The 59,618-nt window shown below is 38.8% G+C and overlaps 6 protein-coding genes and 1 pseudogene across 10 annotated transcripts; 2 read left to right on the top strand and 5 right to left on the bottom strand.

Annotated features, from left to right (window-relative positions):
• Positions 1-5,284: 5,284 nt before the first annotated feature.
• On the bottom strand, positions 5,285-11,633 carry LOC131781939 (uncharacterized). Its single transcript, XM_059098648.2, has 3 exons — positions 11,295-11,633; positions 5,941-6,285; positions 5,285-5,761 (listed from the first exon to the last, which is right to left on the bottom strand). Exons 1-3 carry the CDS (start codon positions 11,631-11,633, stop codon positions 5,285-5,287), a joined length of 1,161 nt encoding a protein of 386 aa, XP_058954631.2.
• Positions 11,634-16,088: 4,455 nt separating this feature from the next.
• LOC136283561 (uncharacterized) lies at positions 16,089-17,627 on the bottom strand. The gene is made up of 2 exons (XM_066172593.1): positions 17,384-17,627; positions 16,089-16,875 (listed from the first exon to the last, which is right to left on the bottom strand). The coding sequence occupies exon 2, from the start codon at positions 16,846-16,848 to the stop codon at positions 16,222-16,224; it is 627 nt and encodes a 208-aa protein (XP_066028690.1). The 5' UTR covers positions 16,849-16,875; positions 17,384-17,627; the 3' UTR covers positions 16,089-16,221.
• Positions 17,628-25,011: 7,384 nt separating this feature from the next.
• LOC136283535 (52 kDa repressor of the inhibitor of the protein kinase-like) lies at positions 25,012-26,512 on the top strand. The gene is made up of 3 exons (XM_066172523.1): positions 25,012-25,581; positions 25,664-25,863; positions 25,990-26,512. Exons 1-3 carry the CDS (start codon positions 25,012-25,014, stop codon positions 26,510-26,512), a joined length of 1,293 nt encoding a protein of 430 aa, XP_066028620.1.
• A 6,203-nt stretch (positions 26,513-32,715) lies between these two features.
• LOC131779915 (uncharacterized) lies at positions 32,716-42,233 on the bottom strand. Of its 3 annotated transcripts, none has more exons than XM_059096517.2 (2): positions 41,988-42,233; positions 32,716-33,967 (listed from the first exon to the last, which is right to left on the bottom strand). In XM_059096517.2, the coding sequence occupies exons 1-2, from the start codon at positions 42,075-42,077 to the stop codon at positions 33,314-33,316; spliced, it is 744 nt and encodes a 247-aa protein (XP_058952500.2). In that variant the 5' UTR covers positions 42,078-42,233; the 3' UTR covers positions 32,716-33,313. The 3 variants fall into 3 exon arrangements, 2 of the variants coding, with proteins under 2 accessions (XP_058952500.2, XP_058952501.2); XM_059096518.2 differs by lacking the exon at positions 41,988-42,233 and adding an exon at positions 34,489-34,886; XR_009339820.2 differs by lacking the exon at positions 32,716-33,967 and adding an exon at positions 39,049-40,256.
• Positions 36,306-40,268, top strand: LOC136283295 (52 kDa repressor of the inhibitor of the protein kinase-like). Its single transcript, XM_066171855.1, has 7 exons — positions 36,306-36,381; positions 36,501-36,542; positions 38,112-38,254; positions 38,584-38,771; positions 39,181-39,605; positions 39,653-39,853; positions 40,033-40,268. Exons 1-7 carry the CDS (start codon positions 36,306-36,308, stop codon positions 40,266-40,268), a joined length of 1,311 nt encoding a protein of 436 aa, XP_066027952.1.
• A 3,310-nt stretch (positions 42,234-45,543) lies between the features above and the next one.
• Positions 45,544-46,592, bottom strand: LOC131779879 (uncharacterized; annotated as a pseudogene).
• Positions 46,593-49,050: 2,458 nt separating this feature from the next.
• On the bottom strand, positions 49,051-58,376 carry LOC131779878 (uncharacterized). Of its 3 annotated transcripts, none has more exons than XM_059096471.2 (7): positions 58,169-58,376; positions 57,833-58,072; positions 52,537-52,692; positions 51,886-51,973; positions 50,461-50,570; positions 50,224-50,373; positions 49,051-50,044 (listed from the first exon to the last, which is right to left on the bottom strand). In XM_059096471.2, exons 2-7 carry the CDS (start codon positions 57,968-57,970, stop codon positions 49,769-49,771), a joined length of 918 nt encoding a protein of 305 aa, XP_058952454.2. In that variant the 5' UTR covers positions 57,971-58,072; positions 58,169-58,376; the 3' UTR covers positions 49,051-49,768. The 3 variants fall into 3 exon arrangements, with proteins under 3 accessions (XP_058952454.2, XP_058952455.2, XP_058952456.2); XM_059096472.2 differs by lacking the exons at positions 57,833-58,072; positions 58,169-58,376 and adding exons at positions 53,092-53,132; positions 54,435-55,066; XM_059096473.2 differs by lacking the exons at positions 57,833-58,072; positions 58,169-58,376 and adding an exon at positions 54,435-55,068.
• Between the last annotated feature and the right edge of the window lie 1,242 nt (positions 58,377-59,618).

Genomic DNA, 59,618 nt, shown 5'->3' with positions numbered 1-59,618 from the left:
GGGGAAATTGTAACTCGAGCCAACCAATCTCAGGGATTATTCAAACTATCATGGGAACCTGTGGGCTTACATTTTTCTGTTGGAATCGGATTCCAAAAAAAGCATGGTATGATAACAGTGGAAAGGAATATGAATACCAGTTATTTGACATATTTTCAGAGAGAAAGGTTACATTTAAAAACTTAGCATGGCAGCCGACACGAAGATAACTGACCTAGTAAGCTCTCCATTCCCCTCAACACATACTCAGACTGAGGCAGCTTCCTATCTCTCCACCACCACTCACTCGAAAAACACTTAAGTGGCGATCTCTGTAAGAGCGGTTGATATCGCTCAAGTCCAGACAAGACCATTGAAAACTCCAATTTATTTCTTCTAATAAGATGTTTGGCTGCAGAAAAATATATAAACATCTTGCACTTATTAATTTTCTTTGCCGTGTTGACAGCCGATTATGCAAATTAGTTCATTGAGCAAACTCCGACCGTTTTATATAAGTAGCTCAATAAATCTTAGATTTTAACCATTTTAAGCTGAAAAGATAGTAGAGGGTGTGAATGGGGCTAACCGACTAGCGACAAAGGGCGAAAAATACTACCGACTACCGACTAAACGAGAAAAAAATTACCGACTACCGACAGAAAAAAAATTAACCGACTACCGACATGGGCCGACATTATCGATATTTGTTTTCAGAAAGATGAAATCAGAAGAGCATTTTGTATTTTTTCTAGTTTAAGAAGTAACCACATTAAAGGTCACTATAAAATTTCCTATCATCTTCTTGCTTTTTGGCCGGAAGAGCGCGGGATCATTTTGCAGAACAATTTCCGGTACTCGAGCCCACGAAACGTCCCGCAGTAATATTTCAACCACGTTGTTTGTTCATACGGTCCAGCCACGTCAGCCATGAGAGGAATCATAAAAGTGAGTGTGAGTTTTTTTCCGAAAAGGCGAAGAAGTCGCAATCAAACGCCACCGTAGCCGGGTTCCGGTCGAAAAAGATAAACACACAAGAGTATTCGAATTTAAAAAACATCTGACAGAATTGTTGGGATTGAAGGAGCAAGCTCTTCAGTTTGGAATGAGTGGTTTCTCGCTGAAGCTCTTTCGCCGGGCAAAATCGTCCACAGGTAAATACGAGAACTTTTCTATAGTAACAGATGGGCAGTGGCAACTAGGACTGCCAAATTTAATATCTGATGAAGGTAGCAGTGAGCTCAACGGTAAGTCGTAGAACGCTCTATTCGTCTGAATAGTTTTGAAACATGTCTAGCGGAGTGTGATGGTTGCATCACTGTAGTAGTTCTGTAGTTAAGTTGTAAGATTAAATATTTATGTTGTTCTCTACTCGTTCTATTTTCTTCATTTGTTGTTGCTGTTTTTTTTACCTGCTAAGTAATATTAGTCAGTAAAGTGGTTTAAATATAAGCTTCCATCTGTATTTATGTGTAATGAATAACTTAACAGCAGTAACTGTTTAGCCTGCAAATCGTTGTATTTGACTTCGGTTGTTAAAATACAAAAATTTTCTAAGTTGACAATTTGTTCCAATTGTTTATCGCATTTATAATTAAAGCAGATAATGCCATATTGTATTGATTATTGCGGCTTCAGGTTAACAGTCGCGTTAATGGCACCGGGTAGATTGAAGTTGCGAATTTATCAAAATAGAAGATGAGCAGCTAAAAATAAATCTTTTGGATAACCTGGCGTGAAACTACTCAGTTTTCTGTAGAAATTTTGAAAGAAAAATTTCTTAAATCTTACATGTCCAACCACCCCGTGCTGTTTATTCAACAAAGACTGCCTTGTTTGCCCGACGAAAAAATAATGTCAAAAATACCTATTTTGTATATTTGGCTGTTATATTTTGTATATTTGGCTGTTTCTCCTTAAACCGGCTCAAGATTGGATTGTTATTGTATAATTGTTCTGCCCCCTTTTGTATGAGCTTGCACGAGATAAAATATGTATGTGGCTAAGTGTGAATCTCCCAGTTAGTATTCCCCTATTTGAGGGGTTAACTGTGTCGAGAAACAGGAAAAGAAACTGCTAGGAGTTAGAAATATATCTATACTTACTTATTTTTTATTCTTATTTTTTTCAGCTCTTAAGGATCTGAATGGCAGTGTTGCTCTAAGCGAAGTTCAAATTTGAATACGACATTTGTTTAAGAAGCTACGCTTGTCGTCACACTAACAGGACAGTTAGTGGAAAAGTCAGCTATTTCAAAGCAAGTAAGTGATGTATGACATTAAGAAGCAACTAAAGGTGATGATCACAGAACACTCAAGTGTCTGTTTCTTTGTTGAAAAAAGGGATGGACCGACTGTATATGAACGTGATCGACGTCAATCTAGAATTTGCGGACGACACACTGCTGGAAACGCTGCTGACAACACAAGTTGAAAACCTGCATGCTGTCTCACACTTCAAGCATGAGACATTTACGGTTTTCCAGTATGCCTAGGATTTTGGTACAATCGTGAATGAGTCTGTAAAGCGTACATCCAGATGGGCATCAAAGTACTATACGTATGACAGGTCGCATGGAGGAGCAGATGAAAGAATGATTAGACAGCTACAGATCAGTACGCCATCGGACGGCTAGGAGTGAGACAACAAAAGATAAAGTCTGACGAGTCTGAAGAGAGACTACGATTCCCTGTGGAAATCGATATCATTAGATGGAATTCCGTACCACAACCAGTTGTCAGCATGCAATTTGTGGACGATGGGGAAGTTTCTGAGATGTTCGAGGATCACAGAGAGGTACAAATTGATGAATATGAGACAGATTCTGATGACAAAGACACCGAAAATGAAGAACATCTATTACCCGATCCGGCAGAGCTGTTCGTGCATTTGTGCGTCTCGACTTGTGGCAGTAAGTAGTAAATGAAATTTGTATTTATGACGCTTGCAACAGTATCATTACTTCGAGAGGATACTGGGGCTGAGAAGCTGGTTAAAATATGCAAAAGCAAAACCAGAGTTAATGAAGTTTATAGGCAATCAAATGATGCAATCTTTCAAGTTACAAGTTTCACCCGTTATATGGGACTCAAAGTCTTGAAACTAGGTGAATTTTACCACAAAAATTAATAATTAATATGTATTTTTAATTATTAACTGAGATTTACCAACAACCGACAAAGATCGAAAATTTTAACGGACTACCGACAAAGTGACTGAATTTTAACCGGCAACTGACAAGTGGATCCCCCCATTCAGACCCTCCTAACAAGATTTTACCAACTCAATAAATGTAGATGTAGATGAAGCGTTGGATGCTGGGATCATCAAAAACGATGAGGGATCGCCAAAAACGCGAAAATAATACTTGACATCAGTCAACAACCAGAATGACCTTCGCCTCCTCGAAGCACTAAAGATTAGAAAACTTAAGCCCGAAATCAACTCTGACACCAATATAGGAGGGTGCCGGAGAAGCAGCGGTAAGCCTTCCACGGCAGTTAAAAACACTCGGACGGAGATCAGTGTCCAGTTGTGCGGCCGGTAATGATACATACGATTGCTGCTAGAAGCAATTGCTTTTACAATTTTTCCGGAATGCTCTCACCAAAAATGGTTGCATTTGGTCGCCTTCGTGTATTACCTCTACGAAAAATAGTTCAGTGATAACCGTCTCCAACGGAACCAGACCCCAACTTCAGCATAAGATATATGCAGACATCGATCAGGATTCTCGATCTCGAATGACCGCTTACTACAGGTTGACGCTAAATACAGGTTCCACAGAATAGGGGTATTGTAAATAACGGTAGAAAAACGTTAATTTATGCCATAATGGACCACTCAACGTACAAAAACAAGCTAAAAAATACTGCTAGCAATGATTTCGGGAGATAAACATGGATTAAATATACTTCTGAAAGCTTGTTCTCAGTTTTTTCAGAGTGGTTCTGCCAGAACTGACCGTTCAATAGAGGTCTAGGACAATAAAAACAGACCGTTGGGACCTAGTAAAGGATAAGCACGACCGCTCAATAGAGGTGACAGAGGAACATTACGTTGTTTAAGGGGAGATAATTTCGCCAAAAGCCCGCATAACATACAGAGTGACTGCTTAATACGGTGCCGCTCAATACAGGTTCGACTGTACATAATTTTTCCGTGTATTTATTTACTACACTACAATGAAAATTAACAAGGAAGTATAATAAGCTAAGTTAAACACGAAAATCTGTAAGGCGAGGAAACCTGAATGAAATCGCGAGGCTTGTAAAATTTACCATTTTTTTTTTAAACGCACGCGATGAACAATTGATTTACTTTTCAAACCTTTTGAAAATTGAGAAGAGTAGGTAAGCCAACGTATTCGTCCTCTTCCATTAAAACTTGAAAAAGTTGATTTGAATTTTTTTCCATAAATACATACAGTACTTTGGTACTTTTCGTAGTTCTTGAGGGATGTTGTGTCATATTTTGCTCTTTAGTCTTGAAAACCACTTAATTTGTTGGTTAGATCTTGAATGTTTTACATAATAATTGCCGGCTGAAGAAAATCTTGTATGATAATTAAATATCTCATTTCTAAAGATTAGAAATATTGCATTGAGTTAACATGCTAAAAATGCCATACATTAGAACTGGAACAGGAGCTGAAATGGATTTAAAATAAAGCATATGTACTGGAGCAGTATTGGACGAGACAAAAAGAGGACTGGACCTTTAAGGTGCGGAGTATTTGAAACGAAGGGCAAGCTTTTATAAAACCACAGAACTTAATTGGGGATAGGTCATTTTCTATTGCTGGGGGTAGGGGGCGTGGAAAGATTTTGGTTGTGTCACGGTAAAATTTACCTGATCCCACCAAAAAGAAATCCTATCATCCACCTCATTGGTCCTCATTTGGCTGTAAATTTTCTAGATTCCCCCCCTTTATACTCTGTCGGTAACGAATGACCCCCCCCCTCCTGAGAATGTTCAGCCGCCCTCCCCCTTCGATGATAGATTATGACTGCTTCCTTAAAATTAGTCTTTGCAGCTTGGCCCCATACATTGATGCCGTAAGATAAATAATGGTTTATCCAGGATCGATAAATTGTCGGCAGAATTTTGGAACATCTACGAAATTTTTGTCTCACTTCTTTGCTAATATTGCTAGAAAGTTTACCTTGAAAAAATGTGTTAACTAGCAAAATGACACCAGCTTTGTCAGATAGTCCATTAGTTTCATGCCCAGTCTTATTAATTGTCAAATACCAACTGATAAATCACCATTGGATCTACAAAACTGTGTTGTTTAGTCAGCGTATTATTTGCCTCCGATCCAGAACTGAGTCGTATCATTCGAGTTTGAGGTACAACGGAATTTGGGATTTGTAGAATCGTACATTCCAAAGTTGTCCTCGCTTACTACGGCCGTCTTGCTTGCGTCGAAATCGCAGGACCGATGGATAAAAGAAGAGTCGATATGCAATGGAAAAATCCCTTTTTTATACCCTGTTAATGCAGTGCAATTCACACACTCATTTCCCCGGATGTTGACGTATTCGTAAGGTCGACAGGTGTCCACCGCGGTAGGTACGTCTGTAATGATGTCAAAGTCTTCAAGCGAGGCTCTAAGGTAATCTGTGTATACGGTGCCATCTGTGTTGTATCGGCAAGTAGCTCTCCAGTGAGTCGAGTGATTTCCAAGCCAAAGGAGGTAGGGTCGTTTGATGAGGTAGGCCTGCCAATTTGGGGCATCACCGCTGATGGCTGGGTATTCATCGTAAAACACGATGTCCTGCTGTAGAGGAAGTAGAATTGGTGAGGAAGTTACGATCGTTGTCAAAACTGTCGCTTATGAAACAAAACTCATGGAAGCAACATGAGACTGAATGTATTTCACATTTTTCCACTGAGGAAGCTTTCGTCCTACGCTCGTCTAATATGTATTTATAAAAGATTTAAAGAGAAATCATATACCTGAAAACGATCTTTGTTGGATAAACTAAAGGACTCAATCAGGTTCCAAGCGAACCCAGGCTCTGAGTCAAAATCACAGAACACCTGGAAGGTTTGATTATTGTCATCGTTAACTGTGTACAATCCGGAGGCGGTGGACCTGGCTGCTTTGAAATCCTGACAGCTTCTTTTCTGCTGAATCTCGCATCGTTTTCCAACAAACGGTACAGGACAGGAACAGTTGTACCGAACACTTGTGGGTTGACAGATCTCAGTACAGGTTCCTCCATTAAGACACGGATTGTTCTTGCAGCAGCCGTTGGTACACGTGAAGTCATCAGCACAAGGAACAATGTTGGTAGGAGCCTAAAAATGCATAGGGAAAAAAGAATTAGGCGCTTCTGACTGGCAGAAAACGAGTGTATTCTCTTGTAACGTGAGTGCAAAGCTAAAAATTAGGCTCGCAATTCGTACTTGTGTGGGTTTTCAGTCAAATCAACGGGACTCTTTTTATCGTGGTAAGTGACCCTTACATGTTACAATTGAGTGCATTTGAGCATCTGAGATTCTCAGCCATTAAATCCTTTGCACAATTAACTGTCAAAATGTGTTCGAGTCAACGCGTTTCAGGCATGAACACACTACTTCAGAGACTCATGAAATATTTGCGTTCGACAAAAAGGTAAATGCCGTCTTCTTTTATTCACCAGCGGAAATATTGGAATCAGTCGCTAGTAGCAGAGTAGAATTTATTTACGATAAACCTGGATAAACCAGCAAGCAACTGCAAATGTTAGCTATTAGGCGTGCTTCCAGCGTAGAACACTGTACGTAAACTATACTTTTACAAATTAGCTTTTCTGTTTAACATGACCAGTGAAATGTGAAAATTTTTGGCAGGAATTTTGAAGGCATTAGTTTTTAGCTCATTCATGCTGAAAGCAATGAATGAGGTATTGTGGTGGAGCAGATGTTGACGGAAGTTGTCGACTGTGGACGGAAGTTGTATTCCGTTGATGGAAGTTCCATTGTGGACCGTGAACGGAAGTAATCTCGCATGCTACCCCTTCCCCCCTTAGTAAAAGTCAAAATTAATTTCCATGAAGCTCAGAAACTCACGTGGAAAGAAATAAAATGTTTGTATGGTTTAATAAAAATAATAACCTCAAATTACATTTCCGAAGTTCTAAAAGTGTAACTCAAATCGGGAAACCGAAATGTTCACACCTAAGGGACCCGTAGCGGGTTCATTTCAGCAGACGCTGTGACCACGCGGAAGGGCATCAGAGGCAGCCATATTGGTAAGCCGCGCATTCGCATTCGTCTTCAGTTGGTACAAAGCTATCATTGCTCTATCATTGTGCTTTTCCTCGGGAGCTCTACAACATACAGTCCACACATCAATCATAGCGGCCAAGATAATCTCACTAAATTTTTTTTTTCGAGCTCCAATATTTTGGTCCGGACTTAATGTTAGCTCGAACAAAAACAGCAATACCAATCCGGTCAGTACAAAATGCAGACTGCAGACTGCAGACTGCACACCGGGTACAAAATGCAGACTTGGTACAAATGCAGACTGCAGACTGGGTACAAAATGCAGACTCAGAATTTATACTGTTTTTTCGTCTGATAAGTGATGACATGTCATCTTACAACTTACCGAGCGTCACGCAATTGCTTTTCCGTTGTCATCTTTCACGATTATTTGCGGGAGTTACTACATCACGGGCGAGGAGCAGGGGAAGAAGAAATGACCGAAATAGAAGTGGTCAGCGGGGAAACAACTTTAATACTTCATATAGAGACATATCAGTTGTAGTTGCAGAAAACAATAGTGTTTGGAAAGCCAAAATGTTAACAGTAAACTTCGCTAAATAAAATGTTAAGCAATTCTTCAAAAGTGTTGATTGTCCATATATCTTTTACTGCTGTAATAAACAATGGAGGCATCGGAAAAGGCACCAGTGGCATTCGGAAAAGCACCAAGAAGAATCATATTGACGTTTTGTAACATGCAGAAAACAATCGTGTTGTAAAGTCAAAATGTTACCAAGTTATACTTCGCTAATTAAAAAGTTCAGCAATTTTCCAAACGCTTTGACTGGAACAATATTTTTGCTGCTATATTAACGAAAGGAGGCATCGGGAAAGGCATCAAGAAGAATGATATTTACGATATGTAACTTGTTGTATGACGAAAAAAAAGTATCTTGCCTTGTTTAAGGCATTAATCACAGTTGGCTTGCTTTTCATTTGAATTTTGTAATATCGACTTTCGATTCCGGAAAAATGAAAAGCCAAGCAACTCTAACAAAATTTTGTTCTCGATTTGTATATTTTTTGAGTTATTAATAAGTTTGTATCCACAGCCTAAGATAAGAAATTCAAAATTTCCATTAGCTGTAGTTCTTTTAGTGTTTATTATGTAAATTCAATCGCCCCATTTCAAGTGGAATAAGGCGAGAAGGAAAACACTGAACTTCGAGAAACAGCCAAGTTGAGGCTAATGCGTTTACCATGCTTAAATATTTATAATCAAGGCCACTCGTTTAGGAGACCTTTTTACAAAAGATCCAGACGTTAAAATAATTCTGTTTTCCGTTAGAAGTGTTTTTTTTTTCCTATTCAATTTAACAAATACACTCGGGATGAAAACTTAACGTCCGAACCGAACGGCAGGTGAAAGTTTAACAAGTTTAATAATACTTTTTATCACTGTACAAAATCCTACTAATAGAATAACTACTAGTAAAAATCACAACAATAATTAATAGCTAATAATAACCAAGTAATTTTCATTAAATCTTAATTACCATATGAAAGTACAGAAGGTAAAGGAAAGCAACATAGGGGAAACTGAATTCCCATATAAAAACTTCTCTTCAAGGCTAATATAAATAACTAAACGTTGTATAAGAAAGAAGCTAGAGAAACAACTAAACAATGAACAAAAATTAAATAAATCTCATTTCCAGATAACAAAACAAAACTATGTACAGGGATAATTCAGTAATCGAGTTCTGAAGGAATTCAAACTGGAAGCGGACATAACAAAATTAGTTAAAGAGTTCCATAAGTTAAATAGTGTTGTGTGGGCGTCTCCGCGAAAGGCATATCCAGACGACTTGCATGGAAAAACTGGCCTCAGCTATCGCAACTAACTTTTTTAAAATTGTATTTAAAACTAAACTGGTGAGCAGCACTCTGCGAACAGTAGTTGTAAAACTTCTCTATTCTCCGACGCGTTTCGTCTAACTGTCGTAGACTTCTTCGAGAGTTTTACAAGTAACACTAAACGCCTGTATTTATAAGCCATAGTTAGCGGATATACGAGAGCCAATGACCATAAAGGCTTGGCCAGACCTACGCACAGGAACAGGCGAAGTTGCGAAAAATTTTAAACTTTTTTGGGGAAAGGTGGGAGAATTCATTTGGGGACCACGGTTTTGATTTTCTTTTTTCGCCACGCACGTTACGCAGTAAGTTACAAAACGTAAATATAATTCTTCTTGATGCCCTTCCCGATGCCACCGGTGCCTTTTCCAATGCCTCCATTGTTTATTGCAGCAGTAACAGATATTTGTGCAATCAAAACTTTTGAAAAATTGCTTAACATTTTATTCAGCGAAGTTTACTGTTGACATTTCGGCTTCACAACGCCATTGTTTTCCGCAACTACAACTGATATGTCTCTATATGAAGTACTAACGTTGTTTCCCTACTGACCACTCGTATTTCGCTCATTTCTTCTTTCCCCGCTCGTCGCCCGTGATGTAATAACTCCCATTATTTGCCCTACTGTGGATTATTCGTTGCCCGTTTCTTGATCACAATCGTTCTTAAGCCTTCATATGGTCTTCTCACTTAGCGCGCGAGTTGTTTGGTGTGATGTCTGTACAGAATATACCAACTTAATAAAAGTAGATGTAGATGTAGATGTAAATGAGATGTCACCATTGAATATTTAACACAATATTCCAGAAACAATTGACAGCTTTGCACTGGCGCCGTTACACAACGTATCAACAAATCGTAGTTAAAAGAGGGAACCTCATATTGCTAATCGTAAATCCACAGGATAATACTGGACTTTGTCATTACGTTATATCTGTCCATAAAACTTCGGTTATTGGTAGCAGTAAACGGGAGTTGAAAGTAATGAAATTATTCAAGTATAAATTTTCTTCTGCGTAGTGCGACACTATCTACTAGAATTCTATTTTCTGCGCAAATTTTGTCGGGATTTCCATAGGATCGACGCAATTTTGACATACTTTCAATATGTAAATGCAGACAGTTCCGTCTGAGAACTAGAATTTGGAACGATTGTTCCTTATTCATCCAAGAATTTCTTGCTTATACAAACAGAAAGCGAATGTTTACGCACTAAAATAAGCACCCAGCAGCGCGTGGCTCAAAATTAGGTCTTAAGACCTTATTACTCCCTTCGAACCTCCAAAACTAAGAACTACGACAAATCCTGAAATATCTAAACTTAAATTGACAGTTTTGATCTATGAAAGCTCACAAGAAATGTAAGTTGAAGGGTTGTAAAACTTACTAAGTAAAATATTTTAAGACTTAACTAGTTTTGTGTGAGAGTAATAAAAACTCAAACTTATTTCGAAGTGTTTACATGTACTTCACTCAACTTTCTTCGTTTATTATTGTAGTGGTTAACAATTGCCTACAGAGCCTTGCTGCGAAATGCGACATTGGTAACAACTATTATAAAATAAAGTGAAAACTAATCTTAAGTGTGGGGAAATCCCACACAAACATGATCCTCGCAGGTGAGAAGTTAATGTAACTGCCAGGATTAATTCTTTGTTTGAATTTTTCTTCGCCTCTGAAATTCTATGAAATTCTTTGAAGTTTTTAACTTAATTCTATTTTTATTTTCCATTATTTGAAACATCCATCTCCTTTCATAGGAATTTAAAGAGAAAATCTCTCTACCTTCCGAAAACCCGAATAAAAGAGGAACTTGAAATGCAGACTTAATATAAATGAAATATATTTTTCTTTCAGTTCAGTTTTTAGTTTTTGCTTTTTCCTAATAATCAATTGAAATCTCCCAAAGTTTCAGTCGGCAGCAGTTACGTTAAGTTTAAAAGAAAACCATTTATCTTAAACACTTTTAGGAATAACATTACCATCCATTGGAAAGTAAAGTTTTGACGAGGTTAAGAAGCATATTACATTGCAAAATAATGCCTCTAATTGAAGTGATTATTTGTATTATCTATCGTCAAGTAGAAGCTTCCTCGATATCAAATCAAAAACGAAAGAATAGATGGACTGTTATGCCAAGATGAAGACTGAAAACCATTCGCGTTCAAAAAACCTTATTACATAGTAAAGTTTGGTACCTTAGTGGCGTATTCTCTCCGCAGTACATGGTAAACGCTTCCGTGGATGTTTTTCAGAGAGGTCTTGTTTGTAAAATGGCTGCCTTCGTTCAACTCGCAGTATTTGGTGTCGTTCTTGACCTTGTAGTTTATCGACAGACATCGACAGTCATTGATACACCACAGATAGCACTGCTGTGAGCTTGAAGTGACAGAGTTGTGGAAGACATGGCCAACAAGCTCTTTGTCACGATCGGCGTCATGTTGCTCAACAAAAGAGATCTTTTCACATTTTTCAGTGGAACAGTAGCCCTTTACTTGAAAAACTGAAATAATTATACAAAAAAACTTTGCAACCATCATTCTTATCGTTTTCACACCCCGCCTGGGGAACAATGTTTCTCATAATGTCATTCTTGAGCAGATTGCTAAGTTAAAATATGGCCCATCCCAATGTGTCAATCAACGTGTAAGAACCAATCGAATGAGTCACAGAAAATAGCTTCACAATATAAATATTCAAGGCTCGGAAAACTAACAAAAACAAGTGATAAAATGGATGTGTCCAATTATGGCGTTTCAATGCAGGACAACTATTTGCAAGGGACCCCCTGAAGAACGAAAAGAAGTAAAGAACTAAATATGGTTGGTATTTACAAATCTCAAGAGCCATGTGTTTTTCCAATTTTGTGATCAGATTATCTTACATTGTGTTAAAGATATTCTGGAAGAAAAGCTTATAGATTTTTACTGAAAAGTGACGTCAACTTATTTCGTCTCAGTAAGGTGCATAATTACAAAAAAGCCTGAATGTTTCAACGATTGATGTCCAATTACAGCTGCCAAATGACAAACAATATTAATTACGATCAGCGGTACAGAAAAAACAATCAACGACTTATGGTTTGTAGACAACCAATCATTACTTTGTTTTGTGCCAAATCACTTGTTTACTAGTGAATAAAGAAATATAACATTCGATCGGTTCCTAGATTTGAAATTTTCGCCTAGTGTTCGTGAAAAATATAGAAAATGTTTCTTGTATTAAAGATAAAGAAGCAAGGAATAATTGATGATGTTTACAGTTAGAATTCTCTTCGACAATGTCTCCTCACTGTGGCAGTCCCCTCTCCATGGTAATAGGCCTATTGCAAATAATAATCACAATGGATTATATTATCAGTTTGTCAAACGAAGTCTATAAAAACTACCAGGAGACTGGAAACATTTTAATTTTTGATTTTATTTTAGCAATAACCATACGAAAAAGTTCTCAGTTTCACTCAAATATCAGTAGCTTTTTTTCACACTTGGCTCTGTATAACTCGATTTTCCGACTCGGAAACTTCGTCAAACTCACATTTGACAGTAGTTGTTTAAATTCAAAGCATGTTCTATTTGGCTGTAGAAAACAACCCTTAGTATGCTTACTTGCCATATATCCCGAAAAAAACCTTCCATTTGGCGGACAAATAGAGTAGCGACGAATATAATGTGCGACAGATAAAATAGCCTTCAATCTTCGTTCCCCTTGCAGCCAACTTTATGTTTGTATGATTTATTATCACAAGTAAAGGAGAACTTAACATAACTAGATATTGATGAAGATAATGTCTCAGATAACTAAGTAAAAAAAATGCTCTTCTATTAAGAGTGTTTCAGTCAATACCGAAAAACGAAGTTATACCGTCAATATGTATATATTTTTATCACATAAACTGCAGTGTTATAGAGGGATTTCCGGCCCTGAGAAAAGCCGTAACAACACACGTTAAAAAATATCGTATTTTTTCCTTGCCTGTTGTGGCATAAACAGGCAAGTTTGGCCTACAGTTCTCACAGAAGACAGAAGGTCTATAATACGATTCTACTGAAACCAGCAAAACAAATGTTTCTATCTTTGGTTCAGTTTGCTAAAAAAACCAAGCTGATAGTTGTTGATGATTAATAGTTACATCCATCAGAGTGCTTACCGTAAGTTTATGTCCTGGACCACATAGCTATCTTCAGAGACAACAGTGCACTCTTCGTGGTTGATTCAATCTTTCACGATTTGTAAAGAATACAGAAAAGTGAAGATAGTGTTGTACACCCCGAGAAACGGGAAGACGCCGAGCATGATGCGAGAGGTACGTTTGGCCTTATTAATTATATGAAAAGCTGCAGGGTGAAAAACTTGGAAGTAGACTCTTCCAGAATTTGTCTTAAGGAAGCCAAATTTCATATCGTAACTGGAAAGAGCGATCATTTCGATTTTAGCGATAGTCACCTCGTCCAAAACGTTGAGCTGAAAACGTAAATTAGCCACTGTAAAGGGTAAAAAAGCTGACGTTTCGAGCGTTAGCCCTTCGTCAGAGCTCTGACGAAGGGCTAACGCTCGAAACGTCAGCTTTTTTACCCTTTACAGTGGCTAATTTACGTTTTCAACCCAGTTGTTAACACTAAATTACCTGCTATACTCTTCCACCGACGCAGCACCACAGTTTCTTTAGAAATTTACCCCTTTGTTCAAAACGTTGAGCGTTTGCAGATCATTCTTCAACGGTTGTTTCATGACAAGTGGAAGAGATTTTCTGTTGACCATTTCGTTTTGCAAGTAGAAAGCAATAAATTGAAAACCAAAGATCATGAAAAATACGGCGTAAGGGAACGAACCAGCGCCACTATAACTGAATACAGTCACAATAATTAAAAAGCACAAAGGTACACCGCGGTAAACAGGTAGGTTTGCTTGAGGCATGAAGCGCCTGCTCTCTATATCATGAAGATATTCGTGAAACGATGCACAGAGGAGTGCGGAATATTTACCTTACGGCCAACACTGTCTATTCTGGTTCGCCTGTAGCGAAGAAGTTCAACCGCTGATGACACAGACATTGTCGTAGCGATAAGGAACGTTCCCGAGCCAAGAAAAACCCGTCGTGTAACGATTCTATCTGCGAACAAGCGCCGATTTAATTCTCTTCTGTCGCGGCAACAAGGACGACAATTGATTGTTTCTCGTCTAGCGAGCTATGCCTTTAGCGTTTCACTGCTTATAAGGCTGAAGAATGTGAACAAATGATGACTTTGAGATGACTTTCTAAGAATCACAATTTATCGTAAAGCAAAACGATGATTATTTATTTCGGTCTTTCTTGGAAAATTGTAACTCGAGGCAACCAATCTCAAGGATTACTCTAACTGTCATGGGAACCTGTGGGCTTACATTAAACTTTGTTGGAATCGGATTCATCGGATTCCAAAAAACGCAAGGTATCATAGCAGTGGAAAGGAGGATGGATACCAGCTATTTCACATTTTCTTAGAGAAATAATTTCGTATACGAAGAAGAAGTGATTTAGGAAAACATTTAACAATAAAAAATTGCGATAAAATGTTTCTTATAAACATTTTAAGATTGCTAAAAAACGACGACGTTTCGATGTTGGCTAAAGGTCATTATCAAGTCAAAAAAATATTTGCTAGTCGCAGTCTATATATACCCAAATAACAACGGGTGAAAAAAAGCTATACCGTTAGAAAAGAACAAGAGTAATTAAACAAAAAGTTTGGCGCGTTCGGAGTCCGCCTGGATATTTAGATGAGGCTTTAGATTCTTGATGAACAACATTATTTCAAAGACTAAACAATCAAATATTCCCTGGCACTTTCTTAAAACTCTAAATTGGTTTTCTGTCAAGAGGTGGTTGCTACTGTGAGCTTCCACGAAATGTCGACCGATTACCGAATATTTGTGCTCAGCAAGGCGTTGAACTGACTAGCTCAACGCTACGTTCAATCGCTTTGAATTACATTCAGCGTGCAAGGCCTAATCCAGCTAAGGCTCTTGTCAAAGCTCTCAATCGCTTAAAGAAACGGGACGACATTGTTATCACTAAGCCCTCTAAAGGTTCTGAAGTTGTAGTGATGGACAAACCCGAATACATCCGCCTACTGAGCGCTGCTTCAGTTGACAACAACTCTAAATTTTCACACGTTGATAACCTATTGTCTACCACAGAGGCTTTTGACGCAGAATGTGTCAAATTATTAATTTTCAGTCGTCTTGACTACCCTAGGGGCCTTATTGATTCCGCTATCAATAACTTTATCTTTAGAAATGCTTCGGCAGGCACAGCGGAAAGAAACACCGATGATATTAACACAGAAAGAATTAGTCTTCCATTCAAAGATCAAGTGGCCACTAATGCGGTTCGGAAGCAGTTACGCGATCGTAGCCGTAAGATTCTCCTTACGTTGCAGCCTGTTTTTGTGACAAAGAAATTAGGGCAGGATCTTAAACCCAAAGAAATCAAGCCGTCAATTGTGAATCGGCAATGCGTTGTTTACTGTTTCTCATGTGACCTGTACGATGCAGATTATGTCGGGTACACAGCCCGAAACCTTCATCAACGCATTGCTGAGCACAAATATTCGGCAATCGGTCGACATTTCGTGGAAGCTCACGGTAGCAACCACCTCTAGAAAGAAAACCAATTTAGAGTTTTAAGAAAGTGCTAGGGAAAATTTGATTGTTTAGTCTTTGAAATGTTTCTAGATATATATCCATGCAAACCAGCCATGCTTATTATTGCCTATCACAATTTGATGTTAGTCTAAGAAGTCAGCACTTGAGTGTGTTGTCACGCAATGTTCATGTTGGATGATTTCAAGAATTTAAATTTAACCAATTAATCCACTCAATTCTCATATACAAGAGTTGAATATATCTAATTGTGTCCGGACTTTGCTGACAAATTCAGTTCTAAAAACTCACGAGCGTTTTCTCAGGTTGTGTCGGTTTCCAGACTATTAAAGCTTTTCAACATAACACAGTAGGAATCCTTTGCTTTATTTCTGTGCCTATTTGTATCTACAAATCAGGAATCGCATCTGAGCTCCATGATAACTACACTTTTACTATCATCTTCATAAGATATTATCCGTCTGACGTTGACCAGGTTAGTCAATAGGCTGCCACAAAGTAGCAGTTGTAGATAAAAGCCGCCAAGAAAAGGAGAAGCATCAATCGAGACTGACATTTGGCGTCGGACATGTATTTCTTCGCGGTATTGTTGAATGCCTGAAATTCAATTTTTCCCTGAGAAAGTTCAACAAAACCAATACCAGCTTGGTAATTCTGGAGAGCAATCCCAGTAAGTTCAGTGATGGTCAGCTCGTAGAATTTGTTGTTTCCTCTCTGATCAGGGAGGAAGGGCTGCTTGTGGACAACAGGCAAGGTCTTCTGATTCACCCACTCGTGTTGGCAGTAAAACAAGAAGAACAGCAGGCAGGCAACGAGAAAAAACACAGGAATAAACTTCGATGCACCAGCTGCAACAAGGGCTCCAAAGAGGCTGGCAAAGCACAAACATCGCGCGACTCTTAAAAAGTACGGACAATCGATGTAGGTTAGCAACTTATCTTTCGGAAAATAAGGTTTGCTCTGTTTGATGTAATGATTTGTTTTGGCGTGGATTTCATCTCTAATTTTAGTGTTGGTACCAACATCTTTTATTTCAATATGTTCCGCGCGTACCCGTTCGATTTCGGTTCTCCCTGAGTTAGCAACCGAGCGATCTCTGTCAGACATGTTAGTTGACCTCCAAGCAACGACCACCTAAGAATGTAATCAACTAAATTAAACAGACAAAAACAATGCATTTCTTTACTATACTCTTTGCATATTTGCTGTTAATTTGGCATAAAAATTCAAATCGGGTGAAATTCTGCAAGATAATAAGCTCGAGGTTCAATCCCTTGTCACCAGATCTGCTGTCAGTTTCATGTCAGTATCATACGGTACACTTCTTCATAAATGAATAAAGGTGGTAAGTTTCTAAAGAAACTGTGGTGCTGCGTCGGTGGGAGAGTATAGCAGGTAATTTAGTGTTAACAACTGAGTTGAAAACGTAAATTGACCACCGTAAAGAGTAAAAAAGCTGACGTTTCGAGCGTTAGCCCTTCGTCTATCGTTCTGACGAAGGGCTAACGCTCGAAACGTCAGCTTTTTCACTTCTTCATAAACTTCGCGAGGTTATTTGCAGGATCATAATTTGTTTTGAGTAGAGACATCTTGAACTACTTCTGTATCAGGGTTTACTGAATGATATCAATTTTACTCCTACCTTTGCTGATTTAGTCCGAAAACCTCGTACGAGTAGACAGTTAAGCACGAAGCTCTTTGCAGTGTGAGAACAACAAGAATCTGTGTTGACATAAGATACCTTCCGCGAAATTGAAAATCTGAATGAACCCAGTCCCCCTCCTCTCCGGACATGGTAATAGGAAACCTCAAGACTCTTTGTAAACCGAAAGAGATTAATGAATTCGTCATCTTCCCGTCAAATCCAGCAAAGTTAGCAACTTTGAGTTCTGGATGTTACTTATGGTATTATCCTCGAGACGGGTCTCAGTTCTCGCAGGTGACACTGGCTATTTACATATGTTTGCTTGCACATTTAGCAAAGTTTGGGCCAATTCGGGGTAAAATTTCCGCACAGGCCCATACTATTGTAAAACAAATCTGTTTTCCCAATGGCAATGTCCTGTTTTTGTCATTGTTATCTCTCTCCAAGAACTGAATGCATAATGAAGTACGGGGCTGTGCGGAAATTTCACCCAATTCGGTTTTCTCGGAAATTGTGCCAGATCATCAACCGATGTTAATTGTTTTGGTGAAATTTTCGCACGGCCCCATATTTCATTATGCATTCAGTTCTTGGAGAGAGATAACAATGACAAAAACAATACATTGCCATTGGGAAAACAGATTTGTTTTACAATAGTATGGGGCTGTGCGGAAATTTTACCAAGATCTGTGCTGTTCATGTCACTCAATTTGCTACCAATCTTTAGGAATGTGAAGAAAACGACAAAACTTTTGAGTTTGTAAGACATGTTTCGTCATCAGTCAATTAATGTACAAAGCGTTGGAAATTTAATTTATAATAAGTAGACAAATGTTAATTATAATAAATGGTGACAGCAAGAAAGAGGTGAAGCATGAAAGGGTGGAAATTAAAGGCCCATTTTCAAACTTGATGCAACGCGCGCCGCGACCCAATTTCCTGTAACACGAAATTCCCAGATCACTGAAAACCTTTTAAAATCGTCTTTCTCAAGAGCCATCCTGGACATATAGTCAACTGTTCTACGGTAAATACATTCGCCGCTCGTCATTTTACAGTTTCCTTACAGTATTTTGAATTTTGTCCGGAAGAATCCGAAGAAAATTTTTTTAAGTGTCACGCTTGGATCTCTTCGTACTCTGTGAACAGAGTCGGCGAAAAGGACAACGTTCAAATTTTTTCACTTTCTAGAAGCGCATGAGGATTCTAAATGAAGATAAAATTATTTCCAATAGAAATTGGTATTTTTCAAAGAGAATTTTGTCCGGAAGAATCCGAAGAAAATTTTCTTAGTGTCACTCTTGGATCTCTCCTCACTTTGTATACAAAGTCAGCGAAACGGACAACGTTGGAATTTTTTCACTTTCTGGAAGCGCTTGAGGATTATAAATAAAGGCAGAACATTTTCGTGGAAACATTTTTTGGATTTCGAGGAGAAATATGGAAAAATATCGGACAGCCTGACGTTTAATTATTTTAAGTTTAGTCACTTCATTGCAGGAACGTCAGCGACACTGACAGTTTGCGTTACAATTCTTATTTGCTGCTTTGCATGGACAACAACCTCGACCACTCTTTCGAGCGCAAGCTCCTCTCCACGGGCAGGAAACTTCAACTGACCCTTGGTCCTATTTAACAAGGATGGCAAATTTGATGAATGGATGAAAACGTGGTGGATCAACATTTTCACCTTCTTGAAATACTTGCAAGGATTTTCGTATTCCTCTTTAGCAACAACCGATCGATAAGCGTATACTGCCTCGGAATCTACAAAATTAATTAACCGAAGATGACAGAAGTTTCTGTCGAAACATGTTTTACAAACTCAAAAGGGTAAAATTTCCGCACAGCCCCATACTGTTGTAAAACAAATCTGTTGTCCCAATGGAAATGTATTGCTTTTGTCATTGTTTTCTCTATCCAAGAACTGAATGCATAATGAAGTATGGGGATGTGCGGAAATTTTTACCAAGATCTTAGGCGACTATCAAGTACAAAAGCTAAGATCAAATTTATTTTGAACTTGGCCTGTTTTCTAGTATTCAGTATCTTTCGTAATCGCAAGGGAGCGAAAACCAAATATGAATTAACTTGATGGATGGGATACTTCTTACTAAAACGCTTGTGGAGTTTATCTTGTAACAGCAATTTGCCGTAAGATAAGCATTTTTCTGAGTATTGTCTAACAGGGTATGATATAGGTTTGCTCTATGTGGGAAACGTTTTACAAAAGTATGTTAATGCTATCTTCAGTTGAGTTTCTCAAAACGGAGTTTATCAACGTTTTTCCGTAGCTATATTTATCGGGGTTCTCGCACTATGTTATAAAGGCAAGCCAAGAAGTGCAAAGTACGTGAGTAATTCACTCTTTTAAGATTAAAGAATACAGAAAAATGAATAAAGTATTGTGCACAGCGAGAAACAAGAAGACGCCGAGCATGATGCGAGAGGTACGCTTTGCTGTATCCATATGAAAAGCTGCAGAGTGAAAAACCTGAACTCTAAATTTTCCAGCGGTTGTCACATCGTAGTTAGAAAGAGCGATCGTTTGAAGTTCCTCGAAAGTCACCTCGTACAAAGCGCTGAGCGTTTGTAGATCATTCTTCACTGGTTATTTCTTGACAAGTGGAAGTGACTTCCCGTTTACCTGTTCGTTTTGCCAATAGATGTCAATGAAAGGAAAACCAAAGATCAGGAAAATGATCGCTCCAGTGAGCGTTGCAGCTCCTCCGAAACTAAACACAGCTACAATAACTGAAAACCACACTGGGACACCGCGACAAGTTGATAGATATGTTCGAGGCATGAAATGCTTGCTTTCATCGATGAAGATGTTGGTGAATCGAAACACCGAGGCGTGAGGAATATTCACTTTGTGGCCAATACTTGTTTGCCTTAAGCGAAGAAGCTCAGCCGACTCTAACTTGGACATTCTACAGAGATACTGTTTAGCCAGTCGAAAAAATCTCCAATGAACGAGGACGATTGAGTTATAGGACCACTGAGAAGGTCGTCGACGTAACTTGTTACTCTCACTTTTCCTACGAGTAATTGTATCGTAAGTCGACTTAAATTTTATAACTTTGAAGAAATGGTAATTTATAGCAATCAAAAATCTTCGGCGAGCCTGAGTAAGATATCCATAACGCCTCGTGATAACTTAATTACAGAGCAATGTTGCCCCTTCTTGGAACTAATGACGTAGGAATGCGAGACTACGGAATCCCTGGTGACTCAAATATTTATTTTGATTAAATAGGGTTTCACTTGTTCAAGGAATTTTGGTTCATCTGCGTTATGAATATGGTAATGAACATTTCATGCGACTAATCAAATCTTTCCCAATTAGTCTGACAGGCACTGGAAAGAGTTTAAAAGCAAACACGAGGAAGCGTTTTCGATGACAACCCAAAATGACCGCCGCCGTAAACTCCTTAACCGTATACACATTGCTTGGTCCCTTTTTTTGACTCCTTACAGCCCCTCCCGACCCTCCTCGAACTTAAATAGACGACTGTCGATCCTAGGCAGGTACTGCCTTATCACGTCGTTTCATTTTCTCCTATCCCATTATCGTTTGTCTGATGCATGCTGACATTAGCTCTTAAAAAAAGGAAAAGAATGGACTGTTATGTGAAGATGAAGACTGAAAACCATTCGCGTTCAAAATGCCTTATAACATAGTAAAGTTTGGTACCTCACTGGAGTATTCTCTCCGCAGTACGTAGTAAACACTTCCGTGGATGTTTTTCAGAGAGTTCTTGCTTGTGAAATGGCTGCCTTCGTACAACTCGCAGTATATGGTGTCGTTCTTGACTTTGTAGTTTATCGACAAGCATCGACAGTCGTTGATACACCACAGAAAGTATTGCCGTGGGTTTGAAGTCACAGAATTGTGGAAAACCTGGCCGACAAACTCCTTGTCTTGGTTCACATTTAGCGAGATCCTGTCACATTCTGTAGTGAGGCAGTAGCTCCTTACCTCATTAAGCAAAGCTGAAATAGATGTAAAACAAAATTTTGTTCCCAACATTTTTATTGTTTTCACTCCCAACTCGAACAAACGATGTTTCTCATAATGTCCTCCTTGTAAATCAGTTATAAGAATTTGGTGTTAGATGAGGATAACAAAAATCTACCTAATAAGTTTGAGTATTCCCCTAACCTGTTTGCTTAATAATGTAGGGATATTATAGGGAGAAGTTTAATGTTAATCTTTTCTGGGAGTTAAACGGTTAACATTTCATAAGGAATCATGTTTTCACCATTCTTGTAAAATCATTGGTCTTTTTGTACATTTTATTTTTAATGAGCTTTTTGATAAGAACGTTTTGTTGAGAAACTTAGCGATATGTGTAAAGGACGAATAGAGGCTGAGATATCTAACACAGTACTAGAGAAAATTTTTAACGTTGAATTAAAATTTTTTAATCTTAGATTTGATGCAGTCTCATTATTTTCTCTTGGCAGTACACAGCTGACTGGTTCTGACACTTTGACGTGTATCGACTAACATTTGCATTCAAAGTTCGAGTTATCAGGGTAAATTTGAGCCAAAGGAAAGTAAAACTAGTTCGAGTTAAGGGGGAGCTCGAGTTAACCGAGTTCGGGTAAGCTGATAAAAACGACTTCAGTATGGTTAGTTATAAATAGGCATGCGAGCCAGGTGACTTAGGAAGATTACAGAAACTTTGAAAGTTTTGAAACTCAGTTCATCTATTTCACCCACATTGGGTACATTTACCTAAATTATGTTGCATCTCTTGCGAGTCAGTTAATACTCATTAATATTCTTCTTTTCGATTATATACAGATACGAATATGAGCAGAATGCAAAAATGGGTGATTAACTTCATTAACTCATTTTCCTTTTTTAGTTTATTTAATTTCCCTTTTGATGCTGGCGGACAAAACAGGAATATTTTTCAATTATTGATATCTTGACAATAGCCTTTACCGTGCAATATCATCAGATTCAATGGTAGTGAAATTGGTGGGGAGAATTCAGCCGTTTAAATAATAAATTTTTCATTATAGCAAGGAAGCCACTCTTAATATCTACTAGCAGGAATATGCGGAGCAATATCACAGATTCTGAAATTATTTCTTCAATGCAGGACAGCTAGTGGCAAGGGACCCCCTGGAAAACGAAAAGAAATAAAGAACTAAATATGGTTGATGTTAAAAAATCTGAAGAGCCATGTTTTCTTCCAACTTTGCAGTGACGGATCCAGGGGGAGGGTCCGGGGGTTCCGGACCCCCCCTATCAGACCTGACGCTTACAACTTTGAGACTGAAATTCTTACATCGACAGGATCGTATATCACTTTTTAACTGGCTGATTTTTTTAATGAAGCGTGCGTGGCATTTTTCCACTATGATCTGTTCGCCTCTGCTCGCAAAGCAGTATTTCCCGCGCCAGCGGCGACCGGTATTCACAGATTGAGAAACACGTGGTCGTCTCTGCTTTCTCAGCTGGTCGACAATTATGGCGACAATTATAGCGACAACTCGGCCGATAACCACGTTCTTTCAACCAGTCAAACCCAGTGAAATTGAAAATGAAACAGTTAACGGTGAAGAAGCTGAAGCTGAAGCCACGGAATTTGAAAACAGTAAGTTGTTTTACGCTTTTATTCCATTTCCTGAGAAATGTTAGTGACTATGGTTTAGAAGTAAACATTTGTACGTCTGTCGTTTTAGTTGAGCTTTCTGATTTTGATGCCGAAGTCTAAGTGGAAGGTCTAGTTTCAAACGGTGTTATCGAAGGTAAATGCTGCGTTGAAATTGGTTTTTTTTTTTCGGCTAGGGTACGTAAAATTAAATATCTAAACAAGCCTGAGGAAAACAATATCGACGCAGCCAATTATTTACAGACCCGGCGTCTGAGAAGAACTCAGTATTAAAATACATTTTAACTTATTTTACTGCGTTTAGGAACAAATGACGCTATTAGTTAGATACTTTCCGCTGCCTTATATGTGGCTATCAGCATCATGTTTACCTTATCATTATTTTATCATTCTTGTGCGGTTTATCGAAAATGTTTTACATTTTCACTTCAGACTTAAGATCCAAACGCGGCATTTTGTAGTGCCGCTCGGGCTTCCGCTTGCTTTGCGAAAGTTTGTCAAGCGTGCATTTCATCGGTCTCAATACACGTAAAAACCGCGTCCAAAACGAACCAAATGGAAAATAAATAGAAAAAATGTACGGACGGTTTGCCTCTGCGGAAAAAGTTGAATGTGGTTCAACTCTTAGTTTCCGCAGACGCAAGCCATCACACACGAAAAGCCAGTTAAATTCACGCCCATTGACGTGCGTAAAATTACGCGACAGTGGAAATCCACTTTTAACTTCTCATGATTTCTGGTCAAAGAACACGACGATCTCATTTAAGTTTTGTTATTGAAGCCAGTCTATTTCGTAATCTTTTCAAAGCATTTCTTTCACTCTTCATACAGACAGCGTATCATCTAAAATTAATTTCCAGTTTTCGACAAAGCTTTAGCCCCATAATTTGACAATTTTAATATTTTTCTCATCACAGCGTTACCAGATGAGCTTCTATATGTCGTATTCAAATGTTTTAGTCCTAAAGAGATAATAAACAAGCTAAGGCTCATATGCAGAAGATGGAGACGTATCTCTGAAAGTGTCATGTTGTGGAACAATGTTTGCCTTGATGAATGGGGCATCACTCTTTTAAGCGAGGATCAGTTAAAGAGAATCATAAAGCACGTACGGGGTTTCAGAAATTTCTCAGTAGCCTATATTGATGTCAAGAAACATCGATTCAAGGAGACACAATCTACAGCTCATACTATTTGTAACACTCCATGTTTGTCTCATGGACTTTACTATTTAAATTTGAGTGGCCACCTTCTCGCAAGGCATGCGCCAGTTGGATTATTTGATCCTAAATGATTGCATTGCATTGAAGGACATATCCCCGATTTCTTTTTTGTAAAAATTTAACTTTCCTTTCGCTTAACAGGGAAGTTATTCACGAGGGTGAGCTCTTGCAGTCTGTACTGCCGCTGTCAAATCTATTTTTCCTGGGTGTAAAGGGAAACGAGCTATCTTTAGAGTCACTTAAAAGAAATGTGCAGAACATTTTGCAAGCTTTCTGTTCTCAACTTAGACCTTAATATAGTAAATCGATCAGAATTTTTATCCTTAGCAAGCGAATTTGATATCACTGTCAATAATGCTTAATTAAAGGGTGCAGTACGTTGACTCAGTTAAGAAACAATTATCAGATAAAGTTAACATTTAGCTTGTCAGTGTTCAGTTTTCATATCACAGTCTGTTAAAAATCAATTTGACGATTTATCAATAAACGACTTCCTTGGTTTATAGGTGTTTCCCAATTTTCTTCCACTGATCAGCATGTTGTATCCTACTTTGATGTCGGGGACATCGTAAGTGGCAAAGTTGATCCAAGAACTCTTCAGTCCCATGAAAAAATGAAATACCTTAAGAACCATTTCACTCCGCCTCCTTCATACACAGGCTTTTTCTCCAAGACTGTGGTTAAGGGAAAAGACAAACATACCAAGAAGCATGTGTTCCAGCCCTCGTGGTAGGAAAAGTATACGTGGCTTGTATATAGTCCTTCACAAATGGGAGGTTTTTGCAAATATTGTGTGATGCTTAATAATCCATCAGATCCTCGAGCACAGAAAAGGCCTCTAGTAACAGCTCCATTCCAAGAGCTAGGAAAAGCCACTGGGAAAGAAAGGGTACTTGAGCGTCATCAGAAAATACAATGTCACCAGTGGGCACTTGAAGCCGGCATTGCCATAATCCGAAGTGTTCAAAAACCAAAGGAAACATTGCCATACAGGATTTCCACGCAAAACCAAGAGATGTTTGAAAAAGACATGAACGCACTTAGAGCAATCATAAGTACCATAATATTGTGTGGCAAACAGAACATCCCTCTTAGAGGCCATCGAGATGACAGCACAGGCACGGCATCCAACAAAGGCAAGTTTCATGCCATTCTTATGCTATTGGGCAACTCCGAGAAAAATCTTCAAGAACACTTACTTACTGGTAGGAGAAATGCTACAAGCACCTCAAAAACTGTACAAGAGGAAGTCAATCGCATCACTGGAGGGTATATTCGGGCGAAAGTAACACAGCCGATTCAGAAGGAAGACACTTTTTTCTCAATCATTGGCGATGAGGTAACATATAAATACGCGAACCAAGAAATATTAAGTGTTTGCCTTAGGTTTTTTAGATCTTAACAACGACGTTTCACTTAAGTTCAAAGAAGTATTTTTTGACTATGTCAACCTTGACAAAACAACTGGTGAGAGCATAGCAAACGCCATTTTGTCAAGTTTGGCTGAGAACAAAATCGATGTGGCGTTTGCAAGAGGACAGGCCTATGATGGTACCAGTGCCATGTCCTCAAAAGCATGTGGTGTGCAAGGAAGAATAAGGAGAATAGCACCGAAGGCACTGTATGCTCATTGCAACAGTCACGTTTTGAATCTCAGTGTTGCAGCCGCATGCAGGTTAACTTCAGTCAGAAACATGATTGGAACCTTAAATTAAACTTTCATTTTCTTTCATTTTTCACCTAAAAGACAGCGATTTCTAGAACAAGTTTTAGAGAAGTGTGGTTCTACTTCCAGAAAGGAGAAGTTAAAAGGCTCATGCAAAACCCGATGGGTGGAAAGGCATGAATGTTACGAGACTTTCTACGAACTTTACGAGTACGTTTGCATAAGCTTGGAAGTGATAGTTGATCGTGAGTCGCATCCTCATGTTTATTCCTCGTTATCGTTCACGTGGGACAGGGAGACTAAAACCAAGGCACAAGGTCTTCTGGCAAATTTGAAGACATTCGGATTCATTTCCACCTTTTTGATCACAAAGAATAGCCTTGGAACACTCAAACCTATTGCAGCTAAGCTTCAGAAGAAAGACCAAAATGTCTTCCTAGCGTATTCTATGATTGACGACACTATTAAAGCAGTTGCCAAGGTGAAGTCAAACATAGAAGAGGAATGTCATGAATGGTTTGAAGACGCATCTAGACTGGCTGACAAGTCTCAGTGCCAAGAATCACTAGGAGGCAGGAACATAGGAACAATGCACCTTGCGTAAACCCGGAATCGCATTATCGTGTTAACGTTGCCATACCTTTTACAGATCATTTATTGGAAGAAATGAGTTCAAGATTCAGCGAAGACAACAGGGCTGGGGCCGAAATTTTTTCCTTGGTTCCATCTGTTGTAGTGAAGCATTACAGGCTTCGTAACTTAGCAGAAAAGTTGCAATTTTGGTAACAGGACTTCCCTACACTGTCCTCTCTTCTTTCTGAGTTAAAGGAATGGCAATACTTTTGAAAACAGTACACACCCACTTACAACTACCGGGAAATCTTATCGAGTGTGTAAAATATGCTGATGAGGATATGTACCCCAACATATGAGTTTTACTTATTATTGGTTGTACCCTTCCTGTTAGTTCTGCCGAAGCTGAACATTTATTCTCTTGCTTGCGACGAATTAAGTCATATCTCAGAAACAGGATGTCTGATGAGCAGTTGTCAGGACTTGCACTCATGCACTTACATCATGGCCTTCACATTGATGTTGACGAAATCTGTACAATCTTTGTAACCAAACACAAGAGGAGGCTGTTCCAAGGGTGTATCCTGTACGAGTAGAATCCAGGTAAACGGTAAGCGGCCAAGGAATTATAACGTGCAATCGCGACTGATGGGAGGGGGTGTGGGGGGGTGTGGGGGGTGTGGGGGAGAAGTAATTTGCCTCAAAAGAGTCCAATAGTCCTTTTTGTACCAAAGTTTGGACCCCCCCCCCTCCAATAAAAAATTCCTGGATCCGCCCCTGCTTTGTGATTAGATTATCTTACATTGTGTTAAATGTATTCTTGAGGCAAAGCTAAATAGATTTTTACTGAAAAGTAACGTCACTGACTGAAATGGAAAAAACCGCAACTTCCGATAAGTACAGTTCTAATCATTTTCCAGATACAACTCTACTTTCTTCGCAGAGTCCAGAGAAATGCCTCAAAGCAACTTAACGGGTCTAATTCGAAATAACCGAAGGGGCGGTACGCAAAGCTTATTATCTTTGTATAAACAATCCATGTTTAAAGAAGACAACAGTTAATCGTTGACACATGGTCCACAAATAGTCCTAGCGAAATGTTACAACAACATATAACAGGAACAAGCTAAAACACGTAAAAAGAAGAAACTCAAAAATAGCCTAAAAAGCGGCGCAGGTGAAGCTGATTTCACCTCCATGATTGAAGACCAAGGCCTATTTTAGGCTAACTCCGACAAATCCTTTTTTATACAGGTCATGGTTTTGAAATTAAACAGTCCTGAAACTGTGTTGATTAGATAATCCAGAGAATACACATCACTTTCAACTGACAGTCTTCCCGTTCCGTCTTCAAGCTTCGGAGAAATACAACAACTCTTATAATGACTTTTTAAATGCGAAGGTTTTGGAACGGTATTTTTAGCTTTTCCGAAGACAAGACTCTTGCCAAAACAGGGTAAAGCTGATTTTCACGTTTCTCTAAAACAACGTTAATGCATTTTAGGTCATTGTAAGAAAATTCACACTTATGAATACCGTCCGACGCAACTGCCGTGTAAGGAGGGTAAAGAAGAGATTAAAAATAACCCTCAAGTGTACAATACCCAGGAGGGTATAATAGAGATTAAAAATAACCCTTAGGTGTACACTACCCAAGGGGGTACAGGAGAGATTGAAAATAACCCTCAGGTATACACTACCCAAGGGGGTATAGAAGAAATAAAAAATAACCCTCAGGTATGCATTACCTAAGAGGGTATAGAAGAGATTAATAATAATCCTCAGGTATACACTACACAAGAGGGTGTAGAATATATTAAAAATAACCTTTAGGTATACACTACCCTAGAGGGTATAGAAGAGATTAAAAGTAACCCTCAGGTATACACTTCCCAAGAGGATTATAGAAGATTTTAAAAATTAACCCTCGGGTATAAACTACCCAAGAGGGCACGAAAAATTGAATTTAACACTTATTAATATCAGGAGACCGCACGTAGTCTTGACCTTTTCTTTCGACTGAAAGTTGAGGCATCCACCGTTAACTTATAAAATCATTCTAACATACTAGTTCCCGAATGTTGTTGTCAAGCTCGGCTATTCTTGACTGACATCTTTGCAATTCCCCATGATTATTCGACTAAAGACATTCCCGGCTAAAGTGTACGGTCAAGAGCGATTTGATTGAGCGCCGAATAAACAACAGGATTATATTTTGAGACCTCACGAATCCATCTACTGGAAATTCTCGCTGGCGGGACAGAAGGTATTGCAGTCATCGGGGAATAGACGAAACATTTCTTTCTTTGCAAAAGCATTCGGCTTGATTCCACATAAACTTTTCGTCAGCACTTACCAGCGATTTTTGGGGTCGTATTTGGATGCCGTAACTCTAGAAAGCTCAGCCGATCGATCGAAGACTTCGGCCTCCATGATGAGATCGCGCCAAGTGATTCCGATCCAAGATTTATTGTGTTTTCGCGCTTAGATGAAGTATTAATTATTAGGTGAACCTTTAACTTATAATCAACAGGTTTAAGTAACCGCATAAACGCCTACCAACTGCCAGCTTTGATATAATTCTCTACATCGATGACAGAAATGATAGCGCGTCTGTAAAATGCACGCTGCGAATTTTTTTTTCGGTGCCAAAGCTCCTCATGTTATTTCATCTTAGTAAGGTGCGTAATTACAAAAAAAGCCTGAATTTTACGACGATTGATGTCCGATTACAGCTGCCAAATGAGAAACGGGTGATAGCGTTGATTACGATCAGCGGTGCAGAAAAAACATTCAGCGACTTATGGTTTGTAGACAACCAATCATACATTATTAATTTGTTTTTAGTGAATGAAGAAATATAAGATTCGATCGGTTTCTAGGCTTGAAATTCTCACTCAGTGTTCGTGAAAAATATAGAAAATAATCTTCCTTTCATCCAAGAAGTAATTGATGATTTTAACAGTTACAATTACAATGCATCAGAGCGCGCACTCCGAAGGTCTGAGATTCGATTCCTCATGGGTACTCAGCATTTTTTTCTTTGTCCCACGCTCGTGACAAGACGAAAAAAAAACATCTTTCTCTGGTTACAATTCTCTTTGACAATGTCTCCTCACTATGGCAGTCTCCTCTCCATGGTAACAGGAAACTTCATAGGCCTATTGCAATTAATAATCGCAATTGATTATATCATCAGTTTGACAAATCCAGTCTATAAAAACTGCCATGAGGCTGCAAACTGAAAACAACCCTGAGTATGCTTACTTGCCATATCCCGAAAAAAACCCTCCGATTTGGCGAACAAATGACAACAAATGGAGCAGCGACGCATATAATATGCGACAGATGAAAGAGCTTTCAATCTTCGCTCGCCTTGTTGCCAACTTTATGTTTGTATGATTTATTATCACAAGTAAAGGAAAACTTAACATAACTTTATATTGATGAAGATAATGTCTCAAATAACTAAGTAAAAAAAATGCTCTTCCACTAACACTGTTTCAGTCAATGCTGAACAACGAATTATACAGGCAACACGTATATATTTATTACTGATATCATAAAGAAGGCCGAGGAAGCTTCATGTTGTACTCGCGACATAAACATTAAATTCAATTTCAGAACATGATTTGTTCGATGGCACTCGTTGAGTTTAACTTTAACAGTTTAGAGTAATATTTCCTCTTTAAGCTGCAAGATCTTTAGGTGTTACCTGTTGTGGAATAAACAGGTCAGTTTGGTCTACGGTTCTCACAGAAGACACAAGGTCTATAATACGATTCTACTGAAACCAGCAAAACAAATGTTCTTATCTTTGGATCAGTTTGCTAAAAAACCAAACTGATAGTTGTTGATGATTATATAGTTACATCCATCAGAGTGCTTACCGTAAGTTCATGTCCTCGACCGAATAGCTATCTTCAGAGACAACAGTGCACTCTTCGTGGTTGATTCAATCTTTCATGATTTTAAAAGAATACAGAAAAGTGAAGATAGTGTTGTACACCGCGAGAAACAGGAAGACGCCGAGCATGATGCGAGAGGCACGTTTGGCCTTATCCATGATATGAAAAGCTGCAGGGTGAAAAACTTGGAAGTAGACTCTTCCAGAATTTGTTTTAAGGAAGCCAATTTCCATATCGTAACTGGAAAGAGCGATCATTTCGAGTTCAGCGACAGTCACCTCGTACAAGACGTTGAGCGTCTGCAGATCATTCTTCAACGGCTGTTTCTTGACGAGTGGAAGAGACCTTCTGTTGACCATTTCGTGTTGCAAGTAGAAAGCAATAAATGGAAAACCAAAGATCAGGAAAATTATGGCGGCAGGGAGCGAAGCAGCGCCACCAAAACTTAACACAGCAACAATAATTGAAAACCACAAAGGTACACCGCGATAAATAGGTAGGTCTGCTTTAGGCATGAAGCGCCTGCTCTCTGTGATGAAGATATTCGTGAAACGATGCACAGAAGCGTGAGGAATATTTACTTTACGGCCAACACTGTCTATTCTGATTTGCCTGTAGCGAAGAAGTTCAGCCGCGAATGACGCAGACATTGTCGCACCGATAAGAAACGTTCCTGAGCCTAGTCACGGTCGTGTAACGATTCTATCCGCAAACAGAAACCGATCTAGTTCTTTTCTGTCTCGGCAGCGAGGACAATTGATCGTTCCTCGTCTAGCGAGCTATGCCTTTAGTGTTTCACCTTTTATAAAGCTGAAGAATGTGAACAAACGATGACAAATTCTGAGAAGACTTTCGAAGAATCACAATTTAGCCTGAAGCAAAACAATGATTAGCTATTTCGGTCTTTCTGGGAAAATGAACTCGAGTGAACCAATCTCAAGGATTACTCCAACTGTCATGGGAACCCATGGGCTTACATTAAATTTTGTTGGAATCAGGATTCCAAAAAACGCAAGGTATCATAGCAGTGGAAAGGAGGATGGATACCAGCTATTTTACATTTTCTTAGAGAGATAATTTCGTATACGAAGAAGTAATTTAGGAAAAACATTTACAATAAAAAATTGCGATAAAATGTTTCTTAAAAACGACGACGTTTCGATGTTGGCTAAACGTCATTATCAAGTCAAAAAAAATATTTGCTAGTTGTAGTCTATATATACCCAAATAACAACGGGTGAAAAAAAGCTAGACCGTTAGAAAAGAACATTAGTAATTAAACAAAAAGTTTGGCGCGTTCGGAGTCCGCCTGGATATTTAGATGAGGCTTTAGATTCTTGATGAACAACATTATTTCAAAGACTAAACAATCAAATATTCCATGGCATTTTCTTTGAACTCTAAATTGGTTTTCTGTCAAGAGGTGGTTGCTACTGTGAGCTTCCACGAAATGTTGACCGATTACTGAATATTTGTGCTCAGCAAAGCGTTGAACTGGCTAGCTCAACGCTACGTTCAATCGCTTTGAATTACATTCAGCGTGCAAGCCCTAATCCAGTTAAGGCTCTTGTCAAAGCTCTCAATCGCTTAAAAAAACGGGACGACATTGTTATCACTGAGCCTGCTAAAGGTTCTGAAGTTGTAGTGATGGACAAACCCGAATACATCCGCCTACTGAGCGCTGCTTCAGTTGACAATAACTCTAAATTTTCACACGTTGATAACCTATTGTCTACGCAGAATGTGTCAAATTATTAATTTTCAGTCGTCTTGACTACCCTTGGGGCCTGATTGATTCCGCTATCAATAACTTTATCTTTAGAAATGCTTCGGCAGGCACAGCGGAAAGAAACACCGATGATACTAACACAGAAAGAATTAGTCTTCCATTCAAAGATCAAGTGGCCACTAATGCGGTTCGGAAGCAGTTGCGCGATCTTAGCCATAAGATTCTCCTTACGTTGCAGCCTGTTATTGTGACAAAGAAATTAGGGCAGGATCTTAAACCAAAGAAATCAAGCCGTCAATTGTGAATCAGCAAGGCGTTGTTTACGGTTTCTCATGTGACCTGTGCGATGCAGATTATGTCGGATACACAACCAGAAACCTTCATCAACGCACTGCTGAGCACAAATATTCGGCAACTGGTCGACATTTCGTGTAAGCTCACGGTAGCAACCACCTCTTGAAAGAAAACCAATTTAGAGTTTTAAGAAAGTGCTAGGGAAAATTTGATTGTTTAGTCTTTGAATTGCTGTTCATCAAGAATCTCAAGCCTAATTTTAATATCCAGATGGATTCCATACGTGCCAAACTTTCTGTTTAATTGCTATTGTTCTTTTCTAACGGTATAGTTTTTTTGTCACCTATTGTTGTTTTGGTATATATAGACTGCAACTTACAAATATTTTTTTTTGACTTGATAATGACGTTTAGCCAACGTCTAAACGCCGTCGTTTTTTAGCAATCTTAAAATGTTTTTAAGAAATATTTTATCGCAATTTTTAATAGTTAAAGATAAAATAATTAAAGTAAAGATAATTTCGCAATCTTTAAAACCACTCTTTCTAGATATATATCCATGCAAACCAGCCATGCTTATTATTGCCTATCACAATTTGATGTTAGTTTAAGAGGTCAGCACTTGGGTGTGTTGTCACGCCATGTTCGTGTTGGATGATTTCAAGAATTCAAATTTAACCAATTAATCCACTCAATTCTCATAAACAAGAGTTGAATATATGTAATTGTTTTCGGATTTTGCTGACAAATTCAGTTCTGAAAACTCAGGAGCGTTTTCTCAGGTTGTGCCGGTTTCCAGATTACTACAAATCAGGAATCGCGACTGAGCTCCATGATAACTACACTTTTACTACCATCTGAGTATTATCAAGATATTATCCGTCTAACGTTGACCCGGTTAGTCAATAGGCTGCCACAAAGTAGCAGTTGTAGACAAAAGCCGCCAAGAAAAGGAGAAGCATCAATCGAGACTGACATTTGGCGTCGGACATGTCTTTCTTCGCGGTATTGTTGAATGCCTGAAATTTAATCTTTCCCTGAGAAAGTTCAACAAAACCAATACCAGCTTGGTAATTCTGGAGAGCAATCCCATCAAGTTCAGTGATAGTCACCTCGTAAAATGTGTTGAGTAGTTTCTGATCAGGGATGAAGGGCTGTTTGTGAACAACAGGCAAGGTCTTCTGATTCACCCACTCGTGTTGGCAGTAAAACAAGAAGAACAGCAGGCAGGCAACAAGAAAAAACACAGGAATAAACTTCGATGCACCGGCTGCAACAAGGGCTCCAAAGAGGCTGGCAAAGCACAAACATCGCGCGACTCTTAAAAAGTACGGACAATCGATGTAGGTAAGCAACTTATCATTCGGGAAATAAGGTTTGCTCTTCTTGATGTAATGATTTGTATGGGCGTGGATTTCATCTCTGATTTTAACGGCGGTACCAACATCTTTAATTTCAATGTGTTCTGCGCGTACCCGTTCAATTTCGGTTCTCCGTGGGTTAGCAACCGAGCAATCTCTGTCAGACATATTAGTTGACCTCCAAGCAACGACAACCTAAGAATGCAATAGACAAAATAATTCATTTCTATACTATACTCTTTGCTGTGAGATTTGAGGCTTGAGGCTTGAGATTCTTTGCTGTTAATTTGGCATAACAGTTCAAATCGGGTGAAATTTTACAAGATAATAAGCTCTAGGTTAAATCCCTTGTCACCAGATCCGCAGTCAGTTTCATATTAGTATCATACGGTACACTTCTTCATAAATGAATAAAGGGGGTAAGTTTCTATAGAAATTGTGGTGCTGCGTCGGTAGGAGAGTATAGCAGGTAATTTAGTGTTAACAACAGAGTTGAAAACGTAAATTGGCCATCGTAACGGGTAAAAAAGCTGACGTTTCGAGCGTTAGCCCTTCGTCTATCGTTCTGACAAAGGGCTAACGTTCGAAACGTCCGCTTCTTCACTTCTTCTTAAACTTCGCGAGGTTATTTGCAGGATCAAAATTTGTTTTGAGTAGAGACATCTTGAACTACTTCTGTATCAGGGTTTACTAAATGACATCAATTTTACTCCTACCTTTGCTGATTTAGTCCGAAAACCTCGCACGAGTAGACAGTTAAGCACGAAGCTCTTTGCAGTGTGAGAACAACAACATAAGATACCTTCCGCGAAATTGAAAATCTGAATGAACCCAGTCCCCCTCCTCTCCGGACATGGTAATAGGAAACTTCAAGAGTCTTTGTAAACCGGAAGAGATTAATGAATTTGTCATCTTCCCGTAAAATCCAGCTTGAGAGGTTAGCAACTTTGAGTTCTGGATGTTATTTATGGTATTATCCTCAAGACGGGTCTCAGTTCTCGCGAGTGATACTGGCTATTTACATATGTTTGCTTGGGCATTTAGCAAAGATTGGGCCAATTCGGGGTAAAATTTCCGCACAGGCCCATACTACTGTAAAACAAATCTGTTTTCCCAATGGCAATGTCCTGTTTTTGTCATTGTTACCTCTCTCCAAGAACTGAATGCATAATGAAGTACGGGGCTGTGCGGAAATTTCACCCAATTCGGTTTTCTCGGAAATTGTGCCAGATCAGATTGTTTTGGTGAAATTTTCGCACGGCCCCATATTTCATTATGCATTCAGTTTTTAGATAGAGATAACAATGACAAAAACAATACACCGCCATTGGGAAAACAGATTTGTTTTACAATAGTATGGGGCTGTGCGGAAATTTTACCAAGATCTGTGCTGTTACTCAATTTGCTACCAATCTTTAGGAATGTGAAGAAAACGACAAAACTTTTGAGTTTGTAAGACATGTTTCGTCATCAGTCAATTAATGTACAAAGCGTTGGAAGTTTAATTTATAATAAGTAGACAAATGTTAATTATAATAAATGGTGACAGCAAGAAAGAGGTGAAGCATGAAAGGGTGGAAATTAAAGGCCCATTTTCAACCTTGATGCAACGCGCGCCGCGACCCAATTTCCTGTAACACGAAATTCCCAGATCACTGAAAACCTTTTAAAATCGTCTTTCTCAACAGCCATCCTAGACATATAGTCAACTGTTTTACGGTAAATACATTTGCCGCTCGTCATTTTACAGTTTCCTTACAGTATTTTGAATTTTGTCCGGTAGAATCCGAAGAAAATTTTTTTTAAGTGTCACGCTTGGATCTCTTCGTACTCTGTGAACAGAGTCGGCGAAAAGGACAACGTTCAAATTTTTCACTTTCTAGAAGCGCTTGAAGATTCTAAATGAAGATTAAATATTTCCAATAGAAATTGGTATTTTTCAAAGAGAAATATGGAAAAATATCAGACTGCTGAACGTTTAATTATTCGAAGACCGTGTCCGGTGAAAATTTTCTTAGTGTCTCTCTTGGATCTCTCCTCACTTTGTATACAAAGTCAGCGAAACGGACAACGTTGGAATTTTTTCACTTTCTAGAAGCGCTTGAGGATTGTAAATGAAGATAGAATATTTTCCAACGAAAAATTGGTATATTTCAGGGAGAAATATGGAGGTAGTTGAGGACCGTGTCCAGCCGTGTCATTGAACAATTTTTAAGTGTCAAGCGTTTAGATGGCTTCGTACTTTGAATACAGGGTTAGCGAAAAACATCAAGTTCGAAATTTTAGGCAGCCTGGAAACGCTTGAGGATTGTAAATAAAGGTAGAACATTTTCGTAGAAACATGTTTTGGATTTCGATGAGAAATATGGAAAAATATCGGACTGCGGGACGTTTAATTAATTTAAGTTTAGTCACTTCATTGCAGGAACGTCAGCGACACTGACAGTTTGCGTTACAATTCTTACAATTCTTACAATTCCGGTGTTCACAGATTGAGATTGGTCGTTTCTGTTTTCTCAGCTGGTCGACAATTATGGCGATATCTCGGCCGATAACCACGTTCTTTCAACCAGTCAAATCCAGTGATATTGAAAATGAAACAGTTAACGGTGAAGAAGCTGAAGCTGAAGCCACAGCTTCCATTTCCTGAGAAATGTTAGTGACTATGGTTTAGAAGTAAACATTTGTACGTTTGTCGTTTTAATTGAGCTTTCTGATTTTGATGCAGAAGTCTTAGTGGAAGGTCCAGTTTCAAATGGTGTTATCGAAGGTAAATGCTGCATTGAAATTGTTTTTTTTTTTTTGGCTAGGGTACGTAAAATTAAATATCTAAACAAGCCTGAGGAAAACAAAATCGACGCAGCCAATTATTTACAGACCCGGCGTCTGAGAAGAACTCAGTATTGAAATACATTTTAACTTATTTTACTGCATTTAGGAACAAATGACGCTATTAGTTAGGTACTTTTCGCTGCTTTATAGGTGGCTATCAGCATCATGTTTAACTTATCATTATTTTATCATTCTTGTGCGGTTTATCGAAAATGTTTTACATTTTCACTTCAGACTTAAGATCCAAACGCGGCATTTTGTAGTGCTGCTTGGGCTTGCGCTTGCTTTGCGAGAGTTTGTCAAGCGTGCGTTTCATCGGTCTCAAACGAAACAAAATAGAAAATAAATAGAAAAAATCTACTGACGGCTTGCGTCTGCGGAAAAAGTTGAATGTGGTTCAACTCTTAGTTTCCGCCATCACACACGAAAAGCCAGTTAAATTCACGCCATTGACATGCGTAAAATTACGCGACAGTGGAAATCCACTTTTAATTTCTTATGATTTCTGGTCAAAGAACACGACGATCTCATTTAAGTTTTGTTATCGAAGCCAGTCTATTTCGTTATCTTTTCAAAGCATTTCTTTCATTCTTCATACAGACAGCGTATCATCTAAAATTAATTTTCAGTTTTCGACAAAGCTTTAGCCCCATAATTTGGCAATTCTAATATTTTTCTCATCGCAGCGTTACCAGATGAGCTTCTATATGTCGTATTCAAGTATTTTAGTCTTAAAGAGATAATAAACAATCTAAGGCTTGTATGCAGAAGATAGAGACGTGTCTCTGAAAGTAACATGTTGTGGACCAATGTTTGCCTTGATGAATGGGGCATCACTCATTTAAGCGAGGATCAGTTAAAGACAATCATAAAGCACGCACGGGGTTTCAGAAATTTCTCAGTAGCCTATATTGATGTCAAGAAACATCGATTCAAGGAGACAAAATCTATAGCTCATGCTATTTGTAACAGTCTATGTTTGTCTCATGGACTTAACTATTTAAATTTGAGTGGCCAGTTGGTATCTAATCTGACCTTCTTGCAAGGCATGCGCCAGTTGGAGTATTTGATCCTAAATGATTGCATTGCATTGAAGGACATATCCCCGATTTCTCTTGATAAAAATTTAACTTTCCTTTTGCTTAACAGGGTAGTTATTCACGAGGGTGAGCTCTTGCAGTCTGTACTGCCGCTGTCAAATCTGTTTTTCCTCGGTGTAAAGGGAAACGAGCTATCTTTAGAGTCACTTAAAGAAATGTGCAGAACATTTTGCAAGCTTTCTGTTCTCAACTTAGACCTTAATATAGTAAATCGATCAGAATTTTTATCCTTGGCAAACGAATTTTATATCACTGTCAACAATGCTTGATTAAAGGGTGCAGTACGTTGACTCAGTTAAGAAACATTTATCAGTAAACATTTAGCTTGTCAGTGTTCAGTTTTCATATCACAGTCTGTTAAAAATCAATTTGACGATTTATCAATAAACGACTTCCTTGGTTTATAGGTGTTTCCCAATTTTCTTCCACTGATCAGCATGTTGTATCCTACTTTGATGTCGGAGACATCGTAAGTGGCAAAGTTGATCCAAGAACTCTTCAGTCCCATGAAGCTTGTGTTCCAGCCCTCGTGGTAGGAAAAGTATACGTGGTATATAGTCCTTCACGAATGGGAGGTTTTCGCAAATATTGTGTGATGCATAGTAATCCATCAGACCCTCGAGCACAGAACAGGTCTCTAGTAACAGCTCCATTCAAAATGCTAGAAAAAGCCACTGGGAAGGATGGGTTACTTGAGCGTCATCAGAAAATGCAATGTCACCAGTTGGCACTTGAAGCCGGCATTGCCATAATCCGAAGTGTTCAAAAACCAAAAGAAACCTCGCCATACAGGATTTCCACGCAAAACCAAGAGATGTTTGAAAAAGACATGAACGCACTTAGAGAATCATAAATACCATAATATTGTGTGGCAAACAGAACATCCCTCTTAGAGGCCATCGAGATGACAGCATAGGCACGGCATCCAACAAAGGCAACTTTCATGCCATTCTTATCCTATTGGGCAACTCTGATAAAAATCTTCAAGAACACTTACTTACTGGTAGGAGAAATGCTACAAGCACCTCAAAAACTGTACAAGAGGAAGTCATTCGCATCACTGGACGGTACATTCTGGCGAAAGTTACACAGCCGATTCAGAGGGAAGAAATATTAAGTGTTTGCCTTAGGTTTTTAGATCTTAACAACGACTGTTCACCTAAGTTCAAAGAAGTATTTTTTGACTATGTCAACCTTGACAAAACAACTGGTGAGAGCACAGCAAACGCTATTTTGTCAAGTTTGGCCGAGAACAACATCAAGAGGACAGGCCTATGATGGTGCCAGTGCCATGTCCTCAGAAGCATGTGGTGTGCAAGGAAGAATAAGAAGAATGGCATCGATGGCACTGTACACTCATTGTAACAGTCACGTTTTGAATCTCAGTGTTGCAGCCGCATGCAGGTTAACTTCAGTCAGAAACATGATTGAAACCTTAAATTAAACTTTCCTTTTCTTTCATTTTTCATCTAAAAGACAGCGATTTCTAGAACAAGTTTTAGAGAAGTGTGGTTCTACTTCCAGAAAGGAGAAGTTAAAAGGCTTATGCAAAACCCGATGGGTGGAAAGGCATGAATGTTACGAGACTTTCTACGAACTTTACGAGTACGTTTGCATAAGCTTGGAAGTGATAGTTGATCGTGAGTCGCATCCTCATGTTTATTCCTCGTTATCGTTCACGTGGGACAGGGAGACTAAAACCAAGGCACAAGGTCTTCTGGCAAATTTGAAGACATTCGGATTCATTTCCACCTTTTTGATCGCAAAGAATAGTCTTGGAACACTCAAACCTATTGCAGCTAAGCTTCAGAAGAAAGACCAAAATGTCTTCCAAGCGTATTCTATGATTGACGACACTATTAAAGCAGTTGCCAAGGTGAAGTCAAACATAGAAGAGGAATGTCATGAGTGGTTTGAAGACGCATCTAGACTGGCTGACAAGTCTCAGTGCCAAGAATCACTGGGAGGCAGGAACATAGGAACAATGCACCTAGCGTAAACCCGGAATCGCATTATCGTGTTAACGTTGCCATACCTTTTATAGATCATTTATTGGAAGAAATGAGTTCAAGATTCAGCGAAGACAACAGGGCTGGGGCCGAAATTTTTTCCTTGGTTCCATCTGTTGTAGTGAAGCATTACAGGCTTCGTAACTTAGCAGAAAAGCTGCAATTTTGGCAACAGGATTTCCATACACTGTCCTCTCTTCTTTCTGAGTTAAAGGAATGGCAATACTTTTGAAAACAGTACACACCCACTTACAGCTACCGGGAAATCTTATCGAGTGTGTAAAATATGCTGATGAGGATATGTACCCCAACATATGAGTTTTACTTATTATTGGTTGTACCCTTCCTGTTAGTTCTTCCGAAGCTGAACGTTCATTCTCTTGCTTGCGACGAATTAAGTCATATCTCAGAAACAGGATGTCTGATGAGCAGTTGTCAGGACTTGCACTCATGAACTTACATCATGACCTTCACATTGATGTTGACGAAATCTGTACAATCTTTGTAACCAAACACAAGAGGAGGCTGTTCCAAGGGTGCATCCTGTACGAGTAGAATCCAGGTAAACGGTAAGCGGCCAAAGAATTATAACGTGCAACCGCGACTGGTGAGAGGGGGTGTGGGGGGATGTGGGGGGTGTGGGGGAGAAGTAATTTGCCTCAAAAGAGTCCAATAGTCCTTTCTGTACCAAAGTTTGGACCCCCCCCCCCTTCCAATCAAAAATTCCTGGATCCGCCCCTGCTTTGTGATTAGATTATCTTACATTGTGTTAAATGTATTCTTGAAGCAAAGCTAAATAGATTTTTACTGAAAAGTAACGTCACTGACTGAAATGGAAAAAACCGCAACTTCCGATAAGTACAGTTCTAATCATTTTCCAGATACAACTCTACTTTCTTCGCAGAGTCCAGAGAAATGCCTCAAAGCAACTTAACGGGTCTAATTCGAAATAACCTAAGGGGCAGCACGCAAAGCTTATTATCTTTGTGGAAACAATCCATGTTTAAAGAAGACAACAGTTAATCGTTGACACATGGTCCACAAATAGTCCTAGCCAAATGTTACAACAACATATAACAGGAACAAGCTAAAACACGTAAAAAGAAGAAACTCAAAAATAGCCTGAAAAGCGGCGCAGGTGAAGCTGATTTCACTTCCATGATTAAAGACCTAGGCCTATTTTAGGCTAACTCCGACAAATCCTTTTTTATACAGGTCATGGTTTTGAAATTAAACAGTCCTGAAACTGTGTTGATTAGATAATCCAGAGAATACACATCACTTTCAACTGACAGTCTTCCCGTTCCGTCTTCAAGCTGCGGCGAAGTGCAACTACTCTTATAATGACTTTTTAAATGCGAAGGTTTTGGAACGGTATTTTTAGCTTTTCCGAAGACAAGACTCTTGCCAAAACAGGGTAAAGCTGGTCTTCACGTTTCCCTAAAACAACGTTAATGCATTTTAGGTCATTGTGAGAAAATTCACACTTATGAATACCGTCCGACGCAACTGCCGTGTGAGGAGGGTAAAGAAGAGATTAAAAATAACCCTCAGGTGTACAATACCCAGGAGGGTATAATAGAGATTAAAAATAACCCTTAGGTGTACACTACCCAAGGGGGTACAGGAGAGATTGAAAATAACCCTCAGGTATACACTACCCAAGGGGGTATAGAAGAAATAAAAAATAACCCTCAGGTATGCATTACCTAAGAGGGTATAGAAGAGATTAATAATAATCCTCAGGTATACACTACACAAGAGGGTGTAGAATATATTAAAAATAACCTTTAGGTATACACTACCCTAGAGGGTATAGAAGAGATTAAAAGTAACCCTCAGGTATACACTTCCCAAGAGGATTATAGAAGATTTTGAAAATTAACCCTCGGGTATAAGCTACCCAAGAGGGCACGAAAAATTGAATTTAACACTTATTAATATCAGGAGACCGCTCGTAGTCTTGACCTTTTCTTTCGACTGAAAGTTGAGGCATCCACCGTTAACTTATAAAATCATTCTAACATACTAGTTCCCGAATGTTGTTGTCAAGCTCGGCTATTCTTGACTGACATCTTTGTAATTCCCCATGATTATTCGTCTAAAGACATTTCCCAGCTAAAGTGTACGGTCGAGAGCGATTTGACTAAACGCCGCATAAACAACAGGATTATATTTTGAGACCTCACGAATCCATCTGCTGGAAATTCTCGCTGTCTAATTAGTCCGGCACAAAAACCAAATGAACATACAACATACATGTTGTTTGGTTACCTGGTGTTGAACGAACAGCCTTTGTTGGCGCGCTGAAGACTCGCTGGCGGGACAGAAGGTATTGCAGTCATCGGGGAATAGACGAAACATTTCTTTCTTTGCAAAAGCATTCGGCTTGATTCCACATTAACTTTTCGTCAGCACTTACCAGCGATTTTTGGGGTCGTATTTGGATGCCGTAACTCTAGAAAGCTCAGCCGATCGATCGAAGACTTCGGCCTCCATGATGAAATCGCGCCAAGTGATTCCGATCCAAGATTTATTGTGTTTTCGCGCTTAGATGAAGTATTAATTATTAGGTGAATCTTTAACTTATAATCAACAGGTTTAAGTAACCGCATAAACACCTACCAACTGCCAGCCTTGATGTAGTTCTCTACATCGATGAAATGATAGCGCGTCTGTAAAATGCACGATGCGAATTTTTTTTTCGGTGCCAAAGCTCCTCATGTTATTTCATCTTAGTAAGGTGCGTAATTACAAAAAAAAGCCTGAATTTTACGACGATTGATGTCCGATTACAGCTGCCAAATGAGAAACGGGTGATAGCGTTGATTACGATCAGCGGTGCAGAAAAAACATTCAGCGACTTATGGTTTGTAGACAACCAATCATCCATTATTAATTTGTTTTGTTGAAAATTACTTTGTTTTTAGTGAATGAAGAAATATAAGATTCGATCGGTTTCTAGGCTTGAAATTTTCACTCAGTGTTCGTGAAAAATATAGAAAATAATCTTCCTTGTATTCAAGATCACAACCAAGAAGTAATTGATGATTTTAACAGTTACAATTACAATGCATCGGAGTGCGGAATCCGAAGGTCTGAGATTCGATTCCTCATGGGTACTTAGCATTTTTTTCTTTGTCCCACGCTCGTGACGAGACGAAAAAACAAAACATCTTTCTCTGGTTACAATTCTCTTTGACAATGTCTTCTCCCTGTGGCCGTCCCCTCTCCATGGTAACAGGACACTTCATAGGCCTATTGCAAATAATAATCGCAACTGATTATATCATCAGTTTGTCAAATCCAGTCTGTAAAAACTGCCAAGAGGCTGCAAACTTTGAATTTTGTTTTGTTTTGTCCCCAACATGCAAAAGGTTCCCAGTCTCTCAAATAGTAATAGCTTTTTTTCACATTTAGACATATAACTCGATTTCTCGGAAACTTCGTCAAACTGACATTTGACAGTAGTTGTTTAAATTCAAGGCACGTTCTATTTGGCTGTAGAAAACAACCCTTAGTATGCTTACTTGCCATATCCCAAAAAAATCCTCCGATTTGGCGGACAAATGGCAACAAATGAAGCAGAGACGCATATAATATGCGACAGATGAAAGAGCCCGATCTTCGCTTGCCTTACTGCCAACTTTATATTAGTATTAGTATGATTTATTATCACAAGTAAAGGAAAACTTAACATAACTTTATATGGGTGAGGATAATTTCTCAAATAACTAAGTCAAAAAAATGCTCTTCCACTAACACTGTTTCAGTCAATGCTGAACAACGAGTTACACAGGCAACACGTATATATTTATCACTGATATCATGAAGAAGGCCGAGGAAGCTTCATGTTGTAAATGCGACTTAAAGATTAAATTCAATTTTAGAGCATGATTTGTTCGACGGCACTCGTTGAGTTTAACTTCAATACTCTATGGTAATATTTCCTCTTTAAGCTGCAAGATCTTAAAGCGTACCTGTTGTGGAATAAACAGGTCAGTTTCGTCTACGGTTCTCACAGAAGACATAAGGTCAATAATACGAGTCTATGTTCCTATCTTTGGATCAGTTTGCTAAAAAACCAAACTGATGGTTGTTGATTATTATATAGTTACATCCATCAGAGTGCTCGCCGTAAGTTCATGTCCTCGACCGAATAGCTTTCTTCAGAGAAAACAGTACACTCTTCGTGGTTGATTCAATCTTTCATGATTTTAAAAGAATACAGAAAAGTGAAGATAGTGTTGTACACCCCGAGAAGCAGGAAGACGCCAAGCATGATGCGAGAGGTACGTTTAGCCTTATCCATGATATGAAAAGCTGCAGGGTGAAAAACTTGGAAGTAGACTCTTCCAGAATTTGTCTTAAGGAAGCCAATTTCCATATCGTAACTGGAAAGAGCGATCATTTCGAGTTCAGCGACAGCCACCTCGTACAAAACGTTGAGCGTCTGCAGATCATTCTTCAACGGCTGTTTCTTGACGAGTGGAAGAGACCTTCTGTTGACCATTTCGTGTTGCAAGTAGAAAGCAATAAATGGAAAACCAAAGATCAGGAAAATTACGGCGTAAGGGAGCGAACCAGCGCCACCAAAACTGAACACAGCAACAATAATTGAAAACCACAAAGGTACACCGCGGTAAATAGGTAGGTCTGCTTTAGGCATGAAGCGCCTGCTCTCTGTGATGAAGATATTCGTGAAACGATGCACAGAAGCGTGAGGAATATTTACTTTACGGCCAACGCTTTCTATTCTGGTTTGCCTGTAGCGAAGAAGTTCAGCCGCGAATGACGCAGACATTGTCGCACCGATAAGAAACGTTCCTGAGCCTAGTCACGGTCGTGTAACGATTCTATCCGCAAACAGAAGCCGATTTAGTTTTTTTCTGTCTCGGCAGCGAGGACAATTGATCGTTCCTCGTCTAGCGAGCTATGCCTTTGGTGTTTTACTGCTTATAAAGCTGAAGAATGTGAAAAAATGATGACAAATTCTGAGAAGACTTTCGAAGAATCACAATTTAGCGTGAAACAAAACAATGATTAGCTATTTCGGTCTTTCTGGGAAAATTGTAACTCTAACCAACCAATCTGAAGGATTATTCAAACTGTCATGGAAACCTGTGGCCTACATTTTTTGGTTGGAATTGGATTCCGAAAAAATGCATGGTATGAGAACAGTGGAAAGGTAGATGGATACCAGCTATTTGATATTTTCTCAGAAAGAAAGGTTGTATTTAATAATCCAACATGCGGCCGACTCGAAGATAGCTAACCTAGTAAGCTCTGCATTCCCCTCGACATATACTCAAACTGAGGCAGCTCCCTACCTCCCCCTCCCTCCTCCACCACTAACTCGAGAAACACTTTGAGGCTCAATAATTTCGTAAGTTTTAGAACCACTCTTTCCAGATATATATCCATGCAAACCAGCCCTGCTTATTATTGCTTATCACATAATTTGTTGTTACTCTAGGAGGTCAGCACTTGGGTGAGTGTTGTCACACAATTTTCATATTGGATGATTTCAAGAGTTAAAATTTAACCAGTTCACTAAATTCTCACAAACAAGAGCTTAAATATGTCTTGTCTAAATTGTCTTCGGATTTTACTGACAAATTCAGTTCTGAAAACTCACGAGCCTTTTCTCAGGTTGTGCCGGTTCCCAGATAATTGAAGCTTTTCAGCTTAACACAGTGGGAATCCTTTGCTATATTTCCGCTGTGCCTATTTGTACCTACAATTCAGGAATCGCATCTGAGCTCCATGATAACTACACTTTTACTATCATCTTCATAAGATATTATCCGTCTAACGTTGACCCGGTTAGTCAATAGGCTGCCACAAAGTAGCAGTTGTAGACAGAAGCCGCCAAGAAAAGGAGAAGCATCAATCGAGACTGACATTTGGCGTCGGACATGTGTTTCTTCGCGGTATTGTTGAATGCCTGAAATTCAATCTTTCCCTGAGAAAGTTCAACAAAACCAATACCAGCTTGGTAATTCTGGAGAGCAATTCCATCAAGTTCAGTGATGGTCACCTCGTAGAATGAGTTGAGTGTTTTCTGACCAGGGATGAAGGGCTGTTTATGGACAACAGGCAAGGTCTTCTGATTCACCTATTCGTGTTGGCAGTAAAACAAGAAGAACAGCAGGCAGGCAACGAGAAAAAACACAGGAATAGCCTTTGATCCACCGCCTGCAACAAGGGCTCCAAAGAGGCTGGCAAAGCACAGCCATCGCGCGACTCTTAAAAAGTACGGACAATCGATGTAGGTAAGCAACTTATCTTTTGGGAAGTAAGGTTTGCTCTGTTTGATGTAATGATTTGTACGGGCGTGAATTTCATCTCTGATTTTGACGGTGGTACCAACATCTTTAATTTCAATGTGTTTGGAGCGTACCCGTTCGATTTCGGTTCTCCCTGGGTTAGCGATCAAGCGATCTCTGTCAGACATATTAGTTTACCTCCAAGCAACGACAACCTAAGAATGCAATGAACTAAATTAGTCAGACAAAAATAATTCATTTCTATACTATATTATTTACATATTTTCTGTTAATTTGAAACAAAAATTCAAATAGGTTGAAATTTTGCAAGATAATAAGCTCTAGGTTCAATCCCTTGTCACCAGATCCGCAGTCAGTTTCATATCAGTATCATACGGTACACTTCTTCATAAACTTAGCGAGGTTATTTACAGGATCATAATTTGTTTTGAGGAGAGATATCTTGAATTACTACTGGATCAGGGTTTACTGAATTATATCAATTTTACTCCTACCTTTACTGATTTAGTCCGAAAACCTCCCGCGAGTATAAAATTAAGCACGAAGCTCTTTGCAGTGCGAGGACAACAAGCACCTGTGATGACATAAGATACCTTCTGCGAAATTGAAAATGTAAATGAACCCAGTTCCCCTCCTCCCCGGACATGGTAGCGGTAAAACCTCAAGTCTCTTTTTTAACCGAAGAGATAAATTAATTTGTCATCTTCCCGTCAAATCCAGCCTGGGAGGTTAGCAAATTTGAATTCTGGATGTGATTTATTGTATTATCCTCGAGACGGGTCTCAGTTCTCGCAAGTGACACTGGCTATTTATATACGTTTGTTTACGCATTTGGTAAAATTTGAGCCATTTCGGTTTTCTCGGAAATTGTGCCAGACTATCAACCGATTTTAATTGTTTTTATTCGAACACAGCGCTCCATTCGGCTCTTAAAAGGAACTTTTATTGTACTCACATGACGCAGCCTTAAAATACATTCCTAAAGACTGGTAGCAAATTGAGTAACAGCACAAATCTTAGGTGACTATCAAGTACAAAGGCTAAGATCAAATTGATTCTGTATTTGGCCTGTTTTCATTTTATGTCAGTATCTTTCGTAATCGCAAGGAAGCGAAAACCAAATACAAATTCATTTTATGGATGGGATTCTTCTTACTAAAGCGCTTGTTGAGTTTATCTTGTACAGCATTTGACAGTATTTTGCCTTTAGATGAGCATTTTTCTGAGAATTTTCTGAGAGGGTATGATATAGGTTTGTTCTATGTGGAAAACGTTTGACAAGAGTATGTTAATGCTATCTTCAGTTTAGTTTCTCAAAACGGAGTTTATCTTCGTTTTTCCGTAGCTATATTCATCGAGGTTCTTGCACTATGTTATAAACGTCGACTGCGTCGTTCCCTTTAAAGACAAGAGGTGTAAAGTACGTGATTAATTCACTCTTTCAAGATCAAAGAATACAGAAAAATGAAGAAAGTATTGTACAAAGCGAGAAACAGGAAGACGCCGAGCATGATGCGAGAGATACGTTTTGCTTTATCCATAATCTGAAAAGCTACAGGGTGAAAAACCTGGAAGCTAAATTTTCCAGCGGTTGTCTTAGTGAAGCCAATTTTCAGATCGTAACTAGAAAGCGCGATCGTTTGGAGTTCTTTGAAAGTCACCTCGTACAAAGCGTCGAGCGTTTGTAGATCATTCTTCACTGATTGTTTCTTGACAAGTGGAAGTGACTTCCTGTTTACCTGTTCGTTTTGCCAATAGATGGCGATGAAAGGAAAACCAAAGATCAGGAAAATGATCGCTCCAGTGAGCGTTGCAGCTCCTCCGAAACTCAACACAGCTACAATAACTGAAAACCACAAAGGGACACCGCGATAAGTTTGTAGATATGCTCCAGGCATGAAACGCTTGCTTTCATCGATGAAGATGTTGGTGAATCGAAACACCGAGGCGTGGGGAATATTCACTTTGTGGCCAACGTTTGTTTTCCTTAAGTGAAGAAGCTCAGCCGACTCTAACTTGGGCATTCTACTTAAATACTCTTTAGTCAGTCGAAAAAATCTCCAGTGAACGAGGACGATTGAGTTCTCAGACCACTGAGAAGGTCGTCGACGTAACTTGTAACTCTTACTCGTCCAAAGAATAACTGTATCATGAGTCGACTTAAATTTTTTAAGTTTGGTGAAATGGTAATTTATGGATACTGCGGGCTTGAGTAAGAAGTCGATCACGCTTCGTGATAACTGAGTTACATAGGAATGTTGCCCCTTCTTGGAACTGTTGACGTAGAAATGCGAGATTACGGAATCCCAGGTGACTCAACTATTTATGTTTTGATTAAATATGGTTTGACTTGTTCAAGAAATTTTGGGTCATCCGCGTCATGAATATGGTAATGAACATTTCATGCGACTAATCAAATCTTTCTCAATCAGTCTGACAGGCATCGGAAAGAGTTTAAAAGCAAACATGAGGTAGCTTGCAAAATAATTCTGCGTCTGTTGTGACAAGAAGATGGATATTCTGTTTCCAGTAAATGAAATCTTTTGATAATATATCACGCAATACAACGATATCCCAGTTTCAAGGGAATGTTGGTATTTCTAGTAAATTGTAACTCGAACCCATCGGCCGAACATCTGGCTGGAGAGTCCACCCACTGTGAAACAAGGTTATAGGATCATAAAATTGCTATTGGGATGGTCTCAATAATAGAAGCGGGGACGGTGCTTGTTTGTCATTTAGAAGCGTTTTCGACGACCACCCAAAATGGCCGCCACCATAAACTCCTTAACGCTGTATACATTGCTGGATCTTCACCCTTGTCTCAAACTGGTCCCTTGTTTTTTTTGCTCCTAACAGCCCCTCCCGACCCTCCTCGAACCCAAATAGACGACTCTCGATCCTAGGCAGTTACTGCCTTGTCACGTCGTTTCATTTTTTCCGATCCCATTCATTACCAACCATCCTCACGTCCCTACAAGTGTTCGTCTCAAATACTAAGGGCAACAAATACAATAAAATCTGTTTTTTAAACTTTTAACTATATATATATATTACTTCAATGATTTTGCTGTTCTAAAAGTATCGAAAAATGTATGCTATAAATATCCAAAATACACTGAAACCTTTTCCCTCAAATGAAATATTGGTACAACAGAGTATTCTTTTAGATAAACGACCTAATTCCAATTTACTAAACTGTCAATAAACGAAAGTCCTCTTTTCAGTTAAGCCATACACCTATCAAAAATCGTACATGGTTTGAAACTAATAACTTAATATAATTTATAATTTAATTTCAAAGCGAATTAACTCCTTTTAATCGAAATAGACTCATTCTGTAAGCGGCAATATCATAAAGTCAAATCAGTTCAAAAATGACGAAACTTTTGATGCAGACATCTTCGGTTGGCAAATCACAGTGGCGCTCAAAACACTTCCACTATCTTATACCAAAATCACATACGAAAGTCGAAGAAGAGAAATACTGCAAGCTGGATCAAGCCATATTGACCTTACTGTTTACATGAATATTGTTGCGATTCTGACTTTAACTATAAATAAACGGAGTCTTCTTTAACTATTGATATCCTACCGTCTGGAAATCATAGAACTCTGGGTTTCAAAATGATTCATTTGAGAAATCAACGACTTCAAAATTTGAAGCGACGTTATCCACTTTTCCTGGATGACGCAAAGAAAAAAGATGACCTTCCCAAATGACTCGAACAATACATCAGGATCTTTAAGTCGAGAACTTCCCTGTTAGCTTGTTGAAAACAGGGAACGTCGCCGACTACCTGAAACTGAACGAGCAACGGTGTTGCAGTCATTTACATCAGATCCCAAAGATCTCCGATGGAACCACGAAAATCTTCGAAGTACCGATTGAGATTTGTTTGTATCTTCCGGAGTTTTCTCGTCGTCCTTGTGTAGAATAGCAACGGCGGCACTCTTGAACACCTCTTGAACATTCCAGCGTGTTTTGGCGCAGCATTCTACATAATCACGTGCGGCGATAGACTGTGCCACTGAAATAGCCTGAAGAGAAAAACGATAGTCATCTCAAGAGTCATTTTAAAGACAAAAGAAGTGTGAGGTCTGACTCGTTCAAATCATAAACGTTGTCATCAAGAGATATCAGGGAACCTGGGCACAACGTTTGTGAGATGTGGACCGCAGCCGCAAGTGGAGAGTTCTCCGCTGACAATGTGACTTACCTGGAGTCTGTTGATGCTGTCACTCTCCTCAGACTCCTGACCCGGCACGGTCAGATAGAGCTGCAGAGCCGCGTCAGTGCGCAAGTCATTCTTACAGCCAATCAACAAGTAGGGAACTCCTGGGCACGCGTTACTGATCTCGGGGACCCACTGTTAAGGTAAAAAAAAATAGATACTAGGAAATAAAATAACGTGTTTAGCCATTGCAAGTTTATGATTAAAGAAGACACTGAGTACCTTCTCAACGACGCTTGTTAATGATGGGGGATGACCAATATCAAAACAAATGAGAATGACGTCAGAGTCACGGTACATCTCCTTTCTGATGCTATCAAAGTCCTCTAGGCCTGATGGGAGATGAAAAGATATCATTTGTAAGATTAACAAAACTGTATTAAAACAAAAAAGTTTATAGACCAAGAGAAAATAATTTCCCATTATCTTCTTTTGTATTCACCCGTTTCAGGTCCCTGTGGATGGAGGTTAACTATAGGACACAAGCAAAAAAGAAATTTAAAAAAAAAAAGAAAAAACAGTACTGAGAAGTAGTACTTTTTTCCCTTTGGTATGAATTTCTTTTTGCCTTTTTGCCTTTTTGCCCTCACTTGGCAAAGGTCTATTGGTAAGAGAGAAGGCTGGTAGTTCATCCAAGTTTCATCAGTTTCGTATTTCTTCGTGGAATTCAGGGATCTCCCTAGTTTTCAGCGCAACAGGTAAGGGACCTTTTCAAACCAGTTAAGCACATTTGCAGCTTCAGGCGTCTGGTCATTCTTAACTTTGTCATTTCCTAGAGCGTACAGTACATCGCGCCTATCAAAAATTCTCCACCGAAAAATTCATAATATGAACGATACACCTTTAGGTTCATAGGTTGAACAAAACAAAGTAAAATTTTGTTTAAAAGCATTATATTTGACTATGCTCTTTCCAAACTGCTTATAACGTAAAATGGTCTCCCTTCGATTTCGGGTGATATCTCTGGCGTGGCATATCACTGGAAAATCAGCGGTGCCAGCTACGAATCGCATCGCTATGAAATCGAATCGCATCAAATAGCTGAATTCGTGTTCTAATCGTCTCAAATTCAGAACTTTTACGCTGTCGAGAGATTTTATTTTCAAGGCTTCTTTCAAGCTGTTGTCTTAAATACATTTCAAGTAGAATTTCACGATGAAGACTAGCTTTGTCCCCACGTGTTCGTTATACAGCCGGCAATTGTAGAGCTGTCAAGGCGGTTATTTCTGTCAATTGACTGCCTTTCCATTGCTATTACTTAACCTTTGTTTTGTTTACCCCTTAATTTCTTGTAAAGCTTACCAGCCACTCTTCGTGACCTCTTGTCACTGGACAGAAACGACAGCATTATTTACTGCCGTTTCATCGTGGAACTGACAAATGTCATGAGATTTAGCAGAAAGCCCGCGAAAAATCACTCTTGCTTCGAAATTCGAAAGGTAACAGTCAGTATTAGCTAACTAAAACACACGTAGATCTATAATAGTGCACACCGTTGGCTTGTTATTACACTTTCTTGCCAGATTAGCTGACCATAAATGCGTATTTTAAAAGGGTTGTGAGCGTTTGCAGGCGGTAATAGGTGCTCTTACAAGCCGTAAATTTTACCGGTTACCGCCTGATAAGGAGAACCCTGGGAATTCGTACCTGATATTTCCCAAAGCATAACTTCTATTCTATTTTCTTCTGTGGTGATATCTGCCACGCATTCGCCAAAAATGCAAGATTCTTCTGCCTGTTTTGGAGGCAAAACACAAAATTTTAGAAAAGAACCGTCGAGTACAGTACATAATGGTCATAACCCGGCGAAATAGAAAAAGGAGGATAACTTAACAGTAGCCATCGATAAATCAATTGATTGGCAAGCAAGTCTGCTACAAAGTGGGTCAGATAGTCAGTCAAACTGTCAGCTAGCCACTCAGTTAGCCAGAGAGTCGGTCAGTTTGTCAGTCAGTCAACCAGCTATTTAGACAGTCGGCCTATCGATCAATCACTTAGCCATTCGGTCAGTCTGCCCGTCAGTCAGTCAGAAAGTCGGTCTGCCAGTCATCTCACCAGGTAATCACTTGGTACGTCAGTGACTTAGTTTACTAGCCAGCCACTTGGTCAGTCTGCCAACCTGCCCTCCTCTCAGTCAGTCAAACAGTCAGTCAGTGAATGGCTCGGTCGATCAGTTGGTTGTACGATAAGATTTTCTATTTATTCATTAATTCCGGCCCCCTGTGAAGAAAAGAGCAGAAACTGAAGAGAAAGATGTTGAAATTCAGAAAAAATGCATCACTGCATAGCAGTACTTACTTCAAAATCACTTCTAACGAGTGCATTCAGCAGACTCGTCTTTCCGCACTCACTGTCGCCAACGACGCATAACTTGTACCTCTCTGTTTGACCTGAGTTCTCCAAGCCTGCCTCTTCGTTTGAGTTCGCATCCAATGAGTCATTGAGTTGTTGACTCTGTTGGTGCAGAAATGCAAATCAATAATCGATTTTAAGTTTTGAGAATAATTGCCTGCTTTAACGTTAAAGCCCCCTGTCGTTTAGCAGGGGGAGACGAGAGGATTAGATTCCGGCGCAAGAAGTCTGGATACGAGACCTGGCAGAGTCATTATGTTGTGTTCTTGGGAGAGACATTTCACTCTCGCCTTACCCATTTCTGCCAAGGAATTTGAGTGAGAACTGGCGAACTGACCGGGAAACGTGATGATTCCTAGGGTAACCTGCAATAAACTAGCACGAGGCCCTAAGGTTCTGTGCATGTAAGGTTAGTGCAATCTAATACTGAGCTGTAAAATCAACGAGCAGAAATTATGTATGATTAAGATGAATGATGTTGAATGATTGTATCAAACTTACAGAACAGCTCCTCATAATGATCAAATAAAAAAAAAGGTTTTCTGAAAAAAAGAGTGAAACAAATGGTAAAGTAGTTGGATTGTCGAATTTTTAGAGGCGAGAAACAGCATCGAAAAGAATATCATGAGCAACTGTAATCCTTTACACGTTACAGAGCCAAAAAAATTGTTTTCGCAAGAATGTTAAGCCACTGAAAAGGTCCTCTTACGGGAGGACCTCAAATGAAGTCGTAGGAGTTAGGAAGGTTTTTCGCAAGCGTTGAAGTGAGTTTAAGTGTAATGTAAAAATACATGAAGCTTCCGGCGTTTGCATTTACATTAACACGACATCTAATTCAAATATTCAATGGCTACGTAAGTAATTAAGCAATCCAAAAGCAAACAAAATCCTTTGTGGTCACGTAATCAATAACAACATAACAATTTGATAGATTTATTTTTACGACGTACGTTTGTGGCTACTGTTAAAACATATATGATCTACATGATATAAAATTTAAACGGATAATTGGCGAAAATATAGATAATAACAAACGCTTATATAGCCAAAATAGCATAATGATGAGTTGCATAAAATTTGAAGAAACAAAAAGATTTGAAAGGTTTTAATTTACAATTCTGAAATAAGCACTACCAGCTCAATTTCAAGCCTAAAACTATACGTATAATCTTTGAAGTGCGTGCTATAAATTTGATATCGCGTAAGAAATACCAAATTAACCAGAGACAGCTTTTCCGCACTCAATAGTTATTTTAGCGCGGTGAATTCTGATAAAAATGCGAGAAGCCTTACATTTTGTTAATCGACTTCCCCTTTCCCTTTGCGATGGATGTGATGGCATTAGTCCGTTTAAAACTCAGCAGAGAACTTTGTTTAATCATGTAATTTATAATCGCGCCGATTTGTTGGCGCTAAACTTCAATTGAGGGGGAAATTAAAAAGTGTAAAGATGCTGCTTAATAAATAACCCTCGGAGAATAAAAATATTCAGCGCTGAAATACAGGGAATAAAATTTCATTTGCATAGTTGCCTATCAACTTTCCCAAAAAATTAAGAAAGAGCCCCGTATTAAGATAATTGAGGATGATTTCAGCGCGAATCTATCCCAAAATATTTAATGTGTTTAGCGCTCCATTATTCAGTCAAAGAACAAATTTTGTACGCTGTTTTCTTGAAAAGTTCGTACATTAAACTTAAGATGATGTGTTTTTTATTAGAGTAACTGCATCTTATTTCATCAAAGATACGAACCTTTAGGCTTTCAAGAGAGATATGATGTGACGTTCAAAACAAAACTTGAACTGTGAAATAAGCTAAAATAAAATTATTCCGGCTAACAAACCTTGAAGAAAGAAACAGCTGGTAGGCTGAACGATCTTTTTTTCTTTCTGTTTCTGTGGTGTTTCATCTATGAGCTGAGAGGAACATTTGTGATGTCTTTCGGCTAGGATTCGCCCATGCTTAAAAACAAACTTGATTGTTTACACGAATTCGTTTTCTCTTCGAAAAGGAACAGTCGCCTGAATTAGATGTCCTGTCTTTTAACTGGCTTCTTAAAAGCGAATTTTATTGTCATGTTTTCAAACTTTGGCACGTATGCAAATTAATTCTTATAAGAAACACCTGTGTTTTGCCGGTTGCGTTTATATTAATCATTATTTTCCAACTTCAATAGTTAACCTACTGGTGAAGCTATAGTCAATAAAGTGGGCAATCAGTCAAAATTCTTTACTCGTCAGAGCTTGCTTTAAAATTTGACTTTATTCGATCTCTCGAGTGTTCCGTACTTTTACGAACTTTCTGGTAAATTGATTAACTCAATGTCTTGCTGTCGGGAGTGTTTACATTTCTTCTGGTACTAGATACAAATTTATGGAGATCAGATGCATTACATTTAGGGAAAGTCCAAATTGTTTTTAGGAAAACGCCTGTTTAGTACTAAGTTTGATTTCAAAATCTGACTCCGAATTCTCAGCTCCAAGTCGCCTTACAATTTCATCAAGATTAACATATGCTCAGGTTACATCAAGAAAAACACTCTTGCTGATAATTTTGCTACTTCTTATTACCTGGTTGCAAGATAATTTAGTGATATTGTAAAGAGAAGTTGCTCATTGGTCACCTGTGAGATTTGATTAAGTAAGGCTTTGTGAAAAACAAATCTGCATTGCTATTCTTTCGTCAGCCTAATGTGTACAATAGAATTCATCCAATTAAAATAACGATTATTCATCCTTCGTCAACCATTTTGAAACCATCTTGATTACGGTTGTACTGTAAGATCTTTTTTTTTTCCTTTCTTAAGCCGTTTATATAAACAGTAGCCTCGATTTGGCGCGAAAATATGCTCGTGGACATTATCTGTTCCTCGAAGCTCACAGCATTGTGCGGGTAACCGGTAAATCGTCTTTTCAAAGAACACAACGAAATAACCAGGACTGGAACCCAGACCTCCTGAATTTTGCCTAAATTATCATGATCTCCGCCTACTTCCCGTTTTCTATAACCAAAACTTTCTACAATCCAGCGAAATCATTTTAAATAAGATCGCGCACAAAACATTTTGATTTGTTTCGTACCTAAATTATCATGATCTCCGCCTACTTCCCGCTTTCTATAATGACGCAAGGTCCGATATTCGATTGTTTTATATAAAAGCTTTCACTGATTACAATGGTCAATATATTCTTTTGTAAAAACCACAAAGGGAAACGAGCGAGATCAGTGGAGTGCAAAGCTGGCGTATTATTCACATCATTATCTTTTCAGTTTACGGAGAGTAAGAATGTATATCAAGAGTGCGTTAAGTACTTCCATTCAAAGCTAACCATTGTATGTTCTATCGACTTTGTAAACAACAACACACATTGGCGTTAAATTCGGTGAATTCAAGAACATGCGCTTTTAATTTGGAAGTTTTTTTTTTCAATCTAAAATGCTTTAGGATTTGGAATGCAATGAAGAATCTCGAAGCCCTTCGGCTCGTTCCTGACATCAAATCAGCAGCCTTAATTTTCGTCGACGATCGCCGACGCAGAACTGCCTGTTGACATACTGTTTTCCATAAGTGTTGGGCTCCACTTAGCTTCAAATTGAAACGGAATTCAAGCGCAGACCTTTGCGAACTGAAGACAATCATTAGCCTTGAAGTTTTCTTATTAGTTTCGTGCATTTTCGTCGAGAGATCAACAAGCCGTTTTATTAGATATATGCAGGATTATCAATTAACACAAAAAATGCATGCTCGCCGGTTTTTAAATTTTTGTAAATGAGTCCTCTGCATTCAATTAGAAATTATATAGATTCCTGAGGCAAAATCAATCAGTGTTGTGCAGCTGATAATCATTTATAAAATTGACATCTACATAACAATCAGTAACATACACAAAGGGTTTAATCGAGCCAATATTCTAGATTTACTCAGTTTTAAAAACATCTGCCCCCGCACAGGTTTCCATTAGATACCAAAATTTGTTTGTCTCTTAAATAACTCAACTCAGGGAATATATTAGAGCTACAGCAAGGTATTTCTTCAGTCATAAATATTAGTAAAGTTTTAAGGATGAAGTATTAGACCTTTTCAACCAAAACAAAGGTTGTCACTGATACAAAAACTTATAGCTAGTGGGTTGAAACATGTTAAGGTTTGGAGTGCCATTGTAAACGTATAGCACGCCTTCTTGTCATGCAGGGAACGAATTTTCTGGAACTGACTGTATTTAAATAGGCCTATGGTCACGAAGACAGTGTGGAACAATTATCCCGTTAAAACTGCTCTCAAAGGCCAGATTGATGCATTGTTAATCTTTTTGGTGGTTTACCTCACTGAGCGACGCGTAAGTTACTGATATTCGTGCAGTTTATGCGACAAATGGATTATTATCAATTTACACCGAAGCTGCCTCGACTCTTTCACCATTGCTGGTAGAAACAGTTCGGCTGTGTTGGAAGGCTGCACGCAAATCCGGTTGTGTGGATAAATACATAGGACTTATACAGCATTCTTCTGTTTCCATATTTGCAAAGCACTTGAAATGACACAAGACAGGAAAAATGAAACGGAACTACACACAGAGTATGGCATTAAGCGAAACTACACCTCCCGCTACGTTTGGACTATTTTTAGACAACCTTTAACTCTTTCTAGTTGGGTATGTTCAGTTTATCTTTTATAATCATTTAACACCTAAACGAACAAATTCCGAGGCCTTCTTACGCAAGATTAGTTCAGTTTTGGATAAGTGTTTTTCGTGAGTTCTCTATTTCAAACCATTCACTGCTCCTCATGCGAAACGTATGGCCACACTTATCACAGATTTAGCTTCACCTAACTTTGTTTGAATCATCCTACAAGACGCTTTTTAACAGAGGATACAGGTATTCTTGAATGCACAAATTTCTGTGATAAGCTTGAAAAGAATCACGCTCTTAATCAAAGCCATAGACATGATATGAATAAAAACAATTAAAGTTAATTAGCACCTACTAAGCAAAGTTCGAAAGCCAAGGCTTCATGGAAAATGATTAAGAACTTAATCCTTGGAGTCTTATGTCAGCAAAATTATTGCGCAAAAGATAATAAACATCGGAAGTGTTTCAAAAAATCAAGGAATGTAATTGAATGGCGTATGAAAACTGATGCTTGTTGTTTTTAGACGACAAAATGACGGTCGTGACAGCTGCATGATTCTATTTCGGCTTTGCAAATGCCGAACGTGGCTTAAAGTAAGAGTTACCTACCAAATGCATTGAGTTGGTAGAGTTCCTTCGTCTCGATTCATCTTCCAGCAAGGCCTCTAGGCGTTTTGGATCCAACATTGGCTCGGAAATCACTGGTAGAGCACTCCTTCGGCGCGCCATTCTGTTCAGAATAGTCATGAATGCCTAGAAGACCTCTGTCGCAAATTGCGCGCCTTCAACAATCTTCCGATCTTCCGGCTCTTTGGTGCCAAGCGCTACGACCGGTATTTAAATTGTTCCCTAGGGCACCGAGATCCAAAATGAATTTAGTCCTACTATTCTTAGCGGCTCATAATGCACGACTCTTTGACCTTCTGCTTACAATTTTCTGCTTACTTGTGAATGATTGAATCTGTCAGTGAGGTTCGGTTATGACCAGGTGACGGTTGAAAGACTTCGCTCACGGGGGTGGTACTCACGAATAACGGGCTAAAAATTGCGTCATAACTCGATATCACCTGCCGCCTTTACAAATCTATTCACGGGTGCTATTTTTCCTATGCGTTTCACGAAGTACGTGATCGATTGATTAAACGTTCAATAACCGGTCTCGCCTGAGGGATTTTACGGTTGATTGTTTTATAATTGAAAGGTTCGGTAAAATAAATGAAAGTTTTTGTTCTCTTTATACCGTATTGTAAACAAAATGAAAACCACTCATCAGATCGTACCTAGATCCTTTGTGAGAAAGGGCGGGAGGAGTCAACTAGAATTCAGATTGTAAAAGAAAGGCGCAAATATTCCATTCCATAGGAGGCTTGGCCAAATTTTACTTCGAGAAGTTTCCAACATTGCCATGAGTTTGAAAACAAGAGAAAATCCTGTATGGATTCACGGATTCATTAGATATTGCAATAAAATACGTTATGTTTGATAAGTAACGAGAGAAAAATTGTCATGTAGTTGTGAAAGAAATGTTTCTTGACTAGTCTAATCCAGCGTCTCCAATTGAGTCTTATGATTTCGGACAAATGTTACCAATCTCGAGCGGTTTCTTCTTAACATGTAAGATTCGGCTGTCAGATTCTGGGTCTAGTGGAGGTATTCAAATCTTGAATTTATTGACGTTAGAGTAACCGTGAGATTGTTTCAGTCATGATTTATGGCAGTTTTTTAATTTTGTGGTGTTGACATCATGTCTCACACCATGGAAGAAACAAAAATGAAGACGTTTTAAAGTCGCTGTCACTCCTATTTTTATCCGGCATTATGGACGCAAATGCATTATTTCAAAGTTGGATTTTTTTTCTTCACATAACGTATTTAGGTGAATTTGAAGAAGTTTTGGGGTCCATACAATTCAAATGGTTCAAAAACTGAGAGGAGTTTTTTCAAATTAGGTTTCAAAACATCATGAGGTATCATAAATTGGTCAGAAATTAGTTTGAAGTTACGTTTAATTTAAGGAAAACATCAAACACAAGTCAGGTAGTTGATTATCTTATGTAGTCTTTGCTATCACCAAGGTCTCCCAAAAAACTTAACATTAAAACTTATTAAATACTGGGAGTAAATACATTTTAGAATTTATGAAATAGATGAATGCATTTAAAAGGCGGTGAATGACAAAGCAAATAAATAGATGAGTGAATCATGTTAAATGTACCAGTAATGTATTAAAATAAATCCAAAAATCCATTAAACAATTTTATTTCCTACGGAACAAAAGAAACTGCCCTGCTGATTGAATAATTTCGTATGATGACTGCCGACGGTCCGTATCGTGAACACCCATTTACGGCTTCCGACTCTAAATATACCACTTCCAATGTGAAGGTCGCTCGCT

Source organism: Pocillopora verrucosa, chromosome 9, assembly GCF_036669915.1.
Source record: "Pocillopora verrucosa isolate sample1 chromosome 9, ASM3666991v2, whole genome shotgun sequence".
Taxonomy (NCBI): Eukaryota; Metazoa; Cnidaria; class Anthozoa; order Scleractinia; family Pocilloporidae; genus Pocillopora; species Pocillopora verrucosa.
Note: the sequence above shows the minus strand (reverse complement) of the source record. Positions and strands in the feature narration are given on the sequence as shown.

What these genes read in the sequence shown, in the direction of transcription:
- LOC131781939 (XM_059098648.2), bottom strand. Translation starts at nt 11,633, where the DNA reads ATGGTTGCAAAGTTTTTTTGTATAATTATTTCAGTTTTTCAAGTAAAG. An exon ending in GGAGAGAATACGCCACTAAG is followed by an intron (nt 6,286 to 11,294) that starts GTACCAAACTTT and finishes ATGCATTTTTAG; the next exon opens with GCTCCTACCAACATTGTTCC. An exon ending in CCAACAAAGATCGTTTTCAG is followed by an intron (nt 5,762 to 5,940) that starts GTATATGATTTC and finishes CTTCCTCTACAG; the next exon opens with CAGGACATCGTGTTTTACGA.
- LOC136283561 (XM_066172593.1), bottom strand. Translation starts at nt 16,848, where the DNA reads ATGTCTGACAGAGATCGCTCGGTTGCTAACTCAGGGAGAACCGAAATC.
- LOC136283535 (XM_066172523.1), top strand. Translation starts at nt 25,012, where the DNA reads ATGGGAGGTTTTTGCAAATATTGTGTGATGCTTAATAATCCATCAGAT. An exon ending in TCTCAATCATTGGCGATGAG is followed by an intron (nt 25,582 to 25,663) that starts GTAACATATAAA and finishes GTTTCACTTAAG; the next exon opens with TTCAAAGAAGTATTTTTTGA. An exon ending in AGAATAGCACCGAAGGCACT is followed by an intron (nt 25,864 to 25,989) that starts GTATGCTCATTG and finishes TTCACCTAAAAG; the next exon opens with ACAGCGATTTCTAGAACAAG.
- LOC136283295 (XM_066171855.1), top strand. Translation starts at nt 36,306, where the DNA reads ATGGCGATATCTCGGCCGATAACCACGTTCTTTCAACCAGTCAAATCC. An exon ending in TGAAAATGAAACAGTTAACG is followed by an intron (nt 36,382 to 36,500) that starts GTGAAGAAGCTG and finishes ATTTTGATGCAG; the next exon opens with AAGTCTTAGTGGAAGGTCCA. An exon ending in TTCAAATGGTGTTATCGAAG is followed by an intron (nt 36,543 to 38,111) that starts GTAAATGCTGCA and finishes CTTGGTTTATAG; the next exon opens with GTGTTTCCCAATTTTCTTCC.
- LOC131779915 (XM_059096517.2), bottom strand. Translation starts at nt 42,077, where the DNA reads ATGTTTCGTCTATTCCCCGATGACTGCAATACCTTCTGTCCCGCCAGC. An exon ending in GGCTGTTCGTTCAACACCAG is followed by an intron (nt 33,968 to 41,987) that starts GTAACCAAACAA and finishes TTGCATTCTTAG; the next exon opens with GTTGTCGTTGCTTGGAGGTC.
- LOC131779878 (XM_059096471.2), bottom strand. Translation starts at nt 57,970, where the DNA reads ATGACTATTCTGAACAGAATGGCGCGCCGAAGGAGTGCTCTACCAGTG. An exon ending in TATGCTTTGGGAAATATCAG is followed by an intron (nt 50,571 to 51,885) that starts GTACGAATTCCC and finishes ATCTCCCATCAG; the next exon opens with GCCTAGAGGACTTTGATAGC. An exon ending in ACAGCATCAACAGACTCCAG is followed by an intron (nt 50,045 to 50,223) that starts GTAAGTCACATT and finishes TTTTCTCTTCAG; the next exon opens with GCTATTTCAGTGGCACAGTC.